The sequence below is a fragment of the Ascidiella aspersa genome, chromosome 3, assembly GCF_963924565.1.
Source record: "Ascidiella aspersa chromosome 3, kaAscAspe10.2, whole genome shotgun sequence".
In the NCBI taxonomy this organism is placed as follows: Eukaryota; Metazoa; Chordata; class Ascidiacea; order Phlebobranchia; family Ascidiidae; genus Ascidiella; species Ascidiella aspersa.
The window spans coordinates 39049632-39119614 of record NC_139449.1 but is presented as its reverse complement, the minus strand read 5'-3'; the positions used below and the strand labels follow the sequence as shown (position 1 = coordinate 39119614).

Below are 69983 nucleotides of genomic sequence, written 5' to 3'. Positions count from 1 at the left end.
GATTCCTCTGCTGTACAAGCACCTTCTGTACAAGCGACACATCAACAAACTGACCAACAGGTTGCTATTTTCTTTCTATAATTTGGTGTGATTGATATTAGTAGCAGTTTAGTTTGATCGCATGTGAATACAATGGAATAAATATAGCCTACTGGTTGGCATCTGGGAACTTTAACGTTTTGTAGCTGGACGCTATGGGGGTCGCATCACACCCAGTGTTCTAAACAAGATAATTTAAAATTACTTTAATCCCAGTCAAATCACTAGCAAGCAACTTAAGTCCCATTCAAGTCTTTCTTAACAAATAACAAGTATAAGTCGTTAGTTACCCAACCCCAGTCACAACATTGTCATTTTAGAACAAATGTTAAACTTGAGTTCTGAGCAATATTTCGCATAACAAATATCGAAAACCCAACTCATCGTAAGTTAAGATTTCTACAATGGACGAAAATACACCAGTATTCAAATTAAAGTACTAAATATCAGTTGTGTGAGACAACATTATTTACACTCCAGCGCTGTCATCGTCACTGTGACTATGACGTCACCAGTAACACCCCTTCCAACCCCAGGTAACCTCACACTTTGCGCCCATGCTTCTGCTTGATACGCATTTATAATTATAAGAGTTGTTCTGTTTGTTCACCAGCTATGTTTGTATGCAGGTTGCCGAGCAACAAGCAGCTACACCACCTGTCAATCAACCAAACCAACCAAATGTCGACCAAAGCAGAACGGACAATCCGCAGAAACCAACAAATGAAGGTAAGCGACCATTTGATGAACTTACACCTGGCAATGATTCAGATTATCCTTCATTTGGAAATCATTAAATGCTCAGCATCAGGGGCGGATGTAGGGGGGGGTGGGTGGAATATTTTTTTCGCCTATTGTTTTTTTTCGCGGTTCCCTAGGTAGTATGGCTTATTTTCGCCAAAATAAGACATATTTTTAAGCTTTGTAGTGGTGTTCGAGCTTATGGCGCCATGTAATGAATATTTCCAAAAATGGTAAAATTCGTTTCGCGCACTCGCGCAAAGCGGCGTTTTTCAGATTTGCAGAGACGGCTTAAGTGACCGTACGCCAGTATAGCAGAATGCTGGCGACTTGGCGACTATGTCGGCCAAAGAATCAGCCAGAAAACCGAAGAAATGGGTGCAAAAAAATTAAGCAAAAAAAAAATTGAAAAAAAAGATTTATTTATTTTTCCAAAAATTTTTTTTAAAGTTTTTTTCCAACATCCAATTTACAAAATACCTTGTGGTTGTTTCCACACATATATTTTTGAACAGCGGAAATTTGTAATAACATTACATACAACAATTGGCAGGAATTAATTTTGTTTGTGTCATTTTGAAAAAAGTTATGGTAGTGTAAGGCCTATAGACTGTTTATTATTTTAAAATGTACACACTTTTGATCATAGGCTACAATTGTTACGTGTTGGCAGTTTTACTTTGAATTGGCAAGTACTTCTATATTGAGTTGATTTCCTGTATATTGAGTTGAATTCCCCATTCCTGTTAAATGTACTGGTATAACATTCGCGTCGGCATATTAAGGATGTACCAGGCTATGCGTCTCCACCTAAGGCCTAAAGTATATTTTTGGTTGTTTAATTACGCAAATGCTAAAAATTTTCTTTAGTCTGGTTTTGCTACGTTTCTGTGTCTTTTTTTTTCAGCAAATCTACCCCAAAGGTAATATGGCACTGTGACTGTGACCATTTCTATTAAATTTTATTATAAATATCATTATTTCGAGCAATATGAATTGAAAATTTATCCAAAGAATATTTTTTCGTTTTGAGCAGCACGTTTTCACACAGGTTTGCCTGAAAACAGCTATCTATGTAACACTTTTAAAGCAAGAAAAACAGACATATACGTCCACCCCCAGGCCCCAGGTTGTACCTTCACATGTCCCTTGTGTACTTGTTAATAATGTCACAAAATTTTTTGCGCCTTCGGTGCTACGTTTATTAATAGCCTTGTTTATCGCCAAAACATGGCAAGGTTCTCATACATTCCTTTGGCGAACACATCATTTAAGGGGCGCGACCAAAAACCGAAGAATTTTCGCCAAAAATGCTTGTCACCAGAAGTCTGGCAAGATTCTGCCAGCCTGCCGTACGCTAACCTCGACTATATAATAACTAACTTATATCCAAGTACAATTAAAAGCTTTTTTGTTGTTAATGCAAATCTGTTTTAGAACCAGCCTGCCAATATACTTCATCCGGCCCGCCGCCTCTTTGACAAATTAGACACGAGTCTATTTTAAATACTTTTTGACTATTTTAAGTGTAAATGCAAAAAATTTTCGCGCTTCGCGCTAATGATCTTTATACATCCAGTGTGTTTACGTTTTGATGCTCTTTTTGAACTAGATCAGCGTTTTTTTACTGTTGCGCCGTGGAAAGCTGCCAAGTGCGTCGCGGACAAACGGAAAACGTATTCAAACATAATCGACAAATATTTTTTAACCATTTTTTTAAATGTAACAAAAACAAGAAATTTAAAATAAATACCGGTGTACCAAAAAAATCGCGCGCGCTTCGCTCGCCAGGTGTGCCCCAAATGGTTAACAAACACTAAAATAGATTAACTATAAAATTTATCGCGTTTTCTCAAAGTAGTTTTATTACACTTTTTTAATAGCAGTTGGGGGATGGCGACGTGTGGACTCGAGTTTTAAACCAAGTATACGCTTTTTTAGCGAATTTGCGCCAAGACTTTACTGCCTCTTTAAAAGTAATTATAAACACGTTTTTAAAGTGCAAAAAAATCCGAGGCCCACCTGATTCACAATTGTTATAAAGTTGTAAAACACCAAATCTCATTTAACATATGTTGTGCGGCCCGCAGAGACCTTTCTGAGTTTGCTTATGGCCCGCGACTACTACACAAAGGTTGCCGACCCTTGTGTAACCTATCTAGTGTTTGGATTAACTCTGCATAGAGTTTTGCTCATTTCAGCAACCTTACTGGCAAAAACCAGCTACAGTAACTTAAAAATTGAGAGAAGTGTCATGAAAGAACCACAGCTACCGCAGCAGACAACGCTATGGTTTTATTGCGACGTGGCCTCGGCGCTTTTTCGGAAGCATGTGCGGTTGCTCTCGCCTTTTCGGGAAAAAGCAAGATGTGTAGACAATAGACATGGTAGCGTCTTTCAGCGATATTCTTCATACCGGGTCAAACTAGGAAACCGGCCCACTGTAGAGGCTAACCTTATTACTTTTTCGTGCTTTCAAAAGGTCTGTTTTTCGCGTTATTCTGCAGGAGTTGTTATTTTTACCTGAATTATGGCGTCACGCAACGGTATACTTTTGTGACGTCATATCTGAAAAAATTGTGACGTCATATCTGAAAAAAATTCATGGCCCTCCCCAAACTGAAATCCTAGATCCGCGCCTGCTCAGCATCTAATTAAGCTTGATGGGCGACTTAAAAGTGCGAAAAGTGAAAGTTTGTCAACAGAAAAACTTACATGTTTGTAAAATATGTTTTCGTGATATATTTCCAGGCAAGGCTGAGATGTTCTACAAACGCATTTCAAAGCAATTCAAACAAGATCCCAATGGTAAGTTTACAACATTTATTTTACTTTGTGCTATATTTTCACTGGACATATATATTCAAACAAGTAAAACACACGTGAGCATATTAGGCGCTACAAGCTTTACCCAAGAAACTCTTTAAGTAGTTGGCGGTAAAAATATAAACTCATCAATCTATGGATAACCTAGCATTAAATAAATATCTTCGTGTAAAAATGACTTCGTTAGAAACAAGTTCTTCTCCGGGTTGATCTACTTACGTAAACTTTTTACTATTAGTTACGATTTTGAAAGTTAGTTGTCCAACAACATAAAACAAGCCGCTTACATGGCAGAAATATTACAATATCTTACACAAGCACTATCTCTTTTATTTATTGTGATTTTTTGCCGGTCCGTGAACATATTTTTATTTAATCAGTTCGTCTAAAAAATTTGGAACTTCTGCTTTAAACAACCATTGTTAGAACAATTCACACTTGTGACGTCACAGTGCCAATTGCTGGTTCAACCTACAATGTTATTTTTGTTGCTTTTTTAATATTTGTTGAAAACTGTGTTTAGATATTGGAATGATTGTTGATTTGCAAGAATGCAATGAAGCAGTGTTCCAGTCTTTCGCAAAGCACTTTCCTGTGAAGGCTCATTTTAGCTACCAAACCATCGGTACAAGTTCATGCCACGCTTTGGGGCGGATGCTCCAGCATGTCGACAAACCAATCGAGATGTTGTATCTGTACAACTGCGACCTGACAAGTCAAGGTTTCGAACACATTTGCGCAGCAATCGGGAAAATGACTCACGAGGTAAAGTGCTTTCATGTAATTATCAGCATGTTGTCTCGTTTAATTTATTTATAGATTAATTTGTATTTGTTACATTATTGATATAAAGATTTCAATGCCATACCCTGGCTAACAGTTACTTGTAGCGTGGTTTCCATATAAGGAAGCATGTTAAAACAGAATCGCGCCCCCCCCCCCTGTTTTTAAAGGTTCAGAATAAATATGAAATTAATTACCGGGACAACTTATTAGTTTACTTCAGGGGCCACAAACATGTTAAACGATTGGTTTACGAATGTTAGTTTGTAGCGTTTTTTTCCAAAGCATTAAAACTGTATTGCAAAGACTAAACAGGAATTGCGCTTTAAGCAAAAACGCATTGATCTATTAAATTATATTTTTATGGAGTTCAAAATCCTTATGACGCTTTGGCCTAAGACAGTGGTTCTCAAACTGGGGTCCGCGGTCCTTTTGGGGGCCGCAAGACAATTTCCTGGGACCGCGAAGCACCCAACAAAAAATCAACACGACGCTCCTGAAGAAGAATTTTTTTTGTTTAATAAACTTTTCAGGCAGCTTACTTTTCCAAACCAAGTTGATTATTAGTTGTCCATTGACGTCATTGCACGCTTCAAGTTAAATTGTCCATTGTGACGTCATAGTGTTGCGTTGTGCTAATAAGAGTTACGTTTTTACAGCTTGCTGCGCTGCCACTGTGGGCTATATACGGTCACGGTTTTAAAACTGTTCGTGATTGCTTCACTCAAATAAATGATTCGTTAGAGGTTAACATAGCCGAGCTGATAGCAAAGAAGCAAGTGCACCCATCCCATTGTTACCATTAAAAACAACCTGTTATTTTGTGTTAATTTGTGTACATTTTTAAAATTTTTAATTTTATTTTTTATGGCGAATATTAATATTGAATATTAATATATTTTTTTTTAATTAATTTTTTTTTTCAAAATTTAAAAAATACAAGCCAGTCTTAAGACGGTGGTAACTTTTTAAAGACGGTGGTTTGTAAGAGGTAGGTTAGTCGCTTAATAAGTGTGTTAAGCAAATTTCTATCTCTTGGGTTGGCGTTTACTTCGCGATTTGTTGTTAAAATTATAACATTTCATCTACTTGCATATTATCTATTAAATATATTTTCACCAATATTTTAATATATATATATACATATTAGGCTAGAATAGGTATATGGACATTGGACACATTAGGTAATGGGTGTTTTTATTAATATTTGCACAAAATAATTATCGTTATATTTAGACAGTTATCGTTTCCACACAACTTAATCATTTGAATTAGGTTGATTGAAAATAGTACTGCATATTATAGAGCAGGGGTCGGCAACCTTTTTCTAGTCGCGGGCCAAAACCAAACTCAGAAAGTTCTTTGCGGGCCGCACAAAATGTTAACTGAGAATTGTGTGATTGAAATGTTAGAACAACTGTGAATCAGGCGGGCCTCGGATATTTTTTGCGCTTAAAAACGTGTTTAATTACATTTAAGTGGCAGTAAAGTGTTGGCGCAAAGCGAGAAAAAAGCGTTTGTTTGGTTTAAAATTCGAGTTCGACTTTTTTTAAAGTTCCGGTTCAGCTCCGGTTCGACCATCGTTATTTCAAAACCGGTTCGTAAGTTCCGGTTTGGATCCAATATAAGTTGCGTTAAATCTAAAAATGTGGGTCAATAAATGTAGAGAATAATCTTTGAATTGTAAGTCATTTAATCTAAGTTACGTGACTAATTAAAAAAACAGCAACTCAATATTGAAATATCTAAAAAATAAAAAATCAACCTTTTATTTAATCAATATTTATATTTTTTTCATAAAATTTCGAACATGGCGTAACTTGACTCTGTAAAATACAAGTTGTTACGTCATGCTGGAGTGCTTACAGGTCCGGGTTCGGCTAAGGTTTATGTTCTTTTAAACTATTTGGTTCAGTTCCCGTTCACCCGGTTCATAAAGTTCCGGTTCGGTACCGGTTCGACTCCCTGAAATATTGTTGTATGTAAATTTTGTGTCCTCTTGTCATGTTACCTACATGCCTTATTTTTTAAGTTACGCCATTAATTTAGTTCAATTTATACACATGCTCACGTAAATTCCTATAGTGAATGCATGTTAGTCAACCTAAAACATGACTGACAGCTCATCGAAACAAAAGTGCAGACAGTATAATGTCAGAAAACGATTAAAATATTACTTTACTGTAAAGCAAGATGGGGGGGGGGGCGATATGAAACAATATGGAGCGCAAGGGGCACTAGTGAAAAAAGGTTGGGAAACACTGATGTAGATCAATCCGTTTCCCCGCTCTTTTGTAAGATTCAGCTAACACGCAGAAGCGCTAAATCACTTTCCCAAGTTACGTTTTGTTTTGTAAGAATTTCGCACTGATTTAAAAAAACGCCCTGGAATTTTAAAAGTTCGGCGCCTATGTACGTGACGTATAAGAAGCGATTCGAATTTTGCTTGAAATAATGCCATTAATAGTGTAATTTAACTGAAATTGCAATTGTAGCATTTTTGAATCACCGCGGCGCAACATGCGAAATTAAATTTAAGGGCGAGCGGCTATCAATCAGCACTCGCCCGCCTGGCCAAATTACACTCGCCAAATTTGTTGGCAAGCCGTCTGCAAACTTCCGTCCTAGCGCGGTCATTTCTTGGGTTATCGTTAACCTGTCTTATGGTTTCTATACATAAACATTGGTTTTCATAAAAGTCTGGTCGTTTATTTCCAAGCATGGATAAACAAATTAATGAACCATAAAGCAGTTTACGCTTAAAACAATGTAAACATTTGAAACACAATACAAGTTTTTTTTAGTAATTTTAATAAAAATGTCAAAGCCATAATATTTGATAAAATCGACAATTCGCAATTTACAGACGTTTCAGCAATAACTCATGCCATCATCAGTGTAAAAATCAAGTGAAGATAGAAGCGATAAAACATCAATGTAAAGAATGTAACAATTCCTTAAATATATTTTTTTTACAATCTTTAGTGAAAAAATAACACTGACAATATTAACAAGCTGATATGAGAGCTACACGAGCTAATGAGAGCACTTTTCATTTCAACATTTGTCAATTGTAGCTTGGTCACAATCACTGTCCCCAGAAATCCAAAACGGGGGGATCCCGAATTTTCAACTTCGGGAATTCCTCGTTTTTTCGTCTGACGTTAATGACGTCATAAAATAGTGACAGATATGACGTCATAAAATAGCGATGGTAATGACGTCATAAACAATAAAAAAATCATCAGAAACAGCCAATTAACGTCGAGCAAAAGCAAACTTTTAGACGCAAAACACAACGTCACACGTACGTCGCCGACAATCCTGCCAGGCGCCAGTGTTACGACTTTAACTAGTAATTCTAGAAAATTACCTCGGCCTTCTGTAAAGTCGCTAGTGAGTCCTTATTTTCGGGCATTAGATAACCTACCATAGAGAACTTATATTAAAGACCACAACAAGAAAACCCGATGTACAGATGTATTGGTTGCAAGAGTAGAATATTACCACACCACAAACAATAATGACACTTAGACACACACAATTACTTACAAAAAACCGACAGACAGAGCATAATGACACTTATAGTTTTACTCGATAATTTCATAACAGTATGGCAGAATGCTGGCGACTTGGCGACTATGTCGGCCGAAGAATCAGCCAGAAAACCGAAGAAATTGGTGTAAAAAATTTTTAAGTAAATAAAAAAATTTGAAAAAAAATTATTTTTTTCTTTTTTTTTTCGAAAAATATTTTTTGATAAGTTTTTTTTTCAACATCCAATTTACAAAAAACCTTGTGGTTGTTTCCAAACATATTTAATCACATCTATTTTTGAACTGCGGAAATATGTAATAACATTACACAACACAATTGGCAGAAATTCATTTTGTTGTGTTATTTTGAAAAAAGTTACGGTAGTGTGAAGCACATTGTTTAGTGAGAAAAAGCTAGTGTAAGGCATATAGACTGTTTATTATTTTAAAAAGTACACACTTTTGATCATAGGCTACAATTGTTACATGTTGGCAGTTTTGCTTTGAATTGGCAAGTACTTCTATATTGAGTTGAATTTCCAATTCCTGTTAAATGTACTGGTATAACATTAGCATCAGCATATTAAGGATGTACCAGGCTATGCTTCTCCACCTAAGGCCTAGCCCTAAGTATATTTTTGGTTGTTTAATTACGCAAATACAAAAATTTTTCGCGCTTCGCGCGTACTTTAGCCTGGTTTTGCAAGCTTTATGTGTCTTTGTTTTCAACAAATCTATCCCAAAGGTAATATGCATACTATGGGGCATGTTGCAATGTGACTTGACAATTTCTATTAAATTTTATTATAAATATCATTATTTCGAGCAATATAGATTGAAAATTTATCCAAAGAATATTTTTTCGTGCTTTTCCATCTGGTTTTGAGCAGCACGTTGTCACACAAGTTTGCCTGAAAACAGCTATCTATGTACCACTTTTAAAGCAAGAACCCCAGGCCTGCCTTACAGGGCGGCCGTTTCGTGGAAAGATAACATTGGGCGGACCTTTTCGTGAGAAGTTAAACCGCGGCGGAAAACAAGCGATAAATGATCGTGAGATTTGCAGAAATGTTTGGAGACAGGAAAAAAAATGTCTAGAGTCCAATTAACGGCGAACACCAGAGCGCACAAAAATATTACGTTAATATACATGTCCCGAAATGCGAAAACCTAATTCCTAGCCCTACATTTAAGAACAAAGGCGCTAAATTAATAATGAATGTTAGAATTTACAGTCGGCGTAATTAGCAACCGGTGATAATTTTGTAGTGCTAATTAAGCACGTAACACCAGCTGCGAGACCGCTTAGTGTGCAATCGTTAACTTCAGGAGAAATATATGTGATCGATTTTGGTAAATCGATTTACGGGACTACGCTAAATTAAAAGCACGTCTTTCGCCACCTGCAATACTAAACGAAGATCGCTTTTCCCCGGTGTTATTTGATTAGCGCGACATCTGCAAAAACGCCACTTCAATAGTTAATCTAGTTCAGTGTTTTGAACCTTTTAAACTAGGTGTACACCTGGCGAGCGAAGCGATCGCGATTTTTTTGGGGGGAAACGGCATTTTTTTTTCGCACTTACGTAGTTAAAATAGTCAAAAAGTATTTAAAATGGACTCGTGTATAGTTTGTTAAAGAGGCAGCGGGCCCGATGAATTACAGCGACCGCTTGATTGATGTTATTAATTGTCGAACACACACTTGTTGATCAGCCAACCCGAACGAATAACGAAAGGCGAAAGAGAAAAAATATCCTGCGTTCACGGTCGACCAAACAAGAAACGAAAAACGGCGTTTTGCGTTTGATTTTGGTTCCCATTAGCAAGACCATAGGCGCCGAACTTTCGAAATCCCAGGGCGTCTTTTGAAACAGTCTTTGAAAAGGGGAATCCCGAAATTTCAACTTAGGGAATTCCCCTAATTTTTGTCTGCTTAATCACTAATGACGTCATAAAATAGTGACGGGAATGACGTTATAAAATAGTAAAGAGAACGACTCATACAACCAGACACAGCTAATAAACGTCCAGCAAAAGCGAACCTTTAAGACGTAATGCGAACACGTGCGTCGAAACAGCTCAGTGTGCAATCGTTTACTTCAGGCGAGAAACTAGACCAAGACGGTAAGTATGTGTGATTGATTTTGGAAGAATCATAATTCGACTATCAGCAGTGCAGTTTCCCAAGTTTAGTTTCATGTAAGGGACCACGCTAAATTACAAGCACGTCTTTCGCATCCTGCAAAACGAATATCGTTTTTCCGGGTTGGAATATGCCACATCTGCGCCGAGCAGTGTGTCAAGTTAGCTAAATACAAGCTGCGGTTTAGAGAAAATAAGTTGTGTCAATTGCACACCAAGCACGCGGTCTTTGGATATGAAAATAATTTTGTGGCAACTATCATTACTAGGGCCCGCAAAAGTCAATAAAGTTAAAAATTTTTAAGGACCTCGTCTGTCCACGAAACAAAGAATAAAGTTGTTTTCAGCACCTAGGGGTCTGTTTCTAAGAAGTTTATAGGTTAAAATAAAGTTAAAATTTACAATAAAGTTAAAAATTGTTAATAAAGTCAAAATTTGTCAAATTATGGCTTTTGACAAAGTTTTTGTGTTTCTTGAGAGTAGTTTATGTAAATATCGTCGTGGAAGCATTGTAAATCAGGAACTGCGACACAATTAAACCATATTAACCCGTAAAAGCAGGAAAAATGTCAAAATGCCCACTTGAATCTGCAGTAACTTTTATCGCAAATTGTCCATTTTTTTTATTGGTTGTTACAAAACACTTCCTCTTCATAAACGTGGTCTTTTTGAAGATCAACACTTTGAATTTTAGGAATAGCCTACTGACATTCTGTAATACAAAAATGCCTGAGCAAGCTTAATCTATCGCCAAAAAAAACGATGCACTTTTTAAAATCCATAATACACCTTGACTTTGCAACAAAATATTACGTTTGGGTCTGAAATCGACAAAATATTATGTTTGGGTCTGAAATCGACAAAATATTATGTTTGGGTAACTAGCATCAATTCAAGGAAGAACTGTGGCCTCTACAAACAAGCAATTTCGTTAGGTTCAAATAAAGTTAAAATTTGATAAAAATAAAGTTAAATTTTTTTTTTTTAGGTTAAAATAAAAATGGCCCTAATCATTACATAAAAAAGGCGAATTTAAACAAACACAGTTAGACTACCTTTTCAAGGGAATTGCGTTAGTTACAAAAATTCCGTTGTTACACCAACATCGAATACTATCGCAGACAGCGAACAGTGTTAAACAGTACCCTAATTCGACGTTTTTAGCGAGAAAAGAAAAAAGGCTTAACTTAGGGTTGGTTTTTTATATAAGTTTAGCGTTAAAAAGCTTTGTTCGGAATATTACGTCTATTTATCGATTTGAGTGACCAAACGTCTCAGCATATTGAACACTAGGAATTATGACTCTAGACCAGGGGTTCCCAACCTTTTTACGATCTCGTACCACTTGGGGCACTCTGTACTGCCACGCGTACCACTTTTTTAGAACAGTGGTTCTTACCTATTTTTCTGCTGCGCCCCTTTGGTAATTGTCCCGTGTTTTTTCTGTAAAAGTTAACTCTTCGTGGCGCGAAGAGCGAAATAAATTGCGTTCATTTGGTTTGTATTGGCTAAACTTTAATTTGGGAGACACACAAAAGTTGCTCGTGCTCGATATATTGGTTTACATCGAGCTGATTTTGACAGACATATTGCGGTAATCGTGTTTTAAAAAGTGTTATGACACACAATGCGAAGGCTATTTACTGCAAATAACATTCAAAATTGGCGCAAAAATGTCTGAGTTCCCCCCAATTAGTGTTCCGCAAAAAGAAGTAATTCGTAGTTCGCGCGAAACGCTAAATGTTTACGTAGTTTTGTTGTTAAAATTGACAAAACACAGTTTGTGGAGAAGGTGGATCTTCTTCAACTATATCATACTGTTCTGACTAAACACAGCCAAATAGGCTGACTAAACACAGTTCTGCTAAACACAGCCCAATAGGCTGACTAAACACAGTTCTGACTAAACACAGCCCAATAGGCTGACTAAACACAGTTCTGACTAAACACAGCCCAATAGGCGGTAATAAGTAGCAAATATTCTCCCAAAATTCGAGAAACTATATTAAACATAAGCAGCCTCGAAGTTCGCAACTCGATTTTTTCTCAGTTTCTTTTCTAAACGTGTAATTTTGATGTTATGCATAGGGCGGCATACAAGCATATTTAATACCTATCGCAACATGGAACTGAATAAATCAGTATAAAAAGTTAAATACTGGAAGGTAGGCCTTGCGCCTACCTAAGAATTGCTTGGCGCCCCCTAGGACCCACTGTCCCACAGCGTTGTATGGCTTTTTAAAGCAACTGTGCTACTTATTGACATGACCTGTATTTGGAAGATCGTATAATGGTACAAAACAACGGGGATAGTTACGTAACAATGAATAGGCTTCAGGATTTTTTTTGTAAAACAACAAATAAACAAAATATAAAAGTTGTGAATCCAGGTTTTTAAAAACGAAAAACTACTCGCGTACCACCTGAACAACCTTCACGTACCACAGGTTGGGAACCACAGCTCTAGACGCTCCGAAGTGGCTCCTTTTTAGAACCACTGGGCTAGACGGTTCCTCCAACAAGTTTTCGTCAATTTCATGTTGCTAAATCCACGCTCGTTTTCGGAAGAACTAGCCGGCAAACAAAGCAGTAAATCAATGAGAGCAAAAATGTTGCTGTAATCGTCACCAAACGAACGACCAACCTCATCCCAAGATAGTTTCGCGACCGATTCCTTGAATCTAAATAAAATACTGCAATTACTAAAATAGATTATATTTTTAGATTGACGCTGATACCGTCTGCATAAATGCATCTTTAGCAGCTGCCATTTTTCTGCCACGCTAACACTATCTATTCCAGCGCTTACGAGCAATGTGGAATAGTGTGTACAGATCATTTGCACTTCTTTATCTCCAAATACTGCAAAATATAAGAAAGAATCAAACTTAAAACTGTAGTTATTCCATAACTAGTTACTTCGAATTCTTCTTTGTCGAACGAAGGCCATCTTGGGAAGCTTGCAATCGCTGTGGCTGATACGAAGCTGTCAGTTCCAACAAAAAATCTTTTTAGTAGCGCATAAATTACTTTTTCCACACAAATTTTTGCTGACTTGTTCAGTTATATGGCTGAACCGCAAATAATGACAAAATAATTGTAAATTTATAACTAAACCATTTACAAAGTTAACCATATGCACCAGAGGTTGTGTGCTGCGTGACGCCCATAGTGGGTCGTTTCTATTTTCCAAGGGCGTCCGCAATGGTTTCGTTTCGTATCTAAACATAATTGCGATATAAAATATTTACAGACTGTTAGTTTTTAAGCTTTGGCTTGGCTGACCGTTATGAACTTAAGAGATCGCAACAACATTCTTACATAGACTAATTGCTAATTCTCGGCTGTAGCACAAGTATGCGATATTTTTAAATACCGTAGTGTTCAGTGGGACGTTTCGGTCCCTCAAAACATCTTAAAAAACACTGCTAACAAATAATATTATGGGACATTTGCAATTAAACTTACTGTTACCAAAAAACTGCAGTAATTGCGTATAATTTTCGAATACAAACAATTAAATAAATACAAAAAAGTTAATTTTTTTATCGCTGGGTACATCACAAGTCCAATAAACTTTTCAAAGGCGTCAACGACTGGGTTAAACATTTTTTTTAATTAACAACGTTTAGGTTAAAAAATAAACCTCAACTATTTACCACTGCAGCAATGGCGATGTTTTTAAAACGGGACAAAGAGTCATTATTACGAGTTCAAACGTGACCGCGGTTTACATTCTGCTTAAAATATCGATACCGCAATAAAACGTGCCGCGCACCAACATTTGTGTTTTCTTTAACATGCACACCTCTGCAGTAAATCAAACATTGCTATGTTTTGCCACTTTACCTTAAATTTTCGGCCAAGATTACTTGAAATTTGTTTCGGTATAAACTTAAGAGAATGTTTTTGTGGAATAAAAAGTAAAAATATTTTTTTGGCTTGCTTGCGAACATATACACCCTCACCCATTAGTGATTAAACATTAATTTAAACTACTTTTTAGCCGGGGAAATAGCTTAAGTTTATAACTACTCCATTATTAAAAATATTTGGTAATTGATTGAAATATCTAACACATATGCGGGTAATAATTTAAACCGTACCTTCCCTGACGTCACCTTAAAACAAGCAATAAAACTTTTTGCGGTGTTTTTGCCACTTGTATATTTTCGTCCAAAATTACTTGAGATTTTGTTTCGCTTTTTGTTCAAAATAATTTATTTCAACAAAACATTGAAGAGAAATATTTAAACTCACGATGTTATGTTTCTATGAATTAGTTGAAGGTGCTTAACCTCAACCTCAACCAAATCGAAAACGCCGGAGTGAAAAGTTTGTCGGAGATTGTTCACAAGTTGGAGGTGTTGTGGTTGGAGAATTGTGGCATCACAGACATCAGTCCACTCACCGACGCCATCAAGAACAAAGATTGCAAAGTAGGTTGTTTTTAAAGAATCGAGAAGCAGTCAGAGGTACAGTAGCCAAACAAGCAAGTTCGTGAAATTTAATAGAACTGTTCCATTTAAAATTTAGCAAAAAGTAAAAATAAAATGTGTTTTTTTTTAGGTTATCTTAGGTGCACATACACCCATTAGTCATTAAACATTATTTTAAACAACTTTATTAGCCGAGTTAATAACTTATTCCATAAACATATTTGTTAATTCATTCAAAGATTAAATCCATTTTTTGCTACAGTTGCCGAACAATAATAAATTTATAATTTGGCATGATTATATTGTTAATTTTTATCAAAGATAATATATATTCGTGTTTTGCTACTGCACCTTTGATACGTGGGTAGTGATTTTAAACTGTACCTACACTTATGTCACTTTAAATCAAACATTGAAACGTTTTGCTACTTTACCTTTCCAACGAAATTTCTTAAAATTTTGTTTTGTTTTATTTTTTTAATGTTATATTTCTAACTTTAGCTACTGCACCTTCAGCATGCAGATAATAATTTAAACTGTACCTTAGCCAAACATATCTGAAAAAATTGTGTGGCATGTTATTATGTTTGCTACTTTACCTCCACAGCTTTAGTGCCCTTAATTGTAAATGTGTTTTGTGTCGACCGATTCACCCACAAAGTGTCAGCTGTGATAAACATCTCACTAAATAAATAGACCGTCCTAAATAAATAATAATAATTAACCAATGGGTCAAATTCACCAATAATATGTATCCACTGCTGTGTAGCCCAAGGGTAGCAACTTTAAAATCTTAATGCTGTGAAGTTTATAAATACTGCATTAAATAATTAAAATATTTTTGCAGGGTTTTCGGCCACGGAGCGGTAATTGGGGGGCCACGGGCATAGGCGTAGCCAGGGGGTGACAGGGGCCAAGAAAAAAGACCTAAAATTCTCCCCCCGAAAAAGATAAATATTGTACTCCTAATAATTAATTTGTTGATATCATTTATTAACAGTTCCACAACAATCACAGGCACGCCACACCTTCAATTGTCATAGACTGTTACGTCACATACGATATAGTTATTATGTTTGCTGTACTTTTAGTAATGTAGCTTTAATATTTTTAGTTATTTTGTTTCTGCTATGTGAATGGTTTTGAGTATTGCGATAAAACTCAGTCAGTTGCTGCTCGAAACGGTTTGAGCTTTCATATTTATTTGTCTTCGATACGGCAGTTGATACACTGGACTGGAAAAAGCGAAGTTGTAACGAGCCTCGCTGGCGGGAAGCGAATAATGGAATTTTAATCGTAGTGTCATTACGGATTCGTAGTAAATAGTTATTTGTTTATGTTTTATATACACTCGATTTATCGCTGTGAGGTATCAGCTTCAGCCTCAACTTTTACCTACTCAGCGTGTCTTGTTTTTTTCTGCATCGATAGGCGGTGCACCAAACCAAATACTCTCACTAGTTCAAAATATTTGACCACACAAAACATTTTAGGCTGGCTACGGGCACAACTCTCTAGCTAGATATTGCAAAACCAAAATGTCACCACTTTTATCAATTGCCAGTTATTATGAATGTAAAACGTTCTTGTAACGTTTTGTAACTCAGTTTTCAGACACGTTTTTGACCCGGCAGTATAGGGATTACTTAATGAGTTCATAAATCAAAGTGGACTTAAACCTGCTGTTTTCAGTTCAACAAATGTCAAACTGAAATGAATTATAAATGCATTTAACAAAAAAGTATTTTTCTTTAATTTAAGTTTGTTCTTTTGAAAAATTTGTTTCTTTTTTTTATAAATTACACACTAAGATTTCAATTAGGCCTTCGTTGACCTCAAGAAAAATAGGAACTACGCAGTTGCTGAAGCTTTATGTCTCAATATAAAAAGTATTTGCTTAAATGCTTAGGGTGGGAACACAGTAAGAAAATGTTGCTGTTGTCAAATTGTGATCTTTCGAGGCCATTTAAGTTTGCAACAAACACAAAAATTATAACTTGCCAAAGCCACCAAACTGATAAAACAAATATCATACAACAGTGTTTATTTTTACGTGGCCACACAAAACCTGTTTTTGTCGGTTACATATTATAACCACTCGGTATGTCACTTCACATTCATGATATTTAAACTATCTACTTGGTTGTTTGAATATTTATTTTGTTTTGAATCATATTCCACTTCTCTTTCCCCGATGTATCAACATTCACTGCCATATGTAAAAAAGTCTAAATATCAGTTAGTTGCCCTTTATTTTCTGTGAGTGATGAAATCCGACATTAAGGTGCTGAACATTATCACCTGGAGCTATTTGGTGCCTTGACGCCATTTGTGGCTCACTTTCAAAATCTAACCACGCTCGTCAATTTGTTGTTTTAGATCAAGTTGCTGGTTCTAAGTGGTAACCGCATCGGCGACGAAGGAGCTCTTGCGCTTTCTCGCCTCCCAAACATCGAGGAGTTGAAGGTCGTTCGTTGTGGCATCACTGAGGAAGGCAAGGAGGTGATCAGATCGAAACTGAGAGAACTTGGACTTGACGTGAGTAACAACAACAAATACAACAATAAATTATTGTTTCAACAGAAGTCAAGGAAATAAACTTTTTTTGTTTTCGGCGTTTATAAAATAAATCTTAATTTGGAAGTAAAGCTTATTATTTTAACACAGCGCCGCACTTATCGACGTTTTTTTTACCAAATTCGCCCAGAATATCAGGATTAACACAAAAATATGCGCAACTAAATAAAAACACGGTTTCGTCTCAATTCGCGTCATTTTGTGACGTTTGTTCCTCGGCAAAATGTGCATTGTGTGATTATGACGTAACAGTAGGTCCATTGATGAGACGAAACAACTTGAACAAAATATTGCGAAGTCATGTTAATAACATCCGGGATATTATTTGCGTTGATATTAGAAACAAATTTAAAAAATATTTTTTTGATAAGTTATTGAATATCCGAAGTAAACTAGTAATAATGCAAATAAACTATTACTATGGTGATTAGGAGGTTACAGCAAATACGATAAAATATATATATTTGGAAGTAAGCAACGAAACATAGAAATATAATGCAAAAGTAATATATTTTCATAATCATATACTTTTAATAACAACGGCCTATGTTAAAATGCATCTTGACAAACAATTCGTCTGGTAGCACTTTTTATAAAGTCATTCAATGTAGGTTGCCAGTAAAAAATTATAAAAAGCCTTCATTACAAAAAAAAATAGATTTTGCGGAATAAACCTAGAATACATATTTATTATATTATCTTGAATTATTTTTCGATTGTCACCTTTCTTATGTAAATTGTGAAAAGTAACATCACTCACTACATATTTACATTATTTAGCTCAGTATACATTACGTATTGAATATAATTATTCACTGTGCCTCTTCTTAGCTATTGTTTAAACAGGGTTTTCTCAACCGTGGCCCTCGGCCCGCCTTGGGGGTCACGGAGCGGTCATTGAGGGGCCACAGGCATAACTCTCTAGCTAGACATTACAAAAAACAAAGTGTCACTATTTTCAAAATTTCACAGCTAACTTAATTTTGTGTTTTTTATTATGACTGTAAACCTTTCTTGTAACGTTTTGTAACCCATTTCTTACACGTGCCTGACTCGTCAGTATAGGGATGTTTAAAAGTAGAATATTAGATCATTTTTAATCGTTTTATCGTGGAAAGTTACGCCTAATTGGCCGCTCGCGTGTGGCAAGTTTGGTTAAAGGCCTGTCGCTGTAATTACTGTGCTGCTTCATACATAGCCATGCAGTGCGGCGTCAGCGTTTTTTCGGGCCGGCCATTTTTACTTACCGATACCCTTTTGCCTATAATCATAAAGTGTCCAACAAATGCTGTTAAGCGAGCAACTAATGTGTATTTGGTTTGCAATTTCCTTTAAGAGCGTTCAGTTGCAAAATAAACATTTCATCGTAAAACGCATAAAGTACGCTACAGGGTTATTCAAATATTCAAGGTCATTTTTAGGCCAACATTCAAGTAGGCGAATAGTAACGCGTTAATAAAAGGAAAATTGAGAAATCATCTCGACGAATGTAATGACATCGCTTGGCTCACTACAAAACAGAGCCGAATGTAAAAAAAAACTTGGCGGCGTCGAAGAACAAACTTTGTAATGACTAAGTTAGTTTAAATTAAAATGCCTTATTTGTACAATTTTTAAAAGTAAGTGCATTTATTTGTTGATTAATGGCTGTAATTGTTATTGACGTGAAGAAGTAAAACAAGTAAAAATACATTAAACACAATACTTGGTATTTTTATTAGTGGGGGGGCACGAGGGTCGAGAGTCTTTCAAAGGGGGCCAGAAAGCATAAAATGTTGAGAACCACTGGTTTAAATTTTCATTCTGTAACCATGCATCTTTAAATGATTTTACATACAATGCTTTTAATGTCTAATTTGGCAACCCTGCAACTAAATTACTGTTTAGTACAAGCTTTCTACGACCGTGAAATACAATTTGAACTTAAAAAAATATTTAACACTAGACGAAATACCCGGCGTTGCCCAGGTTAAATACAATATTTACCGGTTATTCGTAAGATCTTCGTAAATGACATAAATAATGCAACCATATTTTTTCAAATGTCATAACAAATTTGCTTATGCCTAAACGTTTAAACTGAGTGTCACTACCTAGAAATTTCAAATCATGTGATGTGAAGTCGGTTAACTATAGCGCACAACACTTGGCTAAGCATGCAATACATCTTTTAAGTAACGAAAACCAGTGACGTTTGTCAATTGAGAATAACTCCCAAACGTAAAACTTTAGGTCGCAGCAGCAATTGCTTAGACTTGCTTGATAGCGTCATGTTTAAGCAAATACGTAATCCCGGTGCTAAACTGCGTCAAACGTGAGAGAAATGCTTACTATTAACTCTTGCAATAAACGCAATATTTCGCGAACTCTATTAAGTATTGCGTGGGTAAACACATTGTAAGAAGTCATTAGGCTTTGGCCTTAATCACTATCGCTAACAAACGGCTTAAAAATAAAAATTCAATTCTTCGTAAATTTGCGAACTCTACCTAAACTTTACGCGTAAACAGGCATCAATAAGTTAACATAATAGTCTTAGTTGGAAACATTAAAATTTTACTTTATGAAGGAAATGTACTTAGTTTTATTTTTTTATTTCCCGGCAGGTAAATTAAACTTGGACTATCTTTTACTTACTGCGACAACAAACGCAATATTTTGCGAACTCTGCCTAAATTTAGCATTGTTAAACTTAAGTCTTTACTTGGAACGTTGCACACGTTTGTTAGCATAGTTTATACTAACGCTGGGGCCTGGGATACATGCTTAAACACAATCTTGGTAACATTGCACCATGTTGTAAATTGCATTGAGTGTGACGTAACATTTCCATTGTGATGCAACACAAATATATTGTAAAATGACTTTGCGAACATGTTGCCACACACATCTCACAAACTTTTTCTTTTATTATGTAGATTTAGCTCAGTATACATTACGTATTGAATGTAATTATTCACCGTGCCTCTTCTTAGCTATTGTTTAAATTATTTGGCAAACCCTGAAACTACCTTCAAAAATATAACTGTAGTGTACTTAGCTACATTGATGTTGTAGTACAAGTTTCTAGGACTGTGAAATATAATTTTAACTTAAAAAATGTTTAAAATGTTGTCACTTTTTTACATGTCCTTCGATATTGTAATTATTTTAGATACAAAGCTATATTTGTCAATAAAAAACGGTTTTCTTTATTTTGAAGAAAAAAAAACTAGAAATATTAGATAAAATATGAAAAATAGATTTAGTTGTAAAAACCTGACGCTTGCATCCCTGAGCAAATGTATGGCACTAAATTAAGCGGTTAATGGCGATTGTCAATATTGTGTGCAACTTGGCGCTGTGATGTAAATAGATTGTTTTGTGCATTTTGCATTTGTAACGTTGAAACTTTACATATAAGCTGCAGTATACTCAATTGATATCGCGCTCGCAAGGTGCGCCACCACGTGTTTAGAGGTCTTCAGGTGCACCATGACGTAAAAACTTAAGAAATACTGATCGGTGGTCTCTTCTAAGGGTACTTTGGAAATATGGTTAATATGCAAATCAGCATAAAACCACAATTACGAACAGTGTGACATAATAGCCTTAATGTATGAGAAGTAACATTCTCAGCAAGGAAAATTAGTTAAGTAATATGTTTGCGCTAATTTAAAGTCAGTTACAAAACAGTTGTTGTTAATATGGAAACTCTTGATAAACTGTGGGGGACAGATGTTAAGGGTTGGGTCTCAACTCACCTACGGACCCAGTTTAACAACACTTCTTTAATTTACCCCCGATGTAAATACAACAACATCAGATGGGCTAGATTACAATTGTTGTAAACAGATGTGACGGTTGGAATTCTTCTTTCAGTTGAAAACACGTTCATCAGCTTTCAAATATTCATCTTGTGTTTTGCAGATGAACAGAGTGGATTTTTACAACTGAAGTTCGACTGATCTTGGATTGCTTCGAGCGACCAACAATCGTCCCTCGTGATGCGAAACATTTATCAGCTTTTCCTGCTGGAAGTGAACTGAGGGGCAGGAGCGGTTCCAGGGGGTGGGGCAACACGCCACGCCTTGTATTATTTACCTATTGTGCGTAATTTCTATTTTTTTCATTGGGGTTGTAGTATGTTCCATTTTGATAAAATGGTTTTAGTTGAAAGGCATCTTTGCGTCTCATCGCAACTTAAACAATACATAAAGGCGTTTTTTCGATAACATATTTCTAATGTCGCTTTTGTTTTAAAACTAACACCTCTCCAACCTAAAACTTGTATAACTAAATGTTTGGTCTTATGGACGATTAGATGCAACATATGACGTGATCCCTCTTGTTGACCGCTGTTACTTTTGTTTTGTTCATGTTTGGCCGACTCTTTCCCAAAACCACAGCCGTGATTATTTGAGCGAGCGCTCGTCTCCCCAAAGCGCTTTGCCGTTTTGCCCGTTGCCTTGTAATAAGTGAGTTTGTGCCAAAGCCAAACGTTTGTTCTTATTAAGTCGTAATTTTTACACTTTACTGTTGTTTGTAATTACCTTGTCAACATTCAACTTCACTGCATTGTTTTATTTTATTCAGTTTGATTTTCGTAACGTTTTATTTTCACGTAAAATCCAAAGTTGCTTGAGAAATAAATGGTATGATTTATAAGAACTATTGATGCAGAACTGATTGCACGGAGTGGTTTTTGTACCTAAAATTTTAACTAGTGTTTTTTGTCTTGTGTAAAATACTTCATTATTGCGCATGTTTCGTAGATTAGCTGATTTAACCGTTATATTTGCCTTGGGCTTGTTTTGATTTTGTGTTTACGTTCCCTCGTGGTAAGAGTTCAACAACATTAGTTTAATCGCCTTAACAAATCACTTGTATGGTAATAGTTTAATATTTATCTCTAAATTCGCCCAATATTTTGGCCCTAAAAATCCTATGGTTTTTCTTCCTGAGTTGGTGGAGGCGCCGACTTGGAAATAGTTTTGTTCATCCCGCAGCCTTGTATAATGGGAATGTAAGTTTTCTAGAGGAGCCATCAAATTTGCCAATGTTTCTGTTAATTTGTTGTTTTTGAAGTTATGAGTTATTTGCAGTATTTCCAATTTGGTTAGGTCGAGTAATCTGAATATTGAATGATTACGGTATAAATGGAAGTAATCTTGTTTTGGGAGGGTGCCGCTTAAAATGTGGATTGCCCTGTTCTGTAATACTTCAAGATGTTTTAGTTTAGTTGGATAAGCTCTACCCAGGTTACAACACAATATCGAAGATGAGTATTGATTAGGCTATAATATAAAAGGCGTGCATGAGTGTCTAAATAATATTTCATTTTTGATAAGAGTCCAATTCCCCTAGAAATATTTTGTTCAATCATTTTAATATGAAGTTTAAATGACAATTTAATCATCTATGTTGAGGCCTATTATTTAGCTGGATTTACCTTTCTTAGTTTATTAACCCTTATTTTAATACTGAAATTTGAATTGGTTACCAAGCAATGTGTTTTAGAATGATTTATTGATGGTTTGTCAGCCCGAAACCAGTGCTCAATTTTTTCTATATTTATTTGAATTATTTTTTTAAGCTGTTTTATGTCATTATGGGAGATATCAATAACAGTATCATCTGCGTATAAACTACAATTTATATTTGAGTTTATTGGTAAGTCATTAATGTAGATTTGAAAGAGGAGAGGTGCTAATATACGACCTTGTGGGACACCGCATACAGGCATCGGCGGATTAGAAAGAGTTCTTCCTATTTTTTTACTATGCTTTCTCTGCCTTAAAAAAGTTTCTATTAGTTTCAAGGGTGGGTCTCTGATACCATAATGATTTAGTCTTTTAAGTAATATTTGGTTGTCTATGGCATCAAAGGCCTTGGCTGAATCAAGGAAAACTATACAGCTTTATCTGTGGTTTTCTTGGTTAATTAATAGGTTTTTATATAATTCTGTTGCGGCAAGTGAGGTTGAGTGATATTTTTTAAATCCGTGTTGATGTTTATTGATAGTTTCATGTTTTGCAAAAAATTAAGAAGTTGATGGTGCATTACTTTTTCAAAAATACACGTAACAGCAATTGGCCTGAAGTCATTAGATGCTACTGGTCTACTTAGTTTTGGTATATTTTCTTTTTTTCGTGTTTTTTTTTCGAAAAAAAATTTGGTGAAGTTATGGATTATTGTCGGTTTCGACTAAGACTGTTTTCCTTTGGTAACACTTTTCAAACAAGATAAATTACGAAAAAAATATGCCAAAGTAATATGTGTATAGGACATTATATCGAGAAATGTGTATTTATCCAATGCGTAGCGTCTCCTAAATTAAAAAGTGCCGCGGCACCTTAGTGTGCCATTTCTAATCCTCAAGGGTGCCGCGACATATTTGGCAATCTTCAAGAATCTGATTTTTGCTCAACTTTTTGTGTAAGATTAGTGTGGAATAAATCAAATTAAAACTTCGTAAGTTGTGTAGAGTTGATGTGTGTTGTTCTAGTTCCGTTTATTGTGACTTTCTAGTGAATTACCTACGGAAAAATCTTAGAGGGGTGTCGCAATCTATTAATTATTTCTGAGGGGTGCCGTTAGAATCCATCTCGGTTTATGACGTCAGCCCTCCACCAGTTGCCACTAACCAGAAAAGAAGTGGAAGGGCGCAGTCATCTACTTTACCAACAGGATCCACGTATAAAAAGACTTTGAAGGAAAAGGGAATTGGAAACAACAAATTACACTGGATGTTACGCCCAAAACAAAAAAGACAAAACAAAAGTTATTCCGCAAAAAACAACGGAAAAGGAACCTCACCCAAAAAAGATTGGTCCTGCGTTGTGTGTGGTGAAAGCTATTTGAGCTCCACAGAAGACTGGATACAATGCAGCCAATATGGGCACTTGAGAAATGTGCTGACCCAGAAGGACCACTCTTTATATCGTCACGCTCATAACTAAATTGCCTAAGTCATTTTTTATACATTTTCAAAGTTTTTGCTTCAGTCACTCCTTGTTAACATCCCCATCCATAGAAATTGCTCAGGTCATTTGTAGGTCATTTTTTCCATGCGCTTGTGCAAAAAAATGACTTAGGCAATTTTTCTATGGATCGAGATGGTAACAAGGAGTGACTGAAGCAAAAACTTTGAAAATGTATAAAAAATGACTTAGGCAATTTAGTTATGAGCGTTTTGATGCGGAAATCCTCAATCACGCAGATTTAATTGATCCTGAGGGTAAATACCTCAAGTGTGTTTTTGTTACACAAACCTGCTCAGATAGAGTAAAATTTCAGAAAACCACAGATTTAAAGCAAAAGAAAAAATAGAGTTTTTATCGGTGGATTAAAAGTAACCGGTAGCTGGTGCTAGAGAAATCACCTATCTTGATAAATTGCCACATTTAAGCAAATTATTCAAACAATTATGTTTGCCGGCGATCAAAATTGCCAATTTAGAAAGTTTTTGATCCCAATCGAAGCTTAACAACAGTTTTAATTCGTTTGTTTTTTTATTTGACGAGAATCGGTTGCAGTTTAGAGGTCAGTGTTGATTTTGACTCGAAGTTACACTGTGTTTAAGTATTCTATGAAAAGGGCGAAGCAAATATTTTGCAGCAAAATAAAAACATTTGCAAAAGTTTTCGTCAAACTTTTTAATATTGTACAGTTAAAAAACTATGTCGGAATGCAGCAATACAAAAGGCGAAAAATTGGGCGCTGGTCTACAATTCTACCACAGCGTTCAAACTGTAAATAAACAAAACCATTAGTAAATCAACGCACATTATTTAGGCTCTGGCTAAGTGCGCTGGTCTAGAATCCGGCGCTCTTTCACTTATGTACGTGAAAAGTTATGCAAAAAACAAAACAAAATAAGGCGCTGGTCTAGAATCCTACCACAACGCGCATTATTTGGGTTAGGTTGCGGGTTAGCGTTTGGGTTAAGGTGGGTCAAGTATTATTATTACATAAAGAATATAATAATACTTGACCCACCCACACCCAAACGCTAACCCGCACCCTAACTCAAATTTTGTGCGTTGATTTCATAACTGTGGTAGGATTCTAGACCAGCGCCCAAAATAATACCGCATACCACAACGCATATTGTTTGGGTTATGGTGCGGGTTAGCGTTTGGGTGAGGATGGTCGAGTAATATTATGTTTATTATTAATAATAACTTGACCCACCTTCAACCAAATGCTAACCCAAACAATATGTGTTGTGGTATGCGGCATTTGAAGAAAGTTTTTTTTTTTAATTAATTTTTACGTACAATAGTGAAAGAGCGCCGAATTTGGGACACAGGCTAAGAATTCTGCCACCTTTTTGTACAATGATGAAAAACAATTATGAAACCAGTTGTCAAAATTAAAATTGCAAATTGGGAGTTAAATACGGTAACTGAAGCACATTTTTGTCCGGGGGTTTATATTGCTAACATTATTTGGTTTAGGTTGCGAGTAAGTGTTTGGGTTTATCGAAGTATTTACCACTTTATTTATTTATTTATTGCAGTTTCAATTTGGACAACTCTTTTGGTTACTTAAAAAAAACTTTGTAAGATTCTAGACTTATGCCGAATTTGAAAAAAAGATTTATGCAAAAGTATTTTTTGGTTTAAATTATTTACGGCCACAAATTACAGAATGCAATCTTGGGTTTTACAAGATCATGGGTTGAAAGTTTCAGTTTAATAGGCTTTCCAATTAACATTTACACCACAGGTTTTTAAGAATTTTATGTACCATTAGCAATATTTTATTATAATTTTTCAGGTCTAACATCAATTTACCATTTCCACACAGGCTGCAAAACTAAAATTCGGTCGAACATATGTTTTGTATTACGACATAAAGTATAAAATCAAAGAATTCAGTTGTGCTTTAAATTTCAAATTGTTTCGTAAATTTGCGACAAAATGTCGGACTCTGGAAATAGAAGGGAAAGTAGCGCTCGGTTGAAACGTAACGTCACGAAATTGGCGTTCAGAGGTCGGGAAAAGGTCAGTATCAAATGTTGGCTGCGTCAATTTACTAACTGTGTGCTAGTCTGCACTTGATTACACTTTTTGAGGACATCAGGTGTGCAGAGCCAAATTTTCAGGTGTGCAATTGTGTAATCATGATTTTATGCACAACGACGTTCCAGATTCAACCACATTTCAACTTTTTTTCAAAATTTATGTGTAAATTTTTTATTTCAGAAAATAATGTATTCTCTAGCATCTGTTTTGGTTCATCTTGTGAGTTTCAGATTAGAGTCTTCATACTTCGTTTTATCCAAGCGTCTGCTGAAAAAACACCTAAAATCACCAAACCTCGCTAAATTTTCAATAAAATTGTAGTGTACACACAAATTGATTTATAAAAAGGTTGGGTGTGCACCTGCCACAGAATGCAGACAGGTTTTATAAAAAGGCTGAGTTGTGTTAAGATTCTGCACCTCCGGTGTACATGAAAAAGTTAACCTGCAAACTTAAGCTCCACACCCAAGATCTTGTCAAAAGTTCAATCAAATGCAGACTCGGTCATGATTTTTTAAAGCAGGATTCCATTGTGTTTGAGTTATTAACTTTGCATTGTATGTATTTTACTGTTACCATAATTGAAAAAAATGACCTTTTAGGCAGAATTTTTTTTTAACAATAGTCTGAATGTGTCTTATATGGGGAATGTTCAAAGTGGAATCCCATGGGATTCTAGAACTTGGGTTTCGAATTTAGAACAACAAATACAGAATATTGAATCCTAGTATATTTTTATTAAATTATTCAACCACGATTTTGTTTGAAGGAGGACTCATTCCTCATATAACCCTACAAGGCCCACAGTGTTAACCTGTATGTATTGTAATCAAAAATATATTCTAACAAATGTTAACATTCTTAACAACTGCTATTTCAAGCAATTTGGAAACTGTAGTACATGTCCAGCTTGTTGGAATCCAAGGTTCAATATTCTACTTTAAACATCCCTAGTCTTATACTTGAGTTTTTTAATTTTCAGTGGATATGAATTTTTATAATATAGCATTTGCAATGAACCCAATTGTTTGTTTCGTTTTATAAGTAAGTCATGATTATTTGAAAGCGGAAACTTTGTCAGATTAACTAGGATTCTATAATTATCTTACCAACTATACTTTACACATTTAAAAAAGAGAAATTTTAATCGGAATAAAACTTTTGACTTAGAGATTCAATCTTGAATATAGTTTCTTTGAATATTTCTTTTGAAATGAAGTCGCTATGGTTACTGTAACTTGCAAAAATCTCACCATTCCTTGAGAAAATAATGTTTTTAAGTGTTCCTGTTTGATTTAAATTTTATGCTTTTTTCCTACAGTAGTATTTGTAATGAACCATATGGATTTGTTTTTACTTGTACGAGTCATTCTCTGCGTTTGTCATATGTTATCGTGTTTTGTGTTTTGCAGATGCTGTGTTCGCTCGGGCGCGGCGATGAAACCAAGGATGAAATCATCGACAATTACGTTCACCTTGTTACTAAGCAACAGGTGAATCTTGATTAAATAACAACAACAAGTCACTTCCTGAACTTTTGTCTCCAAAATGTTTAAAACCAGATTTGTAGCGAATTGGTAAATTTATATTTTGAAAAGAGTATATTAACATTTAAAAGTGATTAACATCCATCTTGGATGTTCTTTAGCCATATCTTTGATATATTTTCTCAAAAATATTGCGAATTTAGAATTTCATTCTCTAAACCACAAAAACAAAGTTTATATGAAATAAAGTTGATTTTCGACACTTACTGGTCAATAGGGAAAAATAAAAGCAATAGGGAAAAATCGATTGAGACCTGGAAACAAAAAAAAAAATTTTTTTTCTTACATTGTGTTATGTTTGAAGTGTTTTGTCAACAGTTAAGCTTTCTTTACATAATTAGCCACAAATTTATTTCAATGAAACCTAATGTATTGTATGAAATGTATTGTATGAAATGTATTCTTCCAAAGGCTAGTGTTAACAGTTTGAATTATTTGTTATTTCACCGCCACGCAATGAATATTAACAAAGATTATTGAAAGCATTCATTATAAAACTGTTTCAATCCTGTTGTTTTTTGAAAATCTTAAGACCTCATCACAGTTAAAACAAGTATATAAAATTTAAAGAATAACTACAGTAATTTCGGAGAAATAGGTGTTATCTGGCTTATAATTTATTAGTCGGATGATGCATTTAAACAACACTTCTTCACTGATGCTCCATAGAATGATGCCAGGTCTGCAGTCCAAAACAAAAACAAATCTAATTTATAAAACTTACCGTATATTTTTTATCATGTTTTTATTTATTTTGGCCTCAATTGATCTAACAGTCAGATATGCAAAAATGAATCCCTTGTAAAAAAAATTACAAGCAGTTTAAGACTCCCTTGAGTAAAAATGTTTCAAAAAATCTTCAATATAAGTTTTCACACTTTAACTGTATTCTTAGAATATTAGTGTTTCTTAACTTTTTTCACAGCGTCCCAAACACTGAGCTATACCAGCAAAGCTTTGCCGACCTAATTCTACCCGCTGAACATTTTTAAGGGAAAAAACATAAAAAATTACGGTTAACAAATTAGATGTCTTTGTATTGCTTCCTCAATTCACTCATGATTTCCTCAAATTTTTTAATTTTGTTGAAATCTTGCTTGAAGCAACCTCAATAAATCTAAGCATGTGGATTACTTTAGTCTTTACCCGACCAGATCAAATGGCGACAAAGTTTTAGTTCGCTACCTATGGGTTGAGAAATCACTTTTTCTAAATATTTACTTGATTTTTCAGGTTCAGTTGACAAAGTTCCAGCAAGATATGAAAAGATACCTTCAATCCATAATCGGTAAAGTTCAAATTTTTTAAATTTCTACTGAAAACAAGATATTTTGAGAATTATAGTTGTTACATTTTCTTTTTTTGCTTTATAAAGCTAAATATTTAAACTGTTGATTTAAAAAACATATGCAAAGCCTAAATTGTTTCTCAAAATTCACAAAAATAAATATTCTGTCGCATAACAACAAGCATTATCAGTTTCTGTAAAAAATATATTGTCTGAAAAAAAAATTAAATTGTTTGCATGAGATTCTTTAAAACCAAAAGTGCTTTAGCTTTTTCAGGTTGCTTACTTTTTTTAACTTTTAGCAATGCAGTCGGCAGCCAATGATTTCTATGCATCGTTGGGAGAGGTTTACGAAGACGGTTGGATGGGAAAAGATATGGTCGCAACACTCTCAAAAGTAAATATTTATTGAAATTAAAGTTGAAATACTGAAAAAAAGCTAGCTTGTGCCACAATCCACTTAACCAGGGCGAACTTTTTTTTTTACATGTGAATTACTTTTGTCTTTACCCGACCAGATTAAATGGCGACAAAGTTTTAGTTCGCTACCTATGGGTTGAAAAATCACTTTTTCTAAATATTTACTTGATTTTTCAGGTTCAATTTACAAAGTTCCAGCAAGATATGAAAAGATACCTTCAATCCATAATCGGTAAAGTTCATATTTTTTTTATTTTTTTTTTTTTAAATTTCTACTGATTCATTAGTTTTGATTTTTTTAACAAGATATTTTGCGAATTATAGTTGTTACATTTTCTTTTTTTGCTTTATAAAGCTAAATATTTAAACTGTTACAAAATGGGGATCTTCAAAACTTTTGAGTGGTAACCAAAATCAAACTATTAAAAAAATAGATTTTGAATAAACTTGCATTCCGCATATACTTTATGTTTTATTGCGGATTATCTTTTGAACATGATATTCACGTGATAGGCCCAGGATCACGTGATAGAGGCTCATGATACTTATGAGACGCTGAACTCATAACTCCACGAAGAACTGCCCGACCTTTTCGACTCACGGGTCGTCCTGTGCGCCGACATGGTTACGAACATCGCAACTGCTGAGAAAGCTTTCTACAACGAACTTTCCGAGGTGAACTAATGTGATTTGATTTGTTCTTGTTTAAAAACCCTAATATATGGATTAGGCTGTAATATTTGATTTTGTAGTAAACATTATCAAACTTTTTCCAATAAAAATATATTTATGTAATACAAACTTTCAGTGGTGATTTTGTGATTTAAGTTTGTTTGGTTTAAATTCAAAAACCTTGTAATATTAAGGTGTGAAATTGTTTGTAAATATTATTAAACTTTTTTAATTTAAATTTATCTGAAAACAAAACTATGTAATATTTGATCATTTGTAAATATTAGTACACTTTCAAATGTTTTTTTATGAGGACTGGATATAACCGATCTTTTAAAATTATTTCATAGTTAAACAGCAATTCTATTTGCTTTTAAAACTCTGTGATAACTAAATTGCATTTAAGCCACTTAAAAAAAGTAGTTTGTATATTTCATAATTTCTTTTTTTTTAAACATAGCAACCAACTTTACTAATGGGAATTCTGTATTAATACGCTGTGTGTAATATATTGACAAAATGATATCGGGTTCAGCTTGATTTTCTTGTCCCGTCTTGTAAACCCTGTTCCATTGTGTTTTTATTTATTGTTTGACTACTATATATTTTTTGCCCAGTTGCAATATTATTGCCCTTAAGACCATTTGCCCCTTACCGCGTGTAGAGCGGGCTTGTGCCGCTGTATAAACAAACCCGCTCTCAATGTGGACACGCTCTCAGTCCCCTTGTATTTGTTTAATACATAAATGGTATATTCGCGCATTTCTATCGTCGAGTTCTTTTTCATTTTATTTTTATTACTAATTCCTTCTTGCGTGTATCTGTTGCTTCCCATTGACCTCACTACTTTCGACTTGCGGGTGTATTTTTCCGTTGCAGTTCTTATCACCGTTACTTCGCGACTTCTTTTTTTTTATTATCCTAAATTATTTCTCGCTTGTCCCCTTTCTATTGTAAGTTGTGAAAAGTAACATCACTCACTACATATGTACATTATTTAGCTCAATATACTAAACATAATGGATGTTATTATGCAAAGTGCCTCTTCTTACCTAATGTTCAATTTTCATTCTGTAACCATGCATCTTTAAATGATTTTACATACTATATTTTAATGTCTAATTTGGCAACCCTGCAACTAAATTAATGTTTTGTACAAGCTTTCTACGACCGTGATATACGATTTTAACTTAAAAAAATATTTAAAATGTTGTCACTTTTTACATGTCCTTTAATTTTGTAATTATTTTAGATAAACCACAATTATTTTTTTTAAACCACAAATACGAACAGTGTGACATAATAGCCTTAATGTATAAGAAGTAACATTCTCAGCAAGGAAAATAAGTTAATTGATAGGTTTGCGCTAGTTTAAGGTCAGTTACAAAACAGTTGTTGTTAATATGGAAACTCTTGATAAACTGTGGGGGACAGATGTTAAGGGTTGGGTCTCAACTCACCTACGGACCCAGTTTAACAACACTTCTTTAATTTACCCCCGATGTAAATACAACAACATCAGATGGGCTATATTACAATTGTTGTAAACAGATGTGACGGTTGGAATTCTTCTTTCAGTTGAAAACACTTTCATCAGCTTTCAAATTTTCATCTTGTGTTTTGCAGGAAGAAAAGAGTGGATTTTTAGAAATGAAGTTCGACTGATCTTGGATTGCTTCGAGCGACCAACAATCGTCCCTCCGTGATGCGAAACATTTATCAGCTTTCCTGTTGATGGAAGTGAACTGAGGGGCAGGGGCGGTTCCAGGGGGTGGGGCAACACGCCACGCCTTGTATTATTTACCTAAATTTTAATTTTTTTTGGGGGGTTTCTAGTATGTTCCATTTTGATAAAATGGTTTTAGTTGAAAGGCATCTTTGCGTCTCATCGCAACTTAAACAATACATAAAGGCGTTTTTTCTATAACATCCTTTTAATGTCGCTTTTGTTTTAAAACTAACACCTCTCCAACCTAAAACTTGTATAAACGAAATGTGTTCTTATGGACGTTTATATGCAACATGTGACGTCATCCCTCTTATTGACCGCTGTTACTTTTGTTTTGTTCATGTTTGGCCGACTCTTTCCCAAACCACAGCCGTGTTTATTTGAGCGATCGCTCGTCTCCCCAAAGCGCTTTGCCGTTTTGCTCGTTGCCTTGTAATAAGTAAGTTTGTGCCAAAGCCAAACGTCGCTTCACAACTTTGCTTCGACGAGAATGACGACCTCGCTTGTTTGGTGGCCGCCCCGCTCCTTTGCTGTCCACACATTTTTGCTGTCCACACATTTTAGCGTCTTGTTTGTTCTTGTTAAGTCGGTTCTTGTTAAGTCGATATTTTTATACTTTACTGTTGTTTGTAATTACCTCGCTAACATTAAAGTTCACTGCATTGTTTTACTTTACACAGTTTGATTCTTGTAACAGATCTGTTTTCACTGATGAGAATCCGCTGTTGCTTTTGGCGGAATTAGTAAACCTTGGACAAGGCTATTTAATAAAAATGCAACTGTGACGTCATATTAAGCACCAGGGCAAATATGACACAGTTGTTAATCTGGCGATGATTCTTGCTTCGAATGCCGAATTGTTAGTTGACATTGTGTATTTTTACCATTGTTACGAACAGTATCACGGCGCCCCTCTTGTGAACCCAGATGGGAATATCTGTTCTAAATAAATATTACCAAGTTTATATCGATTTTACCGGACGTATTTTGCAATGGCGAAAAAGTCACAACATACAAATAAGCTGGATTATCACTTTGTTTCTTTCTCACTTACAAAAATACCTTTGCTCAGGTAGATTTATTACAGATGCTGCATATTAACAACAATATTGCCTAGGCCAGTGTTCATTAAAGTGGTGAATGGTTCAGCCAAGGGTGAAGAAAAATTTTGCAGGGGTGAATAAGGGTGAACGAAAGTTCAGGAGCATCCTATAGTCACTAGTAAACAACTTTATGAAGTAATTCGACTAAAACCTGTTGTTCTTTGGTGTTTTTTTGCTTATTGTAATACTTAAGTTGGTTTGCACTGAGTGTATAAGTTAGGCCTACCATATGTCGTCTTTTAGGAGGATTTGTCCCCTTTTCTTAAGAAAACTGAACGGTCCTCCGAGGACGCTCAAAAATGCCCAAATGTCCTCTTTTTTCGCATTTCAAATTATTCCAAAAATGCCGAAATGTATTTTTCGAATTTCGAGTTAGTTGCTTATACTTTTAACAAGACGTTTAGGCGAGGCGTTGTATTTATTTCCAAAAAATACTTTGGTACATTGGTACAAATACTTACTAGTACAAAATATCTTTTGATACTAGTACAAAATCTCTTTGAGTGACATTCCATGTTTTGATATTATCGAAGATATAACGGCCCTATTTAATTATAATTTTTCTAACTTTTAGATAAACGATAAAAGTCATCCACCATTCGAACTATTTTATATAATTGGATAACAGGCTAGCAACAGCTGACGAAATGTTTTGCGAAAAGCCTCCTGATTTTACAGTTTAGTGCCAATTCAACCAATTAAATCCAATTTTTTTCGCGCGTCGCGCGACCGACAAAAAGCTACACTATTTTTTTCAAGTTGTCTTAGTGATATTTTATTAAAAAAATCCAAATTGCTTTCGTAGGGATGCAAGTCATAGGAAGATTACAAAGGGTGTCGCTGCTGAAAAGGGGTGGATATGGCACGTATCTCTCAAACGTAACAATTCTATTTTCGTTTTACTTGCAGGCAAAAAAGTGTCCTCTTTTTGGGTGCTACAAATATGGTAGTCCTAGTATAAGTACAACAATTTGGTGACTTTGTTTTGTGCTTTTGTAGCTTTATATTTCTGGACTCGAAAAATGGTAGATTTGAAATGGTAAAACTTAGCTTGAGTTATACGTAATAAGAATGTCAAAGCCCATACAGAAGTAGGTATCATTTTGAATTTTGCCTACGACAATTGGTATTCCTAGGCGGTCACCCAGCCCAGTACTAACCAATCCCGAGGTTGCTTAACTTCCGAGATCGGTTGCATTCAACCTGGTATGGCCGTAGGGTTATTTTGAACGTTTCGAATAACTCTTTATTCATTTTCAACATTGAGAGAAGTCACTGATGGTAAGTGTATATATAATGCTAAAGCAGACATCAGAAAGAAGGAAACGTGGATAGATACATAATCTGAACCGGGCGTGCGGCGATTAGAAGGTAGGTCGCCGATAGCAGATAATTAGCTTGAGTGGATCTTAACAAAAATCAAAACAATCTAAGTCATTTTGTGCTGTTTTACATAGACGAGATAGTTTTATCATATCATGAGACAAGGGTGAATGAAATCTGGAGATAGATGCTAGGGGTGAACGAAACTAAAAAAGTTTAAGAAGCACTGGCCTAGGCTACGGTAGCCATTTTTTATTCACACTGGAGGAGTTTTGAAGTAAATTCTATTACGCTGTTAAAGTTTCTAAAATCTGTTGACCATAAATTCTACAAAAAAATATAGAATATGAGTAGGGATAGTAGACCGAAAGCCATGGCAGACTCACCGAATCTGTTGATCTATGATGCAAGCAGGGCAGGCTAGAAAAACAACTAGCCTGCAGTGAGGTTCGAACTAACGACCTCCGATCAAGCCGGGACAGTCGCTCTACAACATGAGCTATGCAGGCTCAGAAGGGAACGAGTCGAGAAACAACCATGCGCCAATGCTTGCTCAATTTGTTAGTAGCCTACAAGCAATTCAATTGAAGGGGATCGACAGTACCATATCATTTCTTCAATGAAACATTTACACATATGAGTAGGTATGTCCGATAATAGATATAAAGTATCGCGATCTGTTACCAAATGGTCGTTACTGTGCTCAATGAGCAAAATACAATACAGAAAAGGTAAATTTTCCAGGTTATTTGGCCATAATTGCATCAACTTTAAGAAGACCAGCTACCTTCAGTTGTTATCTACTATTATTTGATCCATTTGCCTTCAATGTAGAAAATATGCGTTGGATTTTGGAAATCTTAACTGAAATTTCTCTATTAGTTTGGTATCGTATCGGCACCGATACGATATTATCGGTCATCCCTAGATCTAGGGATTGGATCCCGTAATATTATTTGACAAAAAGTGTCGATATCAAAACTATCGTGCAAAAGCATGCGACAGAACATGCCTGGGTACATTGAAGGCGACAAAAGACGATTAGTGCTAGCAAACTAACATAAGATGCAAGGCGTGTTTATACTGGCAGGGTTTCTCAAATCGGGGAATTAAACAAAGTTTTAAACAAAAAATTAAGCACACTTGACCTGACAAAAACCTCAAATCCAACCGGAACGCGAGAGCCGCATAAAACTGGTTGAGTCGTGGGTTAGCCAGCTCTGGTTTAACGTACACCGAAAGTTTTGTCTCACATGCTCATCTTAATCGCTTCATTTAGGCCCACCACTTCAAATATAAAGCATGACGAAAACGAGTAAACCATTGCAGATTATCAAGTTGGCTTTGCTATAGATCTACATTAACGGGCTGGTGGCGAAACAATTAAAAAAACTGCATTCAATATATTTTTGCGTCATATTCAAACAACCTTATCAAAATGCATATTGTGGCGACATGCTTGAGTCAACCTGAAACAAATTCGATATTTATTATTACCTGTGCTACACGCATTTTCAATTTTTTAAGCTTTGATTTAAAAATATTCGTTAGTTTTACTAAATTACGATGTGAGGAAAAACTTTTTTTGGCGTTGGTCTAGAATCCTACCACAGTTATAAAATCAACGCACAAAATTTGAGTTAGGGTGCAGGTTAGCGTTTGGGTGAGGGTAGGTCAAGTATTATTATATTCTTAATTTAATAATAATACTTGACCCACCCTAACCCAAACGCTAACCCGCAACCTAACCCAAATAATGTTTCGTTGTGGTAGGATTCTAGACCAGCGCCCTTTTTTTTGTTGCCAATATTTGATTTAACCAATGTGTGTTTTGTGGATCAAGTATGATAATGTTTATTGTACTAATAATACAAAACATACTAGACACCTAAACTGTTCTGACTGAGACTCGAGTCGAGGTTCAATTAAAAATCGACCGACCCAAACTAACTTAAGCCACACATTTTCACCAAGGCCGAATAGCTAGGCTTTTATTTACTGTGTTACAACTAAACATTACCTGCAACACAACAAGTAACAAATAAACATAGCGTAATAAATAACATAAAATAAGGTACATGGCACAAATTTACCAGGCTAGGCAAATATTTGGGTTAGAACTAGGGATGTGCGTTGATTTAATGGAGGAGACTAAACTTCTAAATGGTAAACGCTAAAGTATATTTTGGTCAAATACCTTGGAAAGTTTCAATTTTGACAGTTTGAGCATAGTAATGACGCCATTTGGTATCGCATAGCTTTATTTTGTGTCCAAAGTATATTTTATTACGCATCTCAATGGAATGCCAAATATTAAACGTAACAAAGTATGAAGTTTGGGATTTATTTCCCCGAACTCTTAAGTGTGTGGTATATTGGAAGCTATGTGACACAGGAAGCTTAATCGACCAGCGCAAATGCATCGATAACGTTCAACCAACACCAGCCAAATAAGCCTCGCCTTCATTTAGTTAAGGATTTATGTGTTTTGTTAAATCCTAAACGTGAATAAATTTGTCAGACTTAACTATTTTATTTATTTATAGACGTATATTTGTTTCGTAGCTGTCAGGGTGACACAAACTATATATTTTGAAAAACTTTCTTTCTTGAAAAAGAATGAAATCAACAGAGTCGAAACGTGCGGAGCCGTACCCTGCACTACCAAGCATAGAAATCAAACTGTACATGCTAGCGTGGGTCTTGTCCTACATTTATGTTGTGAAGCAAGTCTATGATTTATCAGTTGGTGAGTGGATTTCATTGCTTTATGAACATTTGGTGATTAAGATGTGCAAATGATTTGCAAAAGTTTTTGCATAATATTATTTATTTGGTACATCTTCCAAAACCAAACAAATGTTTATATCAGATTCACAACAACAAAACTTGAAAAGTTTAATGTAACATTAAACAATCTGCTTGTATCTTGTGAAGCAATCTATTTTTGTTTGTCATAAAAAACTTTTTTATAATTCCATTGAGAAATAATAACAGATCATTTATTCAGAAATGTCAAAGAATAATGGCTAAAAAAGAAATTTGTAAATGCATTTAGAATATAAAGTGAAGGCACAGATTGAAGGACATTTGGAAAAAGGTTGGAATCTTTTCACCAGTCGAAAACTTTTTGTAAGTATGTTTGGATTTATACATACTTAGAACCACAATCCGTAGCTATCTGAAACAACATTATTAAAAACAATACTAAACTTATATTAATTGAACATCTGCTGTGGATTAACACAAATTGTAATGGCAATAATATGGGTCTACCGGTCTATGATATATTATGATCATATAGTTTTATGTCGGCTCTTTACCTTTTGAATTAGTCACATGCTAAGTTTTCTATGTTTAATCTCTATTTTCAAAATGTCATCAACCTGTTTGGTTAATTAGACCCAAATAAAGTCCAAATTATGACTGAAGTTGATTATTGACTTAGGTTTTTTAGCAAGCACATTATACAATCCAACAGCCTCATAAAAACTGTCAACTAAAAATCTAATCTGATCTTAAAGGACTCGTCTGAATATGAGTGGGAACTTTGGAATGCTTCATTCCTTCAAGTTGTTGTCTGTGGATTCACTGGACATTTCATATTTATGAGGTTTTGTGAATTGTCTACCACATATGTGAGTTTATTTACATATTTAAATTATTTTAAATTTATGCAAAAAAAATAATTTTCATTGGAATCAGAATCATTTTAAAATAAAGAATCATTTTATTTCAGAACAGATCCCATGCTTCAGTTGTTTATTGTATTCTTGCTTCACTGATGATTTTTGGGTTGAAAGCTGTTATTCTGCTCACTGTGGAAATGACCTTTATATTTTGTGTGATTTTTATCACTCACTCAACCCTCCTCGTTTGGATTCTGAGCCTTGGTTTAACTTTTGCAACAAACTCCAATCTTTCGTGGTTTGTTCTGGTGAGAAACTTTTAAAAGATATAGGTTGAATTAAAAGTAATAATACTTTACAATTAGGTTAATATTTTTCTAAAAAAACATAATTCAATAACTTTTTATATCAGGAAAAGCGTTAGCATTCTATGTTTTAATTGCTACTACATTGTTTCAGAGCAAACTGATTGTTGGAACGGACGAAACCACGATTTCACTTTTCTTTTGTTTGTCAGCTTTCTGCATGCTGCGAACAACCGCTTTCTGCCTTGAATTTTGTTGGAAACAAAACGAATTAAAAGTTGCCAAAAAAAGTGACAAACAAATCAAGTTTGAACGAGAAAGTTTCTATCAGCTTTTGGCAAATCTCTACATTTATCAATTTTATTTTCCACTTTTTATTGGAGGACCAATTATGACATATTCAAGTTTCAAACAGGAGGTATAAAACAGTTAAAATGATGTGACATTTTATATTTGTGTCGTTAAAGCTTTGTCTTGAAGCAAATGTGAATAAGATTGTTTTATTATAAACATTGCTCTAGTGCCTGATCAGTGATCAGCTCAGTAATTTGGGTGAAATTGAACTCACATCCTTGGGAATTTCAAAATTACTCAGTGCTTTTAAACAAACTTTATATTGAGCATTTGCTTAAAGACAAATTTTTGACTTAATTATAATTAAATAATGTTGAACTAATTTATTTTTCCCCAGATAAATACAAAGCCCGCAAAGGTTTGGACGTTGAGTGCCGTTGGTGAATTCAGCTTGGGGATTGCCAGATATACTTTCTGGCACTTTTTTCTCAACTTTTCACTTTATTTTTTCTACTTTTCAAGCATTTCTATGGATGAGGAATTATTGAACAAAGTTCCGATTTTAACTTTATGTAAGTATTTTAACAACGCTTGTAGAACATTTTACCTTTTTGGCTCAAACATATAGCAAAGTTGATTCAAGCTGGTTAATTTTTTTATTTACTAAGAAAATAAACATAGGTTTTGTCTTGTGTGGTTTTATGTGTTCGGAAAATTAACTTTAAAATAAAACAACCTGTTATTGTGCCCAGGTGTATGTTTTGTGATTATATGTAGTTTGTACTTAGATTAGTTACTAACTTCAGCTACACTTGTTGCAACTTACATACATTTGCTTCCAGGGGGGATAACCTACTGCTGCCTGATGTTCTTCTGTGTAAAGTACATGGTGATTTACGGCCTTCCGCACAAGTTTGCCACTTCTGACAACCTCAATGTTCCTGGAGCACCTTTGTGTGTATCGGCAAACCACAAGTGCATCAATATGTGGAAGTAAGCTCTGTTGTACTCGATAATATAAAGTTGTTACAATCTGAATAAAGGCTGTAGGTCACACAAAAATGATGTGATACAAAAATAAGGTTTTCTTGTGAATAATTAAATCATCAAATTAAACCGCTGTGGATTTAATTAATAAAACAAAATGTTATTCATAAACGGTTGGTCATTGTAAAAAAGTGATACGAATCTAGCCCACGGTTTATATTGATAAGTTAGATAGATATTCCCCATATTTCCTCACGGTTTGCCTTATTTTAGTATTTTAACGTTTGCATGTCTTTATGGGTTTCTTGTAACACCTTTTCACTTTTCTATGAATAACGTTTTTTTTTAACTTTTCTATGAATAACGTTTTTAACATTTGAATAATGCAAGGTATTCTGCCAGCTACATCTTCGCTTATTAATGCAGATATTTTGACCGAGGCCTGCACAGTTGGCTCGTCGCGTACATCTTCATCCCAGCCAGCGGTGGAAGTCGTAATGTGGTGCGATCGGTCGTAGGCTCGATGGTTCCATTCATGTACGTCTTCGTGTGGCACGGGGGGCGCAAGGACGACCTCTTGTGGGCCTCGCTCAACTGGTTCGGAGTCTTCGTCGAGCGGATAGCTTCAATTATTTGCAGAACAAAAGCAGTGAAAGATCTGGAGGTGGATTTATGTTTTGTTTAATCAGTTTTGAAAACAAGTCGTTTTTAAAATCACTAAAGTCCAAGTAAAGTCTTTTGGAACAAATAACAAGTTCCAGCAAATCAATTCCAAGTCCAGTCCTTTTCATAAAAATAAACGTTAAACTATTAAAAAAAACACAAAAAACGTCCGATTATGAGCAATCCTAATTGTTCCCATACAAAACTTGAAATAAATAACCCCATTTAAAAAAGAATGCCTACTAAAAAGATTGAAGTCACCCCAAGTCATTACTCAACAAGAATTAGGTCGAGTCATTACAACACTGGGTTCAACACCTGGTTTAATGGGGCCCAATGTGAGATTCAATCAATGCCAAATAATGTTTGTATTTCAGCCATGGTAAGTGATCTAATGCCTTTTCTACTTGGGGAAAAACAAATAAAATGTAAATTGGACTTTACTTTATCAAAGTAATTTATCAATCTGCCAGTTTTGGTTGTCCTTTATAACCACCGTGTTTAAGTTGATTTACATTTTTGTTTTTGCCAAATATACTTTTATTTGTTGCCACAGACGAAGTACCTCACCCCCTCTAGTGCTCGGAGGTTAACTGCGATGTGTTCGACGCTCAGCTACGGTTGGCTGGTCATCGCAAACATGTTTTTCGTGGTCAGCTACAATGTTGGAAGTTTATACATGAGGAGGATTTACACAGAAAGTAAAATCATATGTTCGATGTTTAACCACATTCATAACTATTTGAAAAGAGCCTGCTTTATTAACTGACTACAGTGTTCCTATTATACAAGTTGTTGCCAAACTTTTTAATTTATGTGGCCACTTGTAATAAAAAACGTGTCAAGACATAAAGTCCAATGTTCCCAAAAGCAACAAAGAATTTAATTTATAACGAAAAAGTTAAAAATGGGTTTAACTTGCTTATTTTTATCACAATTATTTATTTTGGTTCGATTTTAGGCAAATGGTCCCAATTTAATTTAATGAAGTCTGTAAAAACGTACACAGCATATACGAGTCGATAAAGTGATGTTACTGGGTGTATTCTTTAGGCGGGTAGCAGTAACCGGAGATAATAAATGACATTTACTCCCAGGTTTGCTTGGCTTCGTGTTGATCCACTTGTTCCTCTACTTTGCTGTCCAAACATCGATGGAATGGTCGAGATACAAGTTCACCCACAACATCAACAATTAACAGCTTTATTTATTTTGTGTCATATTGTGCCAAGTGAATAGTTCCTCTTTTTAACCAGTTTACCTAACGATTGTATACCGCACTTATTTGCTGCTATTCTCAATTGAGTAACAAGTGTCCTATATTGTATTATACGCCAACAAAATGCAAAAATACACAGAAATACGAGAATAAACGAGAAATCTTGCCACAAATAAAACTAAACCTTCCAGAAAAGTTACATAAAAACTGCAATTTAAAAGCGAACATTGTCTGTCCTCCAAAGCTAGTGGAAGCTTGTATGACTTTCAATTGATAACTTCACAGTGAAACGGCGGCAATGAATTCAGTAGATGCCCCGGAGGTCGCCCTCTAGTGTGTAAATCTTCGTTTTAAGATTTTTCAGTTCGTTCTGGATAGCTCTCGAGCGCCCTGCAGTGGCTTTAACGGTTTGCAAAACTTCGACGTCAGAGACAGCCCCGCCCACTGTGACCTAACAATCACAAGGATAAAATTTACGGAAGATGTAACACGTACTTACCAAGTTAAAATACAACTAAAAGGCATTTCTATATTAACTTCATTGTGTCGAAGTATTTAAATCAGCCGCGGACCCCTAAATTTTGTTTTGCCTCGCAATACATATAGACTTCATAATTCTGTTGATTTCGGTCCCAAAAATGTGAAGCGCAATGGAGTCTAAATACATTCAGTGCAAAACCGTTTTATTTTTAATTAAACTGTTTTCTTTGAAAAATTTATTACTTTTTCAATATGCATTAATATTTAAATCTGGCCTTCATGAACCCCCTAAAACTAACTAAGGGGTCCATGGACCACAGTTTAAATGCAAGCCACCGACAAACCTTGTAAAGTTGTTTCTCGAGATCCTTCAGTCTCTTCCTCAGGTTCCTGACGTCAGTCTTGAACCCCTCGACCTCTGACCCCCTGCGCTTCTCCAGTGATGCGTAACGCAACGTCATCAGCTCAAGTCGTTTCGTCATCTTTTCCGTCCGCTCCTTGAAGATATCCCTAAGGGAAAGCACCGGACGTTACACCAGCGATTGTGCTTTGGTCGAGGATACAAGGAAAATAACTTACAATTCTATACCAAACTACATTTTGCTGATTAAACAGGTTCCGACAAGTTATTGAAGTATTTTCGCCAAAGTGTTCGGAGTAATAGGACAAACTAACCTTGCCCAATTTGTATACCAGCAAAATAAGGCTTTATCACTGTGGTTTCCTACTTTTTTTCGCTTCCGGCAGCCCGTAGCAAAGAAACGAAATTAAAACAACGTGATTATGTGAAAAAAGAAAATAGATTTATTCGAAACGTTCAAGATGATTCCTATTTCTGTATGGGCGTTGGTACTCCTATTACGTTTTAAAACAACACAGCTCTAAGCAATGTAGCAAACTATTTCCAACATTATAATAAATTCGTCTTAAAAGCAAATTAGAATGTGAAATAAATCACTTAGCGCAGTTAATCAATTAGCAGCTGTCTCCTTGTTGAAGCACTGCATGTATAGTTTGAGGTTATTCACCTGTGGACTTCAGTTTCTTCCCTCATCCTTGCAAGTTCGTCCTCAGAAGTGATGCATTGCTCGCGGTACATATCAGCAAGTTTGCCCGATTGCTCCAACTGCTGCTCCAACGCGCTGATCTCTGCTGCCATCTGCTGGCGGGCCTCGTAGTCGGTCACACAAGCAGAAGCGAGCTGAGCTGCGGTCACGCTTGGCTGCTTCACACCGGACTGGTAGTGAACCGTGTCGAGTTGGTCGCGGAGAGCATCCATTTCTGTGACGCAACAAATGTATTGTTAATCTTAAGGGGGTTGCGTCCACCACTGTTCTAAGAATGTGTACTTATACTATATTCCTGATGATAAATATATTACAAAGTCTACTGGTGTTGGAAATAAATGTTACCAAGCGATATTTGAAACGTTTGTTACCTAGTTTTAGATGGGCTTTATATATAATCCTACAAAGTCTAGTGGTTTGTGGCATTTTAGAAGTTAAACATAATTTTAACTGCAGAGTGTAAAAACTGAGAACTACTACACGCGAAGCAGTGAGAGGTGGCATTATTATGGCAATAGTTTGGCCTAAGGTTGAACCTTGCAATAAACGATCTTTCTCGGCCATCCAACTTTTCTCTTGGCATCGATGATCTTGCTTCAGTTTAAGGATATCTTGCGTGCTCTCGTGCAGGAGATTCTGTAAATATTATACAAATTTAAACCAAGGCACATTATCATTCTTCCGATATAAGTGTTTGGTTAAATTACAAGAAAAAACATTTACATAAATGAAATTAAGAGGTTGCTAGCGACGTTAAATCACCTGGGTTTCTTTGAGTCGTGAAGCGTAACGCTCGTATCTGTCGCGGTCACGCTCACGTGCCAAGTCACTTTCCTCCTGCAAGATGCGTCGTTCGTCCAGCAAAGCATTCACCTGCCAACATGTCGCTTTAAACATTTTGTTCTTGAGCTCTCATGAGTTGTGTTATCACCACTTTGTGCACAGGCTCATGTTTCACAAAATACTTCACAGATTGTAACAAGCGAGTTTTCAAAGTTTATATTAAAAACCAAAATTCCAGGCAATCTAAATGTTTATGCTCCGCGGCCCTCGAAGGGGTCTTAGGTCCCCAGTTGTGAAATACTGCTTTTATGAAAGGTTTTATGACATTGATATAACAAAAAAAGAAAAGACGTATTTGCTTGACAGTGATTTACATTGTGGAAATATTATGCTGGAAAATTTTCCACAAAAACCCAATGTGATGTTTAACCCAAAGTAGAAATCTCTTAAATGCAGCGTCAATAGGTGAGCAATGTTTCACCTGATCCCTCGCTAGTTTGGTCTGTTCCTCCAGTTGTGCTTGGAGCGCTTCAACGTGCAGAGCCAGGGCTTGTGCATCTGTGGGTTGCTGGGGGGGTCGGGGGGGCGTTGCACCCCCGGAAGATGAATGAGGTTTGGGGACGTTTGATTTAGATATCTACAACATTAAAATTGTTATAAACAGATACATGTGTCCAAGCACAATTTCGTGGCTCATCCAGTCTGGAAAGTACATTTCGACAAGATCTCTTGGGTGCATGGCGGAAAAAATCCTGGTGACCAGGTGCAACAAAGGTAAAAAAGTGTACCTTTGGTCCCCTCTAAATTTCCAGGAGCACTTTATGATTTTCCAAAGCTCTCTGTATTGCACACATTGCACTGTAAACATATGCTGCACAACATTTACATACTTGGGGTGCAGTTCAGATTTTTTTTGGGGTGCACTTGTCATACTTTCCACAGCCGTGGCTCATATAAATCATCATTTTAAAGAGTAATAGATTTTTCTGAATAATGGTATTTTTGTTATTTTTACCTGTTTGTTCTCAACTTCATAAGGATTTTGTGACTTTGGGAGTTTTTGTGGAATCACTATCTTTGAAGGTGGATCTTTGTGAAAGTAAGAAACCTTAATAGAAGTGACAGAATATTAGTAAAAAGCAAGATATTTTAGTTTTATGCGACGCACCTCTGAAGCAGCCGGTCCAGCAATCGCGAGCAAATGTTGGATTCTCTTGCGATCACCAACTTCTCGAATTTTAAGACGGTCGTTTTCTGCGTAAAGTCTTAAAACTTGTTCACGCTCTTGCAAAACACAAACCTAAACAAATATTAGGTTAACAGGAGTGTTGAAATATTTGTAAACTATACAATTAAAGTGAGATGTTTGACTATAAATTATAATCTATAATTTAAATATAACTTTTAATTCAAGATAATGCTATGAAAAAAATTAATAAAGTAGTTACGTTTTTCTATTTAATAATAAACTTCAACAACAATGTTGTAAAATGGCCGACCTGTAAATCACTGATTGCTTTTTGCAAGTCAGAAATTTCTTGTTCTCTTTGTGTAAGTTCACATTCCATTTTGTGTTGTTCTTCATAACTGGACTAAGAAACAGTTGCTTTAAATAAACCAGCATTTTTCAAAAAGCTTAAACTACAGTTGATAATAAAACTGTACTACCTTGTAGTTATCCAGCTTTTTAATCATTTCGTCATGTTCATTGTCAAAATCAGCAACTTTTTTACGATAATACTCAAGCAATTCTCGCGACGGACGAAGTTGTCCAAGACGTTCATTAACTGAAGGAATTATGGAATCTTCGTCAGATGACATTTTTTTAACAATCCGACGACCAAAGTTTAAAGAATATATAGCGAAGTAGATAACCTAGTAGTAAACATAAAAAATTACAAAAGTCAACAGGTTTACATTGCAATGCATGACGCTGACAAACAAAAAAATAATATAATTGATTAGACAGCAAATTAGAAATGTAAACTATCGTAAACTCATACATTAGCAGTTTCCTTACAAACTTAAATATTATCTTTCCAATTTAATTATTTTTAACGAACTCAGTTTAAATTTCCTCAACAGATTTCCAGCGTAGCATATTTAATCATCCGTAACCATTTTATTTCAACAAATGAGGGACAAAAAACTAAATTAGAACAATCTTAATATTGTTCACTAGTTTCTTACTCAGCAGGGCGGATCAAAGAATTTTGTTCAGAGTGGGGACCATAACAATTTTCAGGAATGATGTCACGAATTGCGTCATCACGGGACGTCATTAAAAATTCAATGCTCATTTTTAAACACCTGATTTTTTTCGAGCAAACTTGTGCACAAAACTGCAGCTGAATACTTTCCAATGACGCGAATCGCAAAAACTTTGCGTTTAATTGGGTTAAATTGGCAAAAAGTTAAAAATAAGCAATATTAGAGTTTGACACAAAATTGGTTAACATAACGAATTTTATTTATAAAAGTTGAATTTATGTAGTAAAAGCAAGTTGCATGGCCTATTGCGGACCTAAGCTGGTCAAAACGATAACACACAATTCCGCAGTGCCTATATATATTTAAATATACACAACATACACATATATACTAGATTTGGTTTGAGCCAGGGAGTCGAATCGTTTGACTTTTACGGTTCAGGTTCGGTTAGGGTTCAAGGTTTTTTTTCGGAATCCGGTTCAGGTCCGGTTTCGGTTTCGAGCAATTTAAAAGTTTCCGGTTCATAAATTTCCGTTCCGGTTCGAATATAATATAAGTGGCGTTAAATCTAAAAATGTGGGTCGATAAATGTAGAGAATCATCTTTGAATCGTAAGTCATTTAATCTAAGTTACGTGACGTACTACAAAAACAGCAACTGATTATTGAAATATCTAAAATATACAAAAATCAGCGTTTTGTTTAATTAATATTCATATTTGTTCATAGAATTTCGATCATGGCGTAACTTGACGCTGTAAAATACAAGTTGTGACGTTATGCTGGAGTGAACCGCTTTTGTTGACAGGTTCGGGTTCGGTTCAGGTTCAGGTTCTATCAAATTAATCGGTTCAGTTCACTGTTTCTCAATGAGCGAAAACAAAAAAAGTGATTAGTGTTTTTTTCTAACACTTTTATTGGCGTCATTGTATGACGTCATAAATTACGTCAATAATTTGCGAAAACAATTCAACTTATTATTCGGTTGAGTGAACAAGAAGTCCTAAAAGGGAGATTTTATTTCATCTGGGGTGAAGTTTAACTTTTATAAACTTGCTTAATTTCCAGACAACAGCCTTTTAATGTTTTATAAATTTGTGAATTTAATTACGCAATAATTTATCTTTGGCCATATGATCGTTTTTATACACTTGCAAGCTCCTTAACCACTGAAAGAAAACTATAGACAAAGATATTTCGTAAAAAATTGTATTTCCGCACAGAGGTGTTTTGTCATCGCGATAATTTACTCACAAGAATTGATTTTGTGTAAAAAAAAAAATGATTTTGTGTAAACTGTTGAAACTAGGTTTAGTTGATCGTTGCGTATTATGTTGTTGTTAACTTTGGGTTAAAAGGATATAAACCAAGTAATCTGGTCTGCAAATTGCCAGGTGTAAACAATTAAAAGTATGTTTTTATATTTTGAATGGTTGAACTTGACGACATTTTTTTGTGATTGCAATATGCATAACATATACTGGGTAATGTGTCTCAGTTATCTTGTTATTAAAATACCTTTCAAATTGCCAATGCGCTAAGTTGGAAGGTTTGGCTCCGGGTTGGAAAGTAAGGCCACTCAAAATTGCTCAAACGCGAATATATTACTCCATTTTAAGCCGGGAAAATTTTACAAACAACGTTATAACAGCCGCGCAAATTTCAAGTTGCAAAATCGTCTCCCCCGCGCAAAATCCAAAATCTGGGTTTGGCTGTATCTGTAATCGCATATTTCATTGAAAATTGGCAGGAATTACATTCACAAAATTTGAGTCGAGCAAACAATAGAAACATAAACTGCACTTTATTTAATCTTTGCCAGTGGGCAGCTAACTAGATGACTTATCAGTCTTTCGCAGCCCCTGGGAACTACTAACGCTTCTTTTTTCATTTAAGTTTTTTGCATGTATATAATCTAACTATCTAAACAAGAAAAAATTCAAACTGCACTTTTTAACGGTACTTGTAGTTATTTATTTGCACCTGCTTAAATTTTTTATGTAACCTTGGTACATTTAAAATTGATTTTGTGCAGTATTCAAAGTATGCATTTCATGGCACTTCACGTCGTTATCTCCGGTGTGCTGCGCCAAATTTTCAAAAAGTGTTCAGTCAAGGTTTTATCCACAACCTCAAAAAAACTTAACCTTTTTTCTGAAATTAAGTAGTGATTTTCACACTACACTCAAAATATTTTAAAACAATTGTGTATGCCTTTGTCACACAATACAGACTGGCATATTTAAAATTTTTAGGTGTTTCAGGAATGACTTGAAATCATTTGCTTTTACCTTAAGAAATAAGGTTTGTCATAAAAGGTGTGTATATTTTACCCCTTTATAATTTTCAGTATTTTCTGCTTCACGATTTATGTGCCTGATGTCCAAACAGGAATATGGAAAAGATACATTTTTTTGCTCGATTTTGCAAAGTATTTAATATCACTCTCTTTGACTCAAGCTCTGTTTACGTGTATTTATTGGAACAATGACTAGTGATTTTAATGTCAAGATTTTCAGTAAAACATAAATTTGTGGTTCAAGATTGTATGCAATCGCGGCACTAAAGGTATTTGTCCCACAGCTTAAAGTAATAAAAAATGTGTAAATGGTCGTTCTGTCCATTTGCAAATATTATATTTTCCAAAAAAATACATTTTTAGTCAAATTTGATAAATGCTTCCTAACAGCTAACTTGTCACAACTAGTGAATAGGCAAATTTCCAAATATATAACAAATATATTAATTATTTGCAAAGTAGAAATACTTTACAACTTAATTTCAGGGGCGTACAGATAGAAATATTACTCAAAATAGCTGTTGTGCGATCAAGCGGCAATATGGCTAGTGGAGCCGTCGCAATTGCAAAAGATATAAACCAAATGAAAATGAAATCGCGCAAGAAACATTTCCAGAAGCAAAAGCAGAAGTTGTTTAGAGCCAATGAACCTTTCATCAGTGTGTTTATGTGGGGAGTCAATCATACTGTAAGTAAAACATGTTCAGTTTAATCACAAACATTTATTATATTTAAATTTCTAATAAATATCATTGAAACTTTATGTATTTTTAAGGAAAGTACATTTCAAGGTAATGATCACATTTCTTGTAACATTAGAACTAATGTTTAAATTGGTATTTAATAACTACAGTTAATCCAAATACATATATTTCGCCAATGATTCATGTCACATAAGCACCAATCAGTTTATGTTGTGTACTGTTTCTTTAGCCTTTTTTTGAATTCTGTCACCAAGCACAAAAATATTGCTTGTGTATTATTTTAAAAGCAATTCTTTTGTTTTTTCATGGGCTCAACCACATTTTTATTACTTGATTCTTGAAGCAATTACCCACCAATATTCAATCATCGACGGTTGTTTGTGATTTGCAGGTGAAAGAGCTTACTCACATGCGAATGCCATTGATGTTGATGCCGGACGATTTCAAGGCTTACTCTAAAGTAAAGATCGACAACCACATTTTTAACAAGTTAGTTGTTAATACTTCTTGTTGGTAGCAAATAATGGGGTGGGGTTTCAACAGCAGTTGCCCCTTGTTGGTCAAATATGAGGTTGCCAGTTTTAATCAAAGTAACTTAGTTTAAAATATTTGAAGTTATCCGAAGCTAAAATCAGCTGAAACTTTATTTATCAAACCAACTTGGCAGCCTTACTAATTTCATACAAGTAAATTAATGGCTTTATGCCGCCTCTCTTAGTAAAACTTTGTGATCTGGTTGTATGTTGATCTGACAAGTGACAACAACCAAAATACTTTGAAAAAGGTTATAAAGGATGTTTAGGGAAAATAAAGCTGGTATCTGCTGCCAAAACTTTGGTCAATAACTGTGTCAGCACCAGAAGAGCCATTTTCTAAGTTGAAATCCATATTTTTACAACCATTAGGTTAGATTATTTTCTTGGGAAAATGTTAAGTTTAAGAATTATACTGGGATTTTTTGCTAGATTTTTTGACTTAAATAACAGCACCTTGGCATATAGTAAATACTAATATAGACTGTAGGAGCAGCATAAATTCTTGGAATGGAAACTAGTTCTTGTATTACTGTGTAGTGGTTCTACAACTTTGTCAAAATGTGTTCAATAAGATGTTTGATTTTTAAGCTTGTTTGTATTGTTTTCCTTCAGGGAGAACTTGCCAAGTCACTTCAAAGTGAAGGAATATTGCCCGGTGGTTTTCAAAAGACTTCGTGAAATATTTAAAATTGACGACAAGGAATATGTGGTAAGTTGCTTGCTTGAAATATCAGCAAATATGTTGACATCAGACAGATTCTGTTCCACCATCACAAATTGACCGCCATGAAAAGCTATTAATTGTGAATGGTTATGAATTGCCACTCATAGAGCTTGCCGTTCAATCCTGTTGTGATGTTTCATTGTTTCCAATTAGCATTGCTTCTATTTATAGAACACTTAGGTTTATCCCAATCCCCACTAAGTGATTTTTAAAAAGATTAGTATCCACTTTTCATACTGGTCTGCAGCCTTATAGCTATGTATAGTGTGGAATCATTTGGAAGCATTACAAAACACATCTTTGGTTGTATACTTGTAGCTGGCATCCTAGTGTGTTTTTAATATATTTCAAAAACAAAGCTTTCCATTGTGTTCTATGTCGCCATTAAAGTACATGATTATTCAGCAAAACTAAAAAGCTTTTTTATTATTAAAGTAAATATAGACTTCATGTTTGTAGAATTCGATTTGTGTGAACCAGCCAATAAGAGTCGAGGACCGTGGACGTTCGGTCGCACGATTTCTCCACTCGTGCGATCACAAGTTTGTCATAAAAACACTTACGAGCGAGGATATCGCAGAAATGCATGGACTCCTGCCAAGATACCACCAGGTAAGTTCGACCAAGTGGAACCACAAGAAACAAAAAATGCTTTGATGATTGAATTTTTTTCTCCTGATAGCTACTTTAATTTGCTGTGTTTGTTGTAGAAAGACAACTTAGATGTGATGTGTGTACAATGCCTCTGTCCATAAATAATTAACTACCTTCACATTTATTATTAATGCCACTTTATTCACAAACTTACTTAGTTTAACAGCACTCTCATTTGTTTTCATTATTGCCTTCATTTTATTGTCGATCTTTGTCAATTTGTGTCTCTAAATAAAATATTCTTCACTTTTGTAAAGTATTTTAATTAGTTAGACACAATTGAAAAAAAATCTGAATTGGCAAGTGTTTTATAATATTTTGATCTAACCTTGTATAGCAATATGAGTTATTTCTATATTGCAATGGAATTTTTTTACTTTACAAAAACTCCAGAAACCCAGCATTTAAATAAAGCAATTTTACTTTGTTTGCATACAAGCAAGTGTTGCTGCGTGTTTTGCTTATGCGTGAGCCATTCAACCATCATCTGCGTTTCCTGTCCCCACAAAACCCACAAATGTCACACGCTGGAAACTTAATAAGGGCAATTTAACGTGCCACTATTTCCTGTTGCTTACAATTTGCTGCGGCATGTTTAAGTGCTTTATGTGTGTTGTTTGTTTTGGCAACATTTCTTTATTAAACTAAACTTTTTCCCCATTGCACAAAAAAAACTTTTTATTCCCATAAGTTCAGTATATATGAATATGATGTTTAAATACATTTACAAAATCAGCTAATACAGCTTATCTGGCTATTGTGTTTAAACAGTTTACACAGAGCATTAAATTGTGGTTTGCATGGTTTGTGGTTAGAAGCACATTAAAGCCACGGTTGTCAATGCGCATGTAGTTTGACGTGATTGATGTTGTTTACAGTACCTGGTTGAGAACAAATGCCACACTTTGCTGCCACAATACCTCGGCATGTACAGGCTCACGCTCAACGGGGCGGAACATTATCTCATCGTGATGCGAAACGTGTTCAGTGCAACCTACAAGGCCCACAAGAAGTACGACCTTAAGGTTTGTAAAACATCCTAAACATCCTAATTAAACTATTATAAAGGTTGGCAAAGATACATAATTGCTAAACCACTGTTTCACAGACCACTGTGGGGTAAATAAATAAGCATATGCGATTTGCTTTTATATACAATATATATATTGCTTGTGCATTGAGGGTATAAAAACCATTTAATATTTTATATGTTAGACAAAGAATGAATGCCCATACAGAAGTAGGTTGCGTGAACATTCTAAATAAATATTTTTTCATCAATGTTCAAAATAAATAAAGAGAAATTTTAAACATTATAAATGTTACCTCTTTGTGTATGGGTTTGAGATTTATTGCGCTTCTAATTAGGTTTTGTTAACAAATTCACAAGCAACAACATTTACAGTGTATGTTGTAGCAACACCTTACAACAGAGCAAACAACTTGTGTGCAAGAAATACAGAACAAAGTTCACAAATCAGACACTAGCGTAATCAGGGGCTGCATTAAACACACTCTTATTCTTGTTACGTCACAAAGGGTTCAACGGTTCAAAGGGAAGCAAGCGACAAAGAGAAGAAGAAAGTTTTCCCGACATTTAAAGACAACGACTTCGTGAAGGACAACATGAAGATTTACCTTGACTCCGAGTCCAGGGACAGTTTCCTTTCTGCGCTCAAGAACGACGTTGAGGTGGGTGTATTCTATGATGCAAGTTTCCAGCAAAAGAAACAACATTAGTTTTATTCTAATATCTTCGCCATTGTACATTTATTTTCACCAACACCAAAAGCACTTGCAACTTGCACAATCTCTGTATGTTGTTGTGTCCGAAATGTGATTGTATGTTGTTCCCAACCTTAATGTTATACAAAAACTCCTGTTATTTGTTTGTTTCAATTGAAACAGTTAATTGGTCGTTGAAGAAACCTGTTAATTTTGCCGCACCATCAAACTCTTCTTTGCTTCAGTTCCTTGCTGCGTTGAAGCTGATGGACTATAGTCTCCTGGTCGGAATCCACGACTGCGAGCGAGCTGACAAGTACGCTGACGACCTCCACGACGGGGACGGGAACGGACAGGTGGATGGGGGAAGCCCCAACGAGGACGAAAGAAACGAACAACCGACAGGTGAAGTGTTTAAAGCGGAAGGGTGTGCTTTGTTGCTGGATGCCATGCAGGAGTTGGTGTCATTTTGTAAACCACTCGGTTTTGTTGCAGTGAACTCGGTGACCCCCCCAGACTCACCACGAGCCGACCCCCTCAGACAAGATTCAGTGAGTGGAGAGGAAGGGATCACGGACAGCTTCTACGCGATACGCAGCGCTGCAAGTAAGTCCACTTCAAGTGCCTAAAGTGAATGGGTGGGATACTTCCTGTGAGTGTTATAAGCACTTTGCACAAAATCTTACAGCTTGACCAGATGAGGAAATGGGTAAAAACATAGTATTATCAGCTATTTAAAGTGCACCTGTGTATTTATAACACATTATTTTTACAAACAATTTTGGTGTCCCACTTAGGAATCTTTTAAGGCAAAGAAACATTGGTTTGTTTGAAACTGAAGCAAAATGCAACTTTTTAAATGATTATTATTATCATTCAATTTCCTTCCAGATGCTCCAAAGAGTGAGGTTTACTACATGGGCCTGATCGACATTTTGACGCATTACGACACCAAGAAGAAAGCTGCTCATGCGATGAAAACTGCTAAACATGGGGTTAGATAAAGTTTTTTTTACTTTTTTTGGTTTCTGTGAACTGTAATAGAATCAAATTTCTATATCAACATTTTTATCATAAAACAAGAAAAGTATATTTGTCTATGGTTGGTAAACTTTTATTTAACACAAGTAATGAGATTTTAGTAAAAATCAAACCAAGCTGATCATCCATGTAAGGAAACTTAAAGGAAGAGCTTCATGTGTTGTAGTAATACGTTGTGTTATAGAAACATTTTTAAAGCAGCCCTGGGGAAATGAGCTGGTGTCACCTAAGGAGATTATTTATTGATTTTTTGTGTCAGTCTTATCAGTGGAGCTTCCATTAGTGAGATAAGGTGCAGCTATTCCTATCACTTAATGCACTTCTTGCATTAGCCTGGTTTAAAGAGCCACATTTGTTAGTGTTATACGATGTTGTTTGCACACAACTTAATAAAATTGCAAGGACATTACAATCTATATTTGCTAACAAGTTATTATATTTGTTTTTTTAATAGAAAGCTCATACTTATTTGAGAAGTAAAATATAATTCCTACAGTAAATGTTTCAGTCCAAAATTATGCAAAGATATATCAATGTTAGGTTTGTGTGGCTTGCACGAATACACAGCCTTCACAATCTGTCAAACCTTAAATATTGTGCTTGCCAACCAGGGGTCAATGAACACCTCGGAGGTAGATTTAACTTCAATCTGGATTATCTTGTCATCATGAATTTTTCAAACTTGTTTTTTCCTATTAGTTTTTGAAGACCAGACAATTAGTTATCTTTTTTCGCGAAAATAAAAAAGCAAGAATAACTTACTATTTATCGAATTTTGACTTGAGTTGTAAAATGGCACAAAAAGGTTCCTTAACTACAAAAATAAAATGTTAACGGCAGCATAAAAGCTGAACACCGGGCAAACAATATACAATGAGTTAAACAATGTAGTAGAGCATGCACCCCCTAAGCAATTGGTCCCCGCTACCCGCCCCCCCGGTTAAGTACCAAGATTCTAGAATGTGGATACAAAGCAATAAAAGCTCTCCATTTACTTTAAGCAAATGAATTTACAAGTGTTTTTTGGTCTATTCAATTTAGTTCAGGTGTGAGTTTCCCAATTTGCTTTGATAATTTTGCAAAATTAACAGTTTAAAACTTGGGAGCAAAGAAAGTTGGGGACCATTGCTACATTTAAATAAATTTTGACTTTCAACAGTAAATGGGTGTTTTAATTCGTTATGAAATGGTAAATTGTTGTGTCCGCTTGTTGAAATAACACGAGGATGTTTATAGTTCGGGGCCGACTTCTCGGTCAAGTCTCCCCGGGTTTACGCACACAGACTCATTCAGTTCATGTCCCTGGGGTGCGACTGGGGACACTTTGACCCCTCAATCCTCCCCTCGGCCCGAAGTGAGGTCGTGCCCTGGCAGAAGCGAACCATCGTCAGGTTCTGCTACAGCACAGGTGACCTTGCCATCACAACATATGACTCTGGCGATGAAAGGCTGAAGAAGCATCAGTCGCAGAATGTGTTGGTAGGACAAGGTCAGTTCAAGGGCAGAAAGCAGAAGTAGTTTTAATAAAACTAAAAAAGCTTATGTCAATAGGAAAAAAGAATCCTCATACTGTGAATTGAAAGTGTCTTATCTTGAAGTTATTCAAATTCTTTCACTAAGAAAAAGAGAGAAATAAGAATTGAAATATTTAAAAATACTCTTGTTAGTTTAAAGTTGAAAGAATAAGGGTTTGAAGTGTGAACAGCTTTGAAGTCAGAGTGAGAAAGTGAGTTATGTGAGGCATAGCTTCAAAGTAATATTTATGTTGTTGTGAAAAGTTATGTTTGTTGAAGGAAACAGTAAGTCAGTTGCACTTGCAAGATGGATCGATAGAAATACTTTATTGTCGGTTTCATAAAAAGCAAGATTTTGTGGCTTTCAAACTGGCTCCAACTAGTGTTGAGTATTGTGTAAATCCTACACCCGCGTTAACTAGATTTTACATTCTACCCTGTGCTCCCACCTAGTGTTAAATGTGTTTAATCTACCTTTGCTGCCACCTAGTATTAAATGCGTTTAATCTACCCTGTGCCTCCACCTAGTGTTGTGTTTATTTGCAGGCTGGCGCAGAGATCTCGAGTATTCAGCCCGCTCAGTACAACAAACGTTTCTATGAATTCATTTGTGACCGGGTCGTTGCAGTTTAGTCGCGAGCTTTTATATTCCCAAGCTGCAGGGTAAACACTCCCCTCATCCGCCATATTGCTGCAGACCATGTCCATGTTCATCTGATTCTGCTCCTTCAAATATTCTATGGGTGGATTTTAGCAACACACAATTGATGTAATGCATACCACACTAATAAAACAAAAAATGTGGCCCCTATTGGCCTGTAAGGAATTTGGAAGCTTACATTCGCAACTAAGCACTTGCTATTTACCTTAAAGAATACAATTTTCAATATTTCGCTAAGTTACTCGCATATAGGTTCACGATCACATAACATCTTCCCACAAAAATGCAGTTTCAGCAGGTAAACTCCGATGTTTACTTATTGCTGCCACAAACATTATTTAACATTTATTGACATGAACCAACTTTCTCTGCAGACCAATACTTTATTGCATCGCTGTTCTGACGCCATTTGTTTAAACTGTACGCTTACACCACAGTAGTTTAACAAATCAAAGTGTTACATTGTTGAAACAAACTGTCGTTATACTTCGCATATTTTTGGTTGAAAACTTTTCCGTCTCGAAATATTCGCGGATCTTCTGAGCATTTTGTAAACTCTGCCCCTTAGCAGTCCTATAGTTTCAATCGCCATTGCAATATATTGTTACGTCACACTTGCTGCTTTGTATCTTATTGTTGTTGTGATGTCACGCATATAGATTGTTACGTCACTATCACTTATGTGCAGTGTGCTTATGCTCATACTGCTTACATTTTCGTGAAATACTTGGGAGTTGCTCGAGCCGCGTTTATTTGTATATTTGTTGAAAGGATTCCAACTGCTGAAGCTTTTTATTCGCGTGAAATCTTGCTGCGATTTTCGTGACAAATTTTAGTTGGTTTCATGAAATAACCAATTGTTTGCATTAAACTATCCGTCATATGTTTTATCTCCACAAACTAATTTATACCTTACTCGCTTGCTTTCGGCAGTGTTCTGGTCCACCGGCAGTTCCATAATACCTGGTTTTACAAAACCTGCCTAAACTTAATTGTTTGACACACAGCCCTTTCTGGCGGCTTCGATTTTGCAAATATGAGTAAATAACCACTAAATTACACTTTAATTTCTCGCCACATCTTAAGGGTAAGTTAACCAATGGTCGTACAGCAGGTTGGAAGCAACTTACTAATTGCTCGGCTTATTTGCACCGATCACTAAATTGTTGCCTGAACATCAGATCTACTTGAGGTGCGCTTAAACTCTCTTACCTGATTCTCGTTGTTGTTACTGAACATGTCGCAATATTTGATGGCTCGCCGAATTTCACGGCCAGCGTTCCATGTACTGCTTTATTGAGCGTTCCTTGTAAACAGACCGTTATTAAAAACTGTCATCGTATAAAAGTGTGCTTTGTATTTGTGGGTTACAAAACACTCTAAACTTGTATCGCAGAGCCATTAAGATAAAAGTGTTGAATTCACAATGCAAGCAAATAGCGTAAATATTTCAGAAGCTAAGATGCCCTAACTGGTTGCGTTTAATTCATGTGAATACGTGCAGCTATAAGTTGCAAGCACATTACAGGGTTTAATTACCGCAAACACAATTTCTATTAATTGCGACAATGTGTTAATGAATGCGTAGATTAACCCAGGGGAATGAAAACGACTTCACTTAGTTGATTATCTACAATTCTAAGTTGTGGTTGTAGTTTTAAACACCGACCCTCTCATGCTTACGTCCCAGTGTTTAGACTTCAGGCGGAAGCACATTTCAGTCCATCCATTTCCGTGAAAGATGCAAAACGATGATTGGTGGCTTTTACGCCCCATTCCCTGCCAGTATATTCGCCTTTCAACTCTACGCGGCGAGGTTAGGTTTTACTTTATTCGCTGTGAGCAGTTTATGTCAGTCATTTCATCTCAGCAAATTTAGAGCTTGGCTACTCTGGTCATCCTTTTACGTCAACGTTCGATTAATGTGGAGTGCTGTTGATTAAAAGTGACCACCTACCATTTGTTTATTGTGAGTTGCTATTAAACTTAAGCCTGTTTATATCGGCACCTCGCTTTTACTCTCACAGCTGTGCAAGTCGCACAAAGTGCTAACCTCAAAGTTACAACAATAAACACACGACTAACATCATTAGTAAGTGAGCCTTTAAGTCTGGCCAATACCGTCGCTTAAAATGGTGATTTAGCTGGGGCCGGCGTCTCTCTAAACAGGCCTTTCCATAGAAGTGTAGCGGTTTGCGCTCCATATTGTTACCTTGTTGAAACTCCGGTCATTCTATTGAAACAGTCTTCTGTTGGATTGTGACGTCGTCACACCAGCCTGTGTGAATTCGTCAAACTGTCAACATATTGCTATACTCGTGTTAAGTAAATTGCTTAGAATTTCCTGTTTTTATTTGCGTGGCAGAACCGCATTGTTATGAAATTTAATAAACGCCATCTGGTATAAAGTATATAAGGGATTTCATTTTATACCAAAAACGACCAGCCCTAAACTGTTCAATTGTGGAGTCCAGATCGCGTACGTTGGAGGTAATTATTGTACGTATACCGTAAGTACCTGTAAGTACTGTTTGTCGTTTGTTTATTTGCAATAAATATTATTTCCATTGTGGCCTCGCCCCACTACTGCAACAGTTGCAATTCCGTAAAAACAAGAAATCTCGCCTGTTAGGGTTTTGCAATCGTATAAATATACTGGGTAAACGTTTCTGATTAAAATAGTTTCAGTTGAAAAAATAGATTAAAAATGTCTAGGTGTCGCCCTTTCACGGAACGATCCGCAATTTTCCGCAAATTCCGACAAAAGTTGTTTGTAAACAAATTGTTGCTGAATAAGTTGAAGTAAAATGGACGAATGGTCGGTGGTTGGGAAACGATTAAACAAACTGATCGGCACAAAAGCTAGCGGAGAGGAGATATTGCAAAGCATCAGCGCATTGCTGGTGTTGAACAAAGGTTGCAAAGCGAAACATCATGATGAAGTTTTGAACCAAGTCCTGCAATTCAGTCAACAACAAGATGTCAGAATCAAGAAGATGGTTTATCTTTATCTGACTCTGATCTGTGGATTGAGTCCGGATGTTATTCTTCACGCAACAAACTCCATCTACAATGACCTGAGCGACCCAAACCCTTTGCTCCGTGGAAATGTTTTGTCGTCGTTGTCCGACATCAAATCTGAATCCTCCGAACAATTCCTGATGACATCCGTGTCCGAATGTTTGAAAGATCGAAGCGCTTATGTCCGATGTGCGGCCATCGATGCAACAATAAAGAACAAACTGCCATTGTTGGACGATATTGAGCGGGTTTTACAAACAGACGATGATCCTTCAGTTGTCGTTCGATGTCTGGAATGTAAAGCGACAACCGGTCAAGAAATAAAACCGCTGATAATTTCTTTGCTTCAGAGATTGCACTTAATGGACGATTCCCTTAAATTAGTGATTATTGCACGAGCAAATTTGTCGCTGGATCATCTCACAGAAGATGAAATATTTAACCTGCTTAATATTCTCGAACCACTCCGGCAAGATCTGAGCAATGTTCCGCTCTGCTTGGAATCCAACTCACTAATGTTCAAACTCTCGATGAACATCAAAAACATCCACAAAGAAGTTGTTCACCAGACCGTAACCAATCTATTGTCTTTATTCCACAAAACTGACTTTCATTGGAAATATGTTATTCTTTGCAACATTTATACGATTGTTTTGCAATCAAAAGTCACGATTAGGCCGTTACAAAATAAACTACAAATGTTTTTACTGATGTGGGGCGACCCATATTTTGTTAAACTTATAAAACTGAACATTTTGTCCGAGATACTGTCACCTGAAATATCTGATGTGGTGTTTAGAAATATTACACGACATATGTTCAACAAAAATTGTATTGTTGTAAAACTAGTGTTTTCTTTGTTATCAAAACTTCATGTTAATATTTCCTCTAAATGTGAAAAACTCTTGAACAACTGTATTTACTCAAGTAACAAACTTATAATTGAACACACTGTAATCACACTTTCACAAATTATTTTACCTCAAACCTCTGAGAGACGCACAGAAATACTTTCTCATTTATTTCAACCACTAATGGGCAGCATAGAGTCGTGCGATTCACCTGAAGCTCAATGTGCGTTGCTTTATTTATTCGGAATGTGCGACAATATTTTGTACACTGAGCAACTTTGTGCGATTTTAAGTGAAGAAATAGAAAAACTTGATAAAGCGCCTTCAGTCGTACAGCAAGCAATTGCAAGTTGTCTTGTCCAATTGTTTCTGAAATGGCCTCACGTTTTTGAGCCTAATATTAAAACAATGTTTACCAAAGTATTTAGTTCAACGTCGCACAGTTTGTGTAAAGACCAAGCAAAGTTTTATTACTGCTTGCTTAAAACTGATTTGAGCTTTGCAAAACAATTATTCTTTGCTGAATCCAAAATAACTGTTCCAAGAGACAAAGTTGATAAGAAACAAAGTGTCCTCAGTTCAATATCAACCATCACAATGATCCCATCAACAAATAAATAACAATTTACGCAACTTACCATGTCATAAAAAGTTAAAAAATAAATTATGTTGTCGTGAAAATTTAGTCTTGCCTATATTTATAGCAAAACAATGCTAGTTGTGAAATTGATTATTTGTTATTACAAAGTTTTAACATGTTTGAAGCGAAATAAATTTAAATGGAGGACGTTTTGAAAAAAGTGCTTAATTGTTCAAATGTGGTTTGTGTGGAGGGTTCTGGTTCTGGTTGGATTAGTTCCACATCAGCTTACTTGATCGACGGAAAGAAGGTTTTTGTGAAGGAAAATTCCAAACCCGGGTCAAGGTTTGTGGATCTTCGGTTTCAGCTTAAGTTTGATTTTATAAAAACAAATTTTCATTCAGGACGATGTTTGAAGGTGAATTTGCAAGTTTGAGAGCAATTCAAGAAACAAATACAGTGAAGGTCCCAAACCCCGTTAAAGTATTTGAAAGCTGTGGAAAACATTTCATTGCTGCAGAATTTTTGGAAATGAAATCATTAAATAAACATGCAAAAAGTTAGTGTGTTTGATAGTAGTATTTGTTACTTTTTGTAGTTAATTAAAAGTGTTTGTTTTCTGCAGAACTTGGTCAGGATCTGGCAGAATTGCATCTTCACAATTCAAAACAAAAAGCAAAAAACCTAATCGGAAAAAGTGATGAGAAATATGTAGATAAGTTTGGTTTTGATATTCCAACGAGTTGTGGATTTATCGCGATGAACAACGAGTGGAAAACAAAATGGGTCGAATTTTTTTTCACTTGTCGGTTGAAATCGCAGTTGGATTTGATCGAGCAAAGTTATGGTGACCGTGACGCTCGGGATTTGTGGCCAAAAGTTCAACGAAACGTCAACAAAATATTTCCAAGTGACCTTGAAGTGACACCTTCGTTGTTGCACGGAGATTTGTGGGCAGGAAACACAGCGGAGACAAACAACAAAGCGTGTGTTTTTGACCCAGCAGCATTCTACGGACACCACGAATACGACCTCGCCATATCTCAAATGTTCGGTGGATTTCCACGAGAGTTTTTCATCGCTTATCATGAAATTATCCCAAAACAACCGGGCTTTGATCAAAGACAAAAAGCTTATATGTTGTTCCATTATTTAAATCACTGGAATCACTTCGGGAGTGGGTATAAAGGATCCTCTATTTCACTTATGCAACAATTAGCGCAACTGTGAATAAATATAAGTGTATTTATTATCAAATAAAATATTACCCCAGTTTGTTTTGAATGAAATATCAAATTGTTGCAATATGTAAACTTTATTAAAAGAAGAAATTAGCTCTCTGTCTCAGTACTACAGCAACTAATGCCATCAATAATGCATAAGTGGCAATTTAATGAGCTTTGTTCCCAGTGGGAATTCAAGCTTGAGTCTGCAAATTAAATTGACTGTTTAGTGGCAACTCAATGTCGGCTGGTAATTAAAATAAAAAAACTTTTGTGGAATCTTAGCACAATTTGTACATTACATGCGTTTGGTATATTTCGACAAGCATGCATTGGTAGCACCTGACAATACATTGGGCTAGCAGTGTACGATTATTGAAGGGTAGATAGTAACACTGGCAGCAGCATAAAAGGTAAATACACAAGAAACAACATCGATTTGGGGGTTTGACCCAACATAAAGCCACAACAAGTGCTTAAGTGGAGATGGCATGCATTAAAGGGTTTCCCAGAACACAGTAAAAGGATCAATTAAGCAACTGAAAAAATGATTGGAATTCTAATTATATATTTCTTGCTTAACTGGTTTAATTTTTATTATTTTTCCGCTGACAAATTTAAATTTTGAAACCAAACCACATTAAGCACTTTTCATAACAGCTTCACATTTTGCTGATTCACAAAATAAAAATAATAACACTCATAATTGCCACAATGCAGAAATATTTCAAATAAGTTTACAGACCTTCGCTTATGTATACCCTCTTGCAGTTTGGCAATGAAATAAAATCTTTAAAACAGTAAAAATAATTAAAGAAAAATACACAACTTTGATTGCAGGGAAAAAATGTACTATAGTCATGAACCAACTTTTTTTATCTAACATGAGCAAAAAGAGACAATTGAGGAATTTTATCCAGATATTAATGGTAAAATATTAAATATTCTTTATTCAAGCAACTTGTACTAATGAAAGTAAATATTAAAACTAATTTTATAAACCATAAATTTTTTCAAGATTAAATGCTGAACGGAATGTTTAAAGGTTTAAAAATCCGACCTAAATATAGACGGGTTGTTCCTGCCCGGTGAGAAGCCGGTACATCGTCGCTGGCATCGTTTTCATCTGGATCTCACCCAGCGAAGTTACGAGCTGCTGAACGATTCGCTCGTGAGCCGTTGCTACCACACTCTGGCCATTGATTTCTATGATGCGGTGTCCGACCCGAACTCCGCCACGCTCAGCGATTCCTCCGCGCATCAGACTGCAGATGATTCCGTCTTGCACTGAGAACCCGAGCTGGTACTTGAGGTCGGGACGTTTGATGAGCACCGTTACCACTGGAGGGCAGGATACAATGTGGAGATGAGCGAGGCTTTGTGAACGGAGACCTTTGATGATGCTCTGGCACGTTGCTATCGGCAACCCGACCAGACTGGTCCCATTCACGGTCATAAGTTGATCGCCGATGCTCAACTTTCCACATCTTTCGACGGGTGATCCGTGCTGCATGTTGGCAAGTATGACGGTTGGCACGATCGAGCCCCAGCCCGACTCGACGATCACAACCCCCATGTTCTCACCCTTCTTTTTCTCAACCCACACATCCTTGACGTTCTCCTGCTTGGAGTAATGCACCAGGTCGTCGTGGTACATCTCCTGCATGTCGAGCAGCTCGTTGTAGTCGTCCCTTGTGAAACTTTGTGGCTCAATCCCGTTCGTTGTGAGGAACTGCTGGTATGCGACACTGAACGCTTGACCGATCGCTTGCGCCATCAAGTGTGCGTCTTCAGACGAGAAGACATGGCAGACAATTCGATGGGGATGTTGTTGCTTCGGTTCACGCATCAGCTCCGGTTTATCTTGCTTGGGAGCTTTTCTTCGAGCCATTATCACTAATAGTTTGCCGATGTCTGCGATGTACGATATCGAGCGTAATGTGTGGTCCATCATCGATTCCTGCGTCTCTGCGTTCAGAATCTTAACTTTGTCGGTTGAAATGAAAAGATCCACTTCCACACTGGGCTGGGATTCCCCTTCAGGTGCTTTTATTCTGCTCACAGCCTCCTGAGCTTGAAGCATCCTCGCGTTTTTGCCGGGGTTTCGCTCGGACTGGAGTTGCGTCGAACCAAGGTAGTTTGCCGTGAAGATAATCCCCTCAATGAGGTCGTTGGGGTCGCACGGACCCGGCGTGTTGTAAATAGGACGAGCAGAGTTTGTCGGCTCAATATCTTGTTGGAGATTATGACTTGGTTGAACTTCATGAGATCTAAGGTCATGTTCATGTGATGCTGGTAAATTATCATGTGAACCAGGATGATTATCATGTGATCCACTGCGATTATGATGTGAACCCAAGTGGTTATGTTGCAATCCTGGATAAGTATCATGTGAGTTCAAGTGGTTATCATGTGAAGCCAAATGGTTTTCATGTGATTGTGACAACCTTGGTTCACGAGGAAGTCTTACGTCCTCAATTTTAACCCAGGGGTCATCGATAACTGGTTCATGAACTGTGACCTCTTTTACTGCTTGTTCGATGTCCTCAACGCTGCTACTAAAATTATCCACAGGTTTCTGTTGTTTCATTGACGGAGGAATCAGTTCAAAGTCTGGATGCGTCGTTTGCTGTTGAAGCCAAACCTCAGAGCTTAGTTCGTTCAAAGTTTTTTTTGCTGGTATTTTCTCGGGTGAGCTTTGCACGCTGCTACTCGGGCTGTAAGACTCCGTAAACTTCTCAATTTCCTCTAGAGTTTTGTTCTGATACTTCAACAGATCGTTGTTTTCATCGCTGGGACTTATTTTATCGAAGGGATTGAACCTTGCTTCTGATGCGCGAGGTCGTTGCGGTGATTGTGGGGCCGGGGGAAGTGATTTAATCCCATTTACAACGGGATGTTGATCAACTTTTAGCAAAGAATCTACAACAACTTCATCTTCACAAACTTCTTCGATTCCGTTTGTTTGATTTTCTGCTTCCAAACTAAGGTCCTTCGGTTCTTCAAACTTTGTTTCATTTTCGTCTTTGTTTGTTTCATCGTCTATTATTATTACCTCTGGTTGGATTCCGTGTAAATTATCGACTTCTGTAAGTTCAGAACTCGACGGGGTTGTGACCTCCGCACTTGTTTCATCGCTCAAGTTTGATGGCGAAACCAACGACTCGTCATCGACCAATAATGACTCCGGCAAATCAATAATATTTTTAACTTCCGCAATTTCTTCTTGTTGGATTTCTATGTTTCTGTTAACTTCATTTATGTTGTCAACATTTTCTTCCTCAGTATTCTGGTTAAAATCTTGCTCTTCCATTTTATAAAAGCTTATTTCTTGACATTATTAAAATATATTTCTAGTTTGGAATGTTTTAAAAAACCTGAAAATAGTTGCGAGGTTAAACACCTAATTTTAGTAAGTTGAAAAACGTAAATATTTATGCCACGTAATAGATTAAGCAACATGGATATTTGAGGTAGGTAAAGTCTAAGAAAAGCTTCTACCAATTACCAAATAAACACACTTCTTCGCGAAATAACATGGTTCAACCGTACGCGACAAAGTTCGTTGTATTGCCATTACAAATTAAACATTCGACATATCTTGCTTTCAACTTCAACATCCAGGAACGAACGGACATTTTTTTTCGTCTTGAGATGGATTTCTTTACTTAAATTTTGTTTGTAAGAACCGCATACCACAACATTTTATGTCGCCAAAAAGTACAAGATGCCAAAATAAAGTTCAAGATGCCTAAACAAAAATTTGCTATTAACAACAAAATTAATTTCAATTCTTATTTGCATTTAAAATGTTAATTTTGTTATTTTAATTTCTACTCTAAAAATAGTTTAGAAACACCAGAATAGTTTGCGATAACTAAACATATTTTATAAATCGTAGTTAATAAATTAGTTGTTCATTTCGCCGATAATGCTTATAATAGCAATTTGAATGCGACGTAGTATTACTTTTAGGGGGGGAGCGCTAGTATATAATCTTATACATTTCGTCCAGGGATTTATACTGCTAACATTGTTTGGGTGAGTCAAGTAATTTTATTATATTTATTTCAACAATTTTATTTGTGCCAACTCGATTGTAAACAACAAAGTGGTGAGATTCTAGTAGCGCCCACATTTTTAATTTTTAAAACCGTGTTGAGGTGTAATAATCGACCTGCAATCACATAGAACTTAATCACATATTAAAGTTCAGCAATATGAACATTAATGGCATTTTTAGAGATCATAAACAACTGTTTAGAAGCTTTATAAAAGCAAAACAGAAATCCTCAATATAGTATATTTATTGGAACTAAACCCAAACAAATAACCTTTAAGGCCCGTTTACACTACAGCTGCACTGAGCTGCACTGGGCGTGAAATTGTTTACACTACAGTTGCACTGAGCTGCACTGGGCGTGAAATTGTTTGCTGCACAGGGCTTGAGTTTAGCAAAGCTTGAAACGCTCGCCACAATAGAATTTAAATGCAAATAACGCTTTGCTCAGCTCAGTGCAGCTGTAGTGTAAACGGGCCTTTATTATGTTTTCAACATTATTCATCAATCTTGTTGCACTGACTTTTAAGTTTGTTACAATTAATGTTTTGACTTAAAGTTAATAAAATGCCGGGAAGTGATGAAACAAGAGCAAAGAAAATAATATTATTGGCACCGGAAAATCATGTTTCTGGATCGAACATTGTTTCCCTTCCGCACCCAAAATCAAACAAACCCGTCAAATTTCTCGTCACAAAAGACGGAAAACTTTATGAAATAAAGCGACAGAAAGAAGAATTATCTTCGTGGTTTGTTGGTGACAATGTTCAACAGGATGGGTCACTGATTGTGACATCACAATTTGACCCATTGTTTATAATTCTTCCATGTTTAATGAACGCGATGCCGGGAAAGTTTGTGCTTCTCGATCAAATTATCACGGAACTTGATCCAAGTTTCAAGGATTGTTTCAAAGATGATTTGCAAATGTCGAACATCGCTGAAGTTACTGGAACGGGCGAATTGAAGGCCTTCAGGTATTTTTGAAAATAAAAAGATATTTGCACAGAAATGGGCCTTGGTCTAGAATCCTACCACAACGCACATTATTATTTGAGTTAAGGTGCCGGCGTTTGGGTTTTGTTATTAAATGTAAATAATAAAACTTGACCCACCCACACCAATAATGTGCGTTTACTTAATAATTGTTTCAATGCTGTGGTAGGATTCTACACCAGGGTCCAAAATGGAATATTATGTCAAACTGCCTTTTTTGTCCTGTGACAATTTGTCTCATATTTATAGAATATTATGTGGCCTAAATCATCAAAATAATACAATTTGTAGCAAATTTAATTTTGCATAAATTCTGTTACAACCCAGACCTAAATACGTTGTGTTTTTTCTGTTTATCTTTTCCAGATACAATGAAGAAAATACTCTAGAATGGCTGAAAAAGAAAACTGAACGTTTGTCAGACAAAATCTCTGAATGTGGTTTGTTCGTTCACGAAACAGGAGACGATGAGTCGTGCAGTGAAATCAGATTTGCTTGTGGGATGATCAGTGAATATTTAGATAAATCTGTTGCAAAAAAACTAATGACTCTCCTAAAAATCCCAGAAAAAACAGAAAAACGTAAAAGTTGTGGAATTACTTCGTCGGCCAAAAAAATCAAGACAGAAGCTGCTGAAGATTACTCCAAGATGGCAGCAAAGAGCAACAATGAAACAAAAACAAAACTAACAAGATCGCAAAAAGCTTTAAACAAAGTCGATAAAAAAGGAATGAAAAGTCTAAATGCATTTTTTAAACCAAAAACTAAATCTGCAAACTGATTTTTAAATGACAAACTTCAACGACAAACCAAAAGTTTTCTTTTACTGCCAAGTTTTTCAAACTTTAATATGTGATGGTAAATTTGTAAAATTGTTTCACCAAGATTTTTATCATGTTTTGTAGATTGCTAAGGGTTATGTAATCACTGTTTTGTCTTAATGATAATAATTTGTTTCAATGTTGCCACAAAGAAGAAGTGTATCGAAGTAAGACTGTAGTTTAAAATAAATTTGTTTTTTAAAATAAATTGTTTTTTTTAACAAATAAAAAACATTTATAAAAAATACTAAACAAAGATTTATTCATATTAACAAAAAAATATTTTTATTTTCAGTCCACTTTTAAAAGTTTCTGCGGATTCAGTCGTGTGCACTGAAGCGACACTAGATGGCGACATAACAATAGGACCTCGGTGCATTGTTCACCCGAAGGCGTGCATTGTTGCGAAAGATGGGCCGATTGTTATCGGGGAGGGAAACCTTATAGAGGAGAGGTCGCAAATCGTCAACCAGTAAGTTCCGAGTAGATTCACAAGGATTGTTAGTGACCGGATTCTCATTAAGAAAATAAAATATTTCCTTGAAGACAAAACTTTACATGGGTAGACTATGCACGGATCGGTAATGTAGCTTAATAATAAATTGCAAAGCCAATAAGGTTGAGTAGATCGACATCATCTTGATTAAGACGTATCAATACGATGCTTGAAATACTTCTCAGTCACATTAACTGAAGACGATACAAGCCCGTATCGAAACGTCTAAATCAAGATGATGTCGATCTACTCGGCCTTTTTGGCTTTGCAATTTATTATTAAAACTTTACAATATATTCCAAAACTGTTTGTTTTAACCCACAAGCTTTTATATTTTGATTTTCCAAAGGTTGCTTGAGAATGCAATATATTATGCGACAATTACCTCTGAAAAGGATATTTGTTAATGTTTCATAATGATTGTTTTCGAGGGCTGTTTAAATGTTTAATCAGTAATCGTTAAGTTCACCAAATGTGTTGTGTGGTTTTATTTCATTGAATATTTGTTATAGGAACAGGAACGGTGTGAGCGGCACAAGTCCTTTGATCATTGGAGATTACAACGTGTTTGAAGTTGCATCTGGTAAACTTTTGTGCTTTTCTTGATCTTTCTTATTGATTAACACTTATTTGCTGCAGAGTTTGCTGGGAAATCGATTGGAAATAACAACGTTCTGGAAATTAAAGGTGCGGTTACAATTATTTGTTGCGATAAAATATTTTGTTACACTGGGTAATTCGTTTGTCTTGTTTTATTAATATTTCTCAGCTCTTTTTATATTTTTATACAATGAATATAAAAATGTACTTGCTTTTTATGTACTTGCGCCTCATTTAAAACGTCATTGTTTTTCGATATTTTATAACTTGAACTTGCCAAAATTGTTTTGTTTAGTTAAAATTTTAAAACTGTCAAAAGATTATTCGTAAATAGTTAAGCTTTATCGATCATGCAACTCAAAACCTTGAATGTTTTCAACCTGATTATTATTTTGCAGCTAAAGTTGGTCCTTGCCTGACGCTCACCAACGCTTGTGTGATTGGATCGATGTGCGAAGTAAACACGGACGAAGTTCTGCCCGAAAACACAATTATTTGTGGCGAAAACTATTTGAGAAGAACCAACAACGACAAACCACAGGTTTTAAATCATCAGTTCAAACTTGTTCTCAGTTATGCAAATTATTCATTTGTATTACCTTATTATCTAAAAATATCCTTAAAATATTCTGATTCAAACATAAGATATAGATTTAAAATGTTTTTAAAGTGACGCACAAGTTTTTCACATAACCAGAAGTAATTGTCTATTAAGTGAAATGTAAAACACACTTTTTTGTTTTTAGTCACAAGTTCAACAGTTGGATTTCCTGAAAAAGATTTTGCCAAACTACCATCACCTGATCAAAGCGACCGGTAAAAAAACATGATGGTTCTCCACCTAGTGGCTAGTGAGGTTTCTATGGAGCTTGCATCTGGAATCTCCGTCCACCCGGTGGCAGCACCAATAAAGTGGTGAAACACGAACAAAGACCCTCATAAGAACCAACTGTCTATGTTGGCAGAGCTTCAATATAATCATACAACCAGGACTTGCACGGAAATTTTAATCGTTCAACTGGTTTCATCTAGCCCCTCTGAAAGTTCCTTTTGTATTATGGCATGTACGTTGTTGTCGTTGGTCAGTCCCACTTCAGGAGGACATGTGCCACAGTTGTTCACATGTGTTTCAATGTTCATTAAGTCATGTGTACAATTGTTGGTAACCAAATACTTTAGCCAGGCTGGTTCACTTTTAGCACCTTGACGACGTCATTTATATCAGTGTGGTGTTCCGCTGTGTAATTGGCAGAATTTATTGATGTAGTTGCATGTAGACGTTTATCTGTTGTCATCAAAATGAAACACGATTTAACCAAATTCAAAACCCTGAAAAGATTAGTGTTTTCAAAGCAGGAAGTGAAAAGACCAGGTCGTTGTGGCAGCAAATTCAAGCCGTTTACATCAACATCAAATGTTAATGTATTACAATTGGTGAACTTATCTGGTACCAAGCAAATTTTAATTACCGCTTTACAAGCAGATATTAAAACCAACCTGATTAAGTAATTAAAAAACAGTCATTCCAACACTGTTCTAAACTAAATTCCTTAATTTCCGATTTTTTTGATTAGCTATAAGTTGGCTACAAAATTGTTCACTCCGCACACACAACTGCTTCACTTCAATAAGACCTAAAAGCAAAAATACCCAAAGCAGAA

General features: G+C 35.7%; 8 protein-coding genes, 1 long non-coding RNA gene and 1 pseudogene across 9 annotated transcripts; 7 read left to right on the top strand and 3 right to left on the bottom strand.

Moving 5' to 3' along the window:
• Window positions 1-27506: 27506 nt before the first annotated feature.
• LOC146162941 (uncharacterized) lies at window positions 27507-29325 on the top strand. The gene is made up of 3 exons (XR_014494742.1): window positions 27507-27590; window positions 28878-28932; window positions 29235-29325. It is a non-coding gene; the product is annotated as an uncharacterized LOC146162941 (long non-coding RNA).
• A 4642-nt stretch (window positions 29326-33967) lies between these two features.
• LOC146162940 (5S ribosomal RNA) lies at window positions 33968-34076 on the bottom strand (annotated as a pseudogene).
• Window positions 34077-36738: 2662 nt separating this feature from the next.
• LOC146162939 (protein-cysteine N-palmitoyltransferase HHAT-like) lies at window positions 36739-41537 on the top strand. Its single transcript, XM_083384225.1, has 10 exons — window positions 36739-36928; window positions 37238-37311; window positions 37704-37817; window positions 37919-38116; window positions 38268-38531; window positions 38805-38979; window positions 39250-39400; window positions 39821-40058; window positions 40614-40758; window positions 41155-41537. The coding sequence occupies exons 1-10, from the start codon at window positions 36799-36801 to the stop codon at window positions 41253-41255; spliced, it is 1590 nt and encodes a 529-aa protein (XP_083240351.1). The 5' UTR covers window positions 36739-36798; the 3' UTR covers window positions 41256-41537.
• On the bottom strand, window positions 41166-45467 carry LOC146162938 (coiled-coil domain-containing protein 77-like). Its single transcript, XM_083384227.1, has 10 exons — window positions 45275-45467; window positions 45106-45198; window positions 44775-44906; window positions 44622-44714; window positions 44088-44243; window positions 43586-43696; window positions 43360-43459; window positions 42785-43037; window positions 42101-42266; window positions 41166-41727 (listed from the first exon to the last, which is right to left on the bottom strand). Exons 1-10 carry the CDS (start codon window positions 45425-45427, stop codon window positions 41581-41583), a joined length of 1404 nt encoding a protein of 467 aa, XP_083240353.1. The 5' UTR covers window positions 45428-45467; the 3' UTR covers window positions 41166-41580.
• Window positions 45468-48421: 2954 nt separating this feature from the next.
• LOC146162937 (phosphatidylinositol 5-phosphate 4-kinase type-2 alpha-like) lies at window positions 48422-56478 on the top strand. The gene is made up of 10 exons (XM_083386029.1): window positions 48422-48803; window positions 49211-49308; window positions 49968-50064; window positions 50539-50691; window positions 51612-51758; window positions 52273-52425; window positions 52704-52863; window positions 52954-53064; window positions 53350-53453; window positions 55560-56478. Exons 1-10 carry the CDS (start codon window positions 48657-48659, stop codon window positions 55644-55646), a joined length of 1257 nt encoding a protein of 418 aa, XP_083242155.1. The 5' UTR covers window positions 48422-48656; the 3' UTR covers window positions 55647-56478.
• A 1993-nt stretch (window positions 56479-58471) lies between these two features.
• On the top strand, window positions 58472-60269 carry LOC146162936 (uncharacterized). The gene has a single exon (XM_083385871.1). The coding sequence runs from the start codon at window positions 58482-58484 to the stop codon at window positions 60165-60167; it is 1686 nt and encodes a 561-aa protein (XP_083241997.1). The 5' UTR covers window positions 58472-58481; the 3' UTR covers window positions 60168-60269.
• On the top strand, window positions 60179-61686 carry LOC146162935 (ketosamine-3-kinase-like). The gene is made up of 3 exons (XM_083385872.1): window positions 60179-60471; window positions 60531-60685; window positions 60752-61686. Exons 1-3 carry the CDS (start codon window positions 60326-60328, stop codon window positions 61354-61356), a joined length of 906 nt encoding a protein of 301 aa, XP_083241998.1. The 5' UTR covers window positions 60179-60325; the 3' UTR covers window positions 61357-61686.
• On the bottom strand, window positions 61664-64720 carry LOC146162934 (amyloid-beta A4 precursor protein-binding family A member 1-like). The gene is made up of 2 exons (XM_083385869.1): window positions 63794-64720; window positions 61664-63685 (listed from the first exon to the last, which is right to left on the bottom strand). The coding sequence occupies exons 1-2, from the start codon at window positions 64660-64662 to the stop codon at window positions 62410-62412; spliced, it is 2145 nt and encodes a 714-aa protein (XP_083241995.1). The 5' UTR covers window positions 64663-64720; the 3' UTR covers window positions 61664-62409.
• Window positions 64721-65944: 1224 nt separating this feature from the next.
• LOC146162933 (ribonuclease H2 subunit B-like) lies at window positions 65945-67311 on the top strand. The gene is made up of 2 exons (XM_083385873.1): window positions 65945-66386; window positions 66772-67311. Exons 1-2 carry the CDS (start codon window positions 65977-65979, stop codon window positions 67184-67186), a joined length of 825 nt encoding a protein of 274 aa, XP_083241999.1. The 5' UTR covers window positions 65945-65976; the 3' UTR covers window positions 67187-67311.
• On the top strand, window positions 67290-69643 carry LOC146162932 (dynactin subunit 6-like). The gene is made up of 6 exons (XM_083385874.1): window positions 67290-67393; window positions 67522-67698; window positions 68235-68305; window positions 68362-68409; window positions 68721-68863; window positions 69069-69643. Exons 1-6 carry the CDS (start codon window positions 67365-67367, stop codon window positions 69150-69152), a joined length of 552 nt encoding a protein of 183 aa, XP_083242000.1. The 5' UTR covers window positions 67290-67364; the 3' UTR covers window positions 69153-69643.
• The last annotated feature ends 340 nt before the right edge of the window (window positions 69644-69983 follow it).

Excerpts from the sequence above, each read along its gene's own strand:
- LOC146162939 (XM_083384225.1), top strand. The coding sequence starts at position 36,799 with ATGAAATCAACAGAGTCGAAACGTGCGGAGCCGTACCCTGCACTACCA. Across the intron at positions 38,980-39,249 it reads AGTTCCGATTTTAACTTTAT|GGGGGATAACCTACTGCTGC; the intron begins GTAAGTATTTTA and ends ATTTGCTTCCAG. Across the intron at positions 39,401-39,820 it reads AAGTGCATCAATATGTGGAA|ATATTTTGACCGAGGCCTGC; the intron begins GTAAGCTCTGTT and ends TTATTAATGCAG.
- LOC146162938 (XM_083384227.1), bottom strand. The coding sequence starts at position 45,427 with ATGTCATCTGACGAAGATTCCATAATTCCTTCAGTTAATGAACGTCTT. Across the intron at positions 44,907-45,105 it reads AAGCAATCAGTGATTTACAG|GTTTGTGTTTTGCAAGAGCG; the intron begins GTCGGCCATTTT and ends ATATTTGTTTAG. Across the intron at positions 43,038-43,359 it reads GAAAGATCGTTTATTGCAAG|AAATGGATGCTCTCCGCGAC; the intron begins GTTCAACCTTAG and ends GTTGCGTCACAG.
- LOC146162937 (XM_083386029.1), top strand. The coding sequence starts at position 48,657 with ATGGCTAGTGGAGCCGTCGCAATTGCAAAAGATATAAACCAAATGAAA. Across the intron at positions 48,804-49,210 it reads TGTGGGGAGTCAATCATACT|GTGAAAGAGCTTACTCACAT; the intron begins GTAAGTAAAACA and ends TGTGATTTGCAG. Across the intron at positions 50,065-50,538 it reads TTGACGACAAGGAATATGTG|AATTCGATTTGTGTGAACCA; the intron begins GTAAGTTGCTTG and ends TCATGTTTGTAG.
- LOC146162936 (XM_083385871.1), top strand. The coding sequence starts at position 58,482 with ATGGACGAATGGTCGGTGGTTGGGAAACGATTAAACAAACTGATCGGC.
- LOC146162935 (XM_083385872.1), top strand. The coding sequence starts at position 60,326 with ATGGAGGACGTTTTGAAAAAAGTGCTTAATTGTTCAAATGTGGTTTGT. Across the intron at positions 60,472-60,530 it reads AATTCCAAACCCGGGTCAAG|GACGATGTTTGAAGGTGAAT; the intron begins GTTTGTGGATCT and ends ATTTTCATTCAG. Across the intron at positions 60,686-60,751 it reads ATTAAATAAACATGCAAAAA|AACTTGGTCAGGATCTGGCA; the intron begins GTTAGTGTGTTT and ends TGTTTTCTGCAG.
- LOC146162934 (XM_083385869.1), bottom strand. The coding sequence starts at position 64,662 with ATGGAAGAGCAAGATTTTAACCAGAATACTGAGGAAGAAAATGTTGAC. Across the intron at positions 63,686-63,793 it reads CTTCCTCGTGAACCAAGGTT|TGGATCACATGATAATCATC; the intron begins GTCACAATCACA and ends TCATAATCGCAG.
- LOC146162933 (XM_083385873.1), top strand. The coding sequence starts at position 65,977 with ATGCCGGGAAGTGATGAAACAAGAGCAAAGAAAATAATATTATTGGCA. Across the intron at positions 66,387-66,771 it reads GGCGAATTGAAGGCCTTCAG|ATACAATGAAGAAAATACTC; the intron begins GTATTTTTGAAA and ends TATCTTTTCCAG.
- LOC146162932 (XM_083385874.1), top strand. The coding sequence starts at position 67,365 with ATGTTGCCACAAAGAAGAAGTGTATCGAA. Across the intron at positions 67,699-68,234 it reads AGGTCGCAAATCGTCAACCA|GAACAGGAACGGTGTGAGCG; the intron begins GTAAGTTCCGAG and ends TATTTGTTATAG. Across the intron at positions 68,410-68,720 it reads CAACGTTCTGGAAATTAAAG|CTAAAGTTGGTCCTTGCCTG; the intron begins GTGCGGTTACAA and ends ATTATTTTGCAG.